Raw genomic sequence first — 72,089 nt, forward strand, 5'->3', positions numbered from 1 at the left:
GAAAGGTGGTACTGAAAGTTTGAATCAGCAAACCGGTCTTTTCAACTATTGTCAAAAAACTCTCTCCCTCTCTTTCTCTTTCTCCTTTTCTCTTTTTCCCCTTTTCTTTCTCACACAATACTTACTCAATAATGTTTCTGTTTTTGTTTCTTATTTCCAGCATCTGCAGCTTTTTGCCATTTGGCCAATTCTGACATACTTAAGTATTTCCCTCTATAGGTGCTATCTGCCTTGCTTTTTCAACATTCTGCTTAACTTCACATTTTCAGCAACTACTGCTTTCTGTATACCAAAGTCGCAGCATTGTTTGTTTCTGTTTATGTCTCTCGTCTCTATCCTCTTTCTATTTCCACCACTCCAGATAGATTAGCTGTCATTTACAAACCTTACCACTCTGATTAGCTGACACTGATCTGTGTCATCCATTTTGCTTTTTTGTCTACTCTATCATAGGCATTCCTTTTCATTTTTCCCAATCCTCCTTCTTTCCTGTAACCTAAAATGTGCCTATTTTCTAGTCTTGTTCCTTCCAAAGATCATTGTCCTGAAAAACATACTCTCTCCACAGATGCTGCCTAAACCGCTGATCATTTGCAGCATTGTCTGGTTTTAATTAGATTTACATCGAACGCATTGGGATTTTCCATTACACCAAGAAGAGTCATGTTCCCTACTAACACTGAAACTTGCACAGATAGCTTATCCATCAACTTTAACTAAGGGCAGGCTATCATCATTTTTCCATTCATATATTTGCTTAGTTCTGCTCAGCATTTGTACCAGACCTGGGAACATGGTTGGTGTTTCAAGCACAAGATAATCATGTAATAACTGAGAGCATGGTTTCAATTTCACATTTGATTAAAATGTGATGGTGTGCAGCTGTGTGTTTTTCAACTAAATTAATAATAGGCATGACAGCATATCAGCACATAGCATTGTATAAATTGTTCAACCTCTAAATAAGGTTTGGAGTGATAAATGTCTTGCCCATACTAAGGTTGCAAATTACTTTGCAGAACATTTTATTGAGATTTCTAAGTAGAAGTAACAACATTTATTGATAAGGATAATGCAGTTAATGTAGTCAACATAGAGTGCAGTGAAGTCCCACATGGAACATTGCTTCAAAACATAGAGTCCCTCGGATCCAAGGCTCATTGGAAAATGTAATCCAAAAGTTGCTTTGTGATAGATACTGAGGGACAAGGGCAATGTAGTATACTTTGGGAAGTGTATTAACAGTAAATGACAAAGACGGAGCATTGGTGTAAAAAGGGACCTCGGGGTGCATGTCTATAACTCGCTGAAAGTAGCTACACAGTGGACAGAGTAGTGAAGAAGACATTTGATATGATTGCCATCATAGGCTGAGGCATTGGGTATAACATGGGACATCATGTTGCAGCCCACAATATTTGTGCCAAACATGATATCAAGACAATTGCTAATCTGCCTGCATGAAATCCATGTCCTTCCATTTCCTACCTATCCATATATTAGACCGCATTTAGATTGTTTGTGTATAATTCTGGTTGCCACACTGCAGAGAGAATGTGGGAGCAATAGACAGAGTATGGAAGAGAATCACCGGGATGTTCCCTGGAATGGAAAGCCATGGTTAACAAGAGAGTTTGGGTAGGCTGGGTTTATTCACAATGGAATTTAGGAGACTGAAGAGTGGCCCAATGGAGGTTAAAACTGATGAGGGGCATAAATAGTATATCTATATGTCATTTTCTTAGGGCAGGGGAGTCTAGAACTAAAGGGCACAGGTTTAAGGTAAGGGGAAAGACGTTTTGTGAGATCGTGGGGTAGGTTTTTCACAGAGGATGGTGGTTATCTGGAACAAACTGCCATAGTAGAGGTCATAGACAGATACAAACACACATTTAACAAACACTTGGACAAGTGTTGAGAAAGTAAAGTGCAGAAGGAAACAAGCCTAAAGCAAGCAAAAGGGTCGGTGTGTATAGACGAGGAAGGCCCATGGTTGTGCTGTATGATTCTATGATTATATAATGGCTGCAAAAAGTTGTGAACACTGCCTTGTTCTGACCTCCCCACCATCAAAGGGATTTACAACAGTCTCCATCTAAAAAGGCAGCCAGCATCATCAGAGACCCACACCACCCCTGCCATTGGGAAGAAGGTACAGGAGCTTGAAACCTGTAATGTCCAAGTTCAGGTAAACTCTCTTCCCTCTGCCTTCAAACTATAAAATATTACAACCTCAAATATGCTTTGAACTACATGGACTATTATTGTTATTATTGCACTATTAGTATTTGTTTTTTATGTGTACATTTGTGTGCGTGTGTGTGTGTATATCTATCTGTATATGCTGTATACAGTATATATATATATCTATATTACTAAAAGTAAGATCTTGACCACTTCCTGTTTTTCTGTTCCATGATTTTTGAAAAAACGCTGCCACTTATGGCTGTGATTTTTGGACATCTTACTCAGAGGCTACGCAGGACAAGAGGATTTTTGCCATCGAGTAAAAATAAAAGAGTTATTAATGTTTAAAAAATGTTGACGTTCTCTCTGCTGCCCCTGCTGGTGGGAGGGGAGAGGGACTATAAAACCCGGGAGTGTTGTGCCTCACGCAGTCGCTGCAAGATGGAGGAAGCAAGAGGATCATGTCTCTCTGAGCTGTGAATAACGCTGAACACATGTCTACTCAACTGTGAGTGCCCTTAATGTGGTTTGAAAATGAAAATGTGGTTGCTTTGAAATGCTGCACTGCAAATGATTGTTGGTGGTGGTAACTGCTTTGAAATGCTGCATTGCAAATGGTTGGTGGTGGTGGTGGTAACTGCTTTGAAATGCTGCACTACAAAAATGGTGGTTGGTGTTGGTGGTGGTAACTGCTTTGAAATGCTGCACTGCAAAAATGGTGGTTGTTGGAAACTTGACAACTTCCTGTTTGCACTGTATATTGATTTTAGATAAAACACTACCACTTATGGCTGTGATATTTGGCCATCTTACTCAGTCCCCTGCTGCTAATCAGGTGCAGAGGATTCTTCCCATCAATGAAACATAAAAGTGTTATTAGTGTATTTAAAATGTTGAGAATCTCTCTCCTCTCAATCACGCCATGAAGGCCACACCCGGTTGGAGGGGGGAGGAAATATAAAGATATGCCATTTATTGTCACTATACATGTACAGTGAAACTGAAAGCTGCTCGTACTCAGTGCATACATACAATTTAGCACAAAAAACAAGAAACAGAAAAAAAAAAACAAAAAACAGAAGGGAGATGGGGGGGGGGGACATATATACATATATCATATATACATATATACAGATGGAAGTCCGTGTTGGGCGGTGTAGTCAGTGCATGTGTGAATTTGAATTTATGGTAGATATAATTCTCGGAAAGCAACTATTCCTGAGTCTGTTTGTCCTGGATTTGATGCACCTATAGCGCCTTCCAGAGGGCAGCAGGTCGAACAGTCCAAACGCAGGATGGGAGCTGTCTTTGATGATCTTCTTTGACCTGCTAAGGCAGCGGGAGGTGTAGATGTCCATCAGGGAGGGGAGAGGGCAGCCAATGATCCTCTGCGCTGTCCTGGTTACCCTCTGAAGCCTCTCCCTGTCCCCTAAAACCCGGAAGTGTGGGTGTGGCTCAGTCTCTGCAAGATGGGGGAGGGAGAAGTCATGACCCTGTCTGAGCTGTGAATCAACTGAACGCACTGAATGTCTGCTGAACTGTGAGTGTTGTGTTTATGTGGTGTTTTGTGTGGTTTTATAGTGGTTTCATGGTGGTTTAACTCTGCTTGAAATGGCATGAAACAGCACTAGCATTTGGTGTTGCATCCTGCTTTGGCATGAAACTGCACTTGAATTTGGTGGCCTTGCACCCTGCTTGGTGGCATGAAACTGCACTTGAATTTGGTGGCCTTGCACCCTGCTTGAAATGGCATGAAAACGCACTTGAATTTGGTGGCCTTGCATCCTGCTTGAAATGGCATAAAACTGCACTTGAATTTGCTGGCATTGCACCTTCCTTGAAGTGGCATGAAACTGCACATGAATTTGATTGCCTTGCACCGTGCTTGAAATGGTAGGAAACTGCATTTGAATTTGGTTTCCTTGCACCCTGCTTGAAATGGAATTTCAAGGAATAGCCGTGAGTCAACTGCTAGCCCACCAGCCGTGAGTGAGCTGCCAGCACATCAGGCTTGAGTAACTGAGCTGCCACCCCAAGAATCCATTTGGCCCACAATGTCCATACTAGCTCTCTGGAAACCAGTCCCTTCAGCCCACAATACCCATACTAGTGCTCCAGAAAGCCCCCCTCCTCCCAAAGGGACAGCACTTTGGGAGGACTAATAAGGATACAACATGAATAATAGGGCCCTAGATATGATTAAGGAATAAAGGGACTTTGATGTACAATGAAAGCTAGGGCCCTCGAAAGTTTTGAGGGACTTTGGTGTACAAAACCAGGGATTCCCAAAGATAACAATGGATAATGGGATATGGAATACCAGCCTACATTGGTCAGGTATTAGAATATAAAAACAGTGGGGTTTTGGCAAAATTCTATGTAACACTGGTGTGGTAATGTATGCAGCTCTGGCCACAACGGTTCAGTTCAGTTCAGTTACAGTAAGTTTACTTTATTGTCACATGTACCGATGTACAATGAATAACTTTTTGTTGTGTGCTAACCAGTCAGCAGAACGACAATACAAGATTACAACCAATCCTTTTACAATGTATAGATACATGATAAGGGAATAACGTTTCGTGCAATACCCTAAAGGAAGCACACAAAAAGGTTTCCAACATAGAGCTATTCATTTACAAATAACTTACAAACACTTACAAACACTTACACATGCCGAGTTCTTTTAGTTGGAGCAGCAAAAGCTTTAGGGGGTTCCCGACAGAGGTCTACAAAATAATGAAAGGCAGAGAAAAGGTAAATGGAAGAAAACCTTACCTTACAACAGAGGTGTCAAAAGTAGAGGATGTAATTGGATGGTAAGGGGTGAAAGGTTTAGGAGGTCTAATAAGGATACAACATGAATCATTGGGCCCTAGGAATAAAGGTGCTTTGATGTACAAGTCTTATGAAAGGTAGAGCCTATGTGTGAGTGATGGAGCCGGGTACATTCACAAAGTATAGATGTCAAGCCGAGCACTTAAATTTCAAAGGCACAGCGGCTAGCAAATGGGTGCCTGATGAAAGGGTTCGTTTTTTTTGGGGGGGAGGGGGTTTAATTTTATTAGAAGTAAGTACAGTAATGTGGCACCGAAGTACAGCAATGTGGCACATGTTACATTTTATGTACAGTTTCGTTTTTTATTGTCTTTTTTTTAATAATAAAAGAGAGAAAGCGAGAATAGATAATAAAAAATAGAAAAACGTGTGATATAGGGTGTGTGAAAAGGAAAAGGGAGGAAAGAGAGAAAGTGAGAAAAAAAAGAGAAAGAAAAAAAGAAAAAAAAAGGAGAGAGAAAGAGGAAGAGTAGAAAGTAGGAGATTATAGGAGATAGGTATTTATATTCTTGACCATCCTTCACCCAGTCCTGAAACAATTGTTTTTTTACGATTTTGTTGCACCATATGCTTCCAAGAAGTCGATAAATGGAGACCAACTCGTTAAGAATTGGTCTGGTTTATCTGTTAGGGGGAATCGCATTTCTTCAAGATGTGCTGTGTCCAACATGTTTAAAATCCACATTTTAAGCATTGGTAAGGGTGTATTTTTCCAAAATTTAAGTATACGTTTTTTTGCCATTATTAACCCATAATTAAAAAAAGAATTTTGAAATGTGTTCAATTTGTTCCCATCTCCCGTTACTCCAAGTATAATCATTTTAGTGTTACGTTCCATTTTTATCTTGAATAATTTTGTAAATATTTCAAAGATATCGCTCCAGAATTTATGAAGTTTTATGCAGGAAACAAAATAGTGTGTTATAGTGGCATTTTGAGGTAAACATTTATCACAAATGGGAGAAGTATTTGGATAACATTTATTCAGTCTAGTTTTTGAATAATATAATCTATGTAAAATTTTTAATTGAATTAAGTTATGTCTTACATTAATCGAACATTTGTGTATATATATTAAATACTTTTCCCATGTTTATTTCGTGATTTTTATCATTAATTCTCATTCCCAATCTTCTCTAAGTTCCTCTGTCGATGGTAGTTCTATATTTAAAATACTATTATATAAATATGATATTAATTTCTGTGTCAGCCTTAATATTCATTGCTTCTTCCAGTGGGTCTAAAATTATAGTTTGATGTCTTTGTATATATTTCTTCATGAAATCGCAGATCTGAAGATATTTAAAATATTGGTTATTTTTCAACTTAAATTTTAATTGTAATTGTTGGAATGATAACAGATTTCCCATTTCATACATATCGCCGATCCTTTTAATTCCCATTCTTTCCCATTGGTTATATGTTTTATCAATAAGAGATGGTTTAAATGAAGGATTATTTACTATTGGCATTAACACAAATGGGTTTCTTAATTTTAAAGTTAATTTTATTTGTTTCCAAATTCTTATTGTATTATGGATAATTGGGTTATTCTTATATATTGTGTTGTTCAGTTTTATCGGGGAGAAGAGCATCGCTCCTATATTACAAGGAGAACAATCCTCTTTCTCCATTCTTATCCATTCTGTCTGTTGGGAAGAACTGTCCAACCAATAAATTATATTCTTAATATGCACTGCCCAATAATAATACAAAAAGTTCGGAAGTGAAAGTCCCCCAGCATCTTTGGGTTTACACATATGTTTTCTTTGAATTCTGTGTGATCTATAGTCCCAAATAAAGTTGGTAATATTAGAGTCTAGTTTTTTGAAAAAAAATGTTGGTATATATAATGGCATAGATTGAAATAGGTATAATATTTGTGGTAAAAAAAAATCATTTTTATAGCGTTTATTCTGCCTATTAATGACAACGGGAGTGTTTTCCAGAATTTAATCAACATGTTCAGTTTATTTAATAATGGCATAAAATTAGCATTAAATAATGTTTTGTATTTTCCAGTAATTTGGATACCCAAATACTTAAATTTTTCTGTTGCAATTTTAAAGCGGAATTTTAATGTGTGTCGATTCTTGAGGTTTTAACGTCATGATTTCACTTTTATTCCAATTTATTCAGTATCCTGATAAATAAACGAATTCCTCTATTAAATTTAATGTTTGGAATGCTCATTTGTGAATTTGTAATATATAGAAGTATATCGTCTGCATATAATGACATTTTATTATTTGAGTCCTTAGTATTATATCCCCAAATATTCGAATGAATTCCTATACTTTCAGCCATGGGCTCTATCATAAGGGCAAATAGCAGGGGTGATAATACACACCCCTGCCTATTGCCCCTCGATAATTGAAATTTTGGAGATAACATATTATTAGTTAATATTCTTGCTGTTGGTTTGTCATATAATAATTTTACCCATACAATAACATTTTCTCCCATATTAAATTTTTGCAGTACTTTGTATAATGCCACTCTACCTAATCAAATGCTATCTCTGCGTCCAGAGAAACAATTGGTATTTCTTCTTCTTCCGTTTTATGTGAGTACATTATATTAAACAGGGGTCTCAAATTATTAAATGATTGGCTTTTAGGTATAAACCCCGTTTGATCTGGATTTATCAATTTACCAATGTATTTACTCAATCTTCTTGCTAAGGTCTATGCTAAAATTTTCTGATCTGTATTTAAAGGTGATATAGCTCTGTATGAGCCCGGTTCTTCTAAATATTTATCTTTTTTTGGTATAAGCGTAATAGTTGATTCAGCTAATGTTTCTGGTAGTTTATTTTCTTTAAAAGCGTGAGTATATAATTTAAGTAAACGTGGAGCCGTTATCTCGTGAAATCTTTTGTAAAATTCATTGCTAAAACCATCTGGTCCAGGCGTCTTACCATTTTTCAATGATTTTATTGTTTCTCCTATTTCTTCAAGTGTAACCTGAGCTCCTAATTCCTCTTGTTCTGAGAGATCAAGTTTTGGAACATTACAGTTATCTAAAAAATATATAATTTTACTATCTTCTATTTTAGTTTTAGATGTATATAGATTTTGATAAAATTGAGCAAATCTTTTATTAATATCCTTAGGTAATGTTAGTAATTCACCTTTCTCTGATTTAATTTCAGTGATAGTATTTTCCTTTTCTTGTTTTTTCAGTTGACAAGCTAAGAGTTTATGTGACTTATCACCAAATTCAAAATGTTCCTGATTTGTAATTTGGAATAATCTTACTACTCTTGCCGATAAAATTTGATTAAGTTTAAATTTCAATAGTATTATCTTATTATGTTTATCTGTAGTTGGATCTTTAGCATTATCTAACTCTAATTGTCTAATTTCCTGTTCTAACATTAGTTGTTCTGTCTTATTCTTTTTATTTTGGAAAATTTGGTATGAGATTATAACTCCTCTGATAAATGCCTTTTAAGTTTCCCATAATAAAGAAGGTGAAATACCTGGCGTCTCATTTGTCTCAAAAACAAATTTTCATTTGTTGTTTTAGATATTTATAACCTTGTGGGTTGTTTAAGATTTGTGCGTTAAACCTCCAGAAAGATTTTTTACCCGGCATTCCCTCAAGTTTTAATAGAAAAGTCAACGGGGAGTGATCAGAAATAATACTATTGTGGTATTTAGGATTGATCGTATATGGAATTAATTTTGTATCCACTAAGAAGTAATCAATTTGTGAATAAGTTTTATGTACCGATGAGTAAAACAAATATTCCCTTCCAGTTGGATTAGCAGTTCTCCATACATCTGTTATATTAGTATTTTTTATATATGTATTTAGAAGTTCACTAGTCTTAGATTTTAAGTTACCCCTCCTTTGTTTTACTGATTTATCTAAATATGGGTCTAAAACGCAATTGAAATCATTACATTTTGGTAATTATACTCTGATATTATATCCAGAAGCTTATTAAAAAATTGGGGGTTATCAAAATTCTGAGCGTAAATATTTATCATAGTCAATGGGATGGAGTAAATTTCTCCCGAAACTATAATGTACCTTCCCTCTTTATCTGATATAGTATTCTTTAATTTAAATGGTATACCTTTTCGAATGATAATAGCCGTACCTCTAGCTTTAGAAGTAAATGAAGAATAATAAGTTTGACCCATCCAATTTGCCTTCAATCTCATCTGTGTTTGTTGTTTCATATGTGTTTCCTGCAAAAAGGTTATGTCCGAATTTAATGATTTTAATTGGGCAAACGTCTTGCCCCTCTTAATTGGTTCATTGGCACCCCTAATATTCCAGCTGCAGACTGTAATTCCTCTGTTCTTTATTTGTCTATCGTCTTGCATTATAATTCAGTTTGGTATTTTTGATTCATATGGTGCAACCAAATACCTCAGAACTCCGAGTGTTGGGTGGTCGTCCCGAACTTTTAGAATTATTTTGCATCTCCTTCCTCTATTATACCTTAAAAAAAAAAAGAAAGCATGTGTTGTGCTATTAATTAAAAAAAAACAAAAAAGAGTTGTGGTGGTGATTTTTAAAAAAAAAGGTAATATTAAGGTATCTAAGAGAAGATACCTTAAACACAAAAAGCCACCTAACGCGGGGAAAATTTGTAGACTTCCGTTGTTGATGTTGTACATTATAATTAGTATAAATGGATAACAGATAGGAACCATGGACATGGTGGTCTGAAGGGCCTGTTTCACTGCTATGATTCTATGAGCATAAATTTCTGCATTAAAAGAATAAAGACCTTAAATTGGATAAGATGCCATTTACAGTATGGAATGGTGCATTTGACTGTGTGATGAAAATAGCATGAAACCATCTCTACTATGTAAGTAAATGCCAGAGATGGAAGATGGTGCCGTATTGCCTGTGTGGAGTTTGCACATTATCCATGTGATTGCATGGTTTATCCTAGTCCTCCAGTTTCTTCCTACATGCCAAGGAGATGCTGGTTCATAGCTGAATTGACTACTGTAAGTTTCATGGCTACTCCATGTCGTAGAGTCATAGAGTCAAAGAGTGATACAGTGTGGAAACAGGCCCTTCGGCCCAACTCGCCCACAACAGCCAACAATGTCCCAGCTCACCTAGTTCTACTTGCCTGTGCTTGATCCATAACCCTCCAAACCTGTCCTATTCATGTACCTGTCCAACTGTAGGTTGCTGCTAAGAAAATCATGGTGAAGGTGTGTGATGGAGATGTGAGAGGAAACATGGAATTAGTGTGGATGGGTGCTTGGTGGTTAGCAAGCTCATGGTGAGCTGAAGGGGTTGTTTCCATACTCTATAATTCAGTTACTTTAACACTACAAAAGTGGGATAAAATAGAACTAGTGTACGGGTGATCATTAGTCTGCATGGATTCAGTGGGCTGAAGGGCCTGTTTCCATGCTGTATGTCTAACCTAAAACTATATTGTTTCACCTCACTAATGCTATAACTTTTCCTCCAAATTTTTCCCCAATTTCACTCATTGTTCTTCCCTCTATTTTCACATTCCCTCCAACCCTCTCATCCTTCCCCCACTGACTCTTGTGTCCTGCTCCATGTCCCATCCTCTCTGTCCTTTTGAATCAACCATTGATTTACATCTTTTCTGTTATCTTTTCCATTATAATTTCACTATGGTAAGCTAGTCAGTACCGGTTCTCATTTGAAACTCTGACAATGTAGACAATGGGAATTTATTCAGCTAATTATGTTCCGATCTACAATTTGCACAGTGCAAAATAGCTATATTTCACAGAGCTGTGGTGTATGTAAAATTACAGAAGTCATGCCCAAAATATTTTGAGTGCACTGTGATTCATCGGGTACTCCACAATGCAAAGACTTTCTCTATGTTCCTAGAATTTTACTAATAAAGCCTTTCTATTTGACTTGGCTGGGAGTATTTATGATTGTCCCACCTTGTGATCAAGTCATTTGTTGAAAAATGTTAAGAGGAAACTTATGTAACTTATTAAAAAGAGGAGGAAACTCGTGGTACCAATTAATCTAAAAGCACTTCTGTAAATATGCTTGATTAACACACTCCTTGGTCACATTGTCCACATGTCATAAATGAATTACAAAAAATAAATTATCTGCACTCCCCAATGTTGATATAGGCTTGGATTATTGTCTCATTAAAATGTCACATTCACATTTGTGCGCTTTGAAAATGAAAACAAGTCATCCTAACATACTACGGCTTAGAAATTAATTTCATTTCTCCTTAATACAAGTAGCAAGCTGGCGCTGGGTAGTTCACCCGTGCTGATTCCAGATGAATAGTTGTTTTTGCCGTTTTCGTGCAAGATCATTTTCACTGGGCAATGCTTCCTAATAAGGAACATAAAATATCTATTGATTATCACTGAAATAAAGACAGCTTCTGTCACTTCGCCATGAAGCTGACACAACAGGACTCCATCCCTTAAAAGGAATCTCTCCACAAAGGCAAACCATTACTGCAAGTGTTCTGGCTTCTGGAATGAGCAACAGGGAGGCAGGAGATGTGAGAGATTATGACCCAGCTTTACAGAACATACGTGGAGATCCAGATGTCTCAAAGCCCCCAACACGATGTAGCTGAAGGAGACGGTGACAAAGCTGTCAGCCAGGGGTGTGATCATGAGAAATGCGGAGGATGCAGAAAGAAAGGAAGAGCCCTATCACTTCAAACTACTTTTCAAGTGTCCTACCTTTAGCTGAAACATAGAAACATAGAAACATAGAAATTAGGTGCAGGAGTAGGCCATTCGGCCCTTCGAGCCTGCACCGCCATTCAATATGATCATGGCTGATCATCCAACTCAGTATCCCGTACCTGCCTTCTCTCCATACCCCCTGATCCCCTTAGCCACAAGGGCCACATCTAACTCCCTCTTAAATATAGCCAATGAAGTGGCCTCAACTACCCTCTGTGGCAGAGAGTTCCAGAGATTCACCACTCTCTGTGTGAAAAAAGTTCTTCTCATCTCGGTTTTAAAGGATTTCCCCCTTATCCTTAAGCTGTGACCCCTTGTCCTGGACTTCCCTAACATCGGGAACAATCTGCCTGCATCTAGCCTGTCCAACCCCTTAAGAATTTTGTAAGTTTCTATAAGATCCCCTCTCAATCTTCTAAATTCTAGAGAGTATAAACCAAGTCTATCCAGTCTTTCTTCATAAGACAGTCCTGACATCCCAGGAATCAGTCTGGTGAACTGTCTCTGCACTCCCTCTATGGCAATAATGTCCTTCCTCAGATTTGGAGACCAAAACTGTACGCAATACTCCAGGTGTGGTCTCACCAAGACCCTGTACAACTGCAGTAGAACCTCTCTGCTCCTATACTCAAATCCTTTTGCAATGAAAGCTAACATACCATTCGCTTTCTTTACTGCCTGCTGCACCTGCATGCCTACCTTCAATGACTGGTGTACCATGACACCCAGGTCTCGCTGCATCTCCCCCTTTCCCAATCGGCCACCATTTAGATAATAGTCTGCTTTCCTGTTTTTTGCCACCAAAAATGGATAACCTCACATTTATCCACATTATACTGCATCTGCCAAACATTTGCCCACTCACCCAGCCTATCCAAGTCACCCTGCAGTCTCCTAGCATCCTCCTCACAGCTAACACTGCCCCCCAGCTTAGTGTCATCCGCAAACTTGGAGATATTGCCTTCAATTCCCTCATCCAGATCATTAATATATATTGTAAATAGCTGGGGTCCCAGTACTGAGCCTTGGGCTACCCCACTAGTCACTGCCTGCCATTGTGAAAAGGACCCGTTTACTCCTACTCTTTGCTTCCTGTTTGCCAGCCAGTTCTCTATCCACATCAATACTGAACCCCCAATGCCTTGTGCTTTAAGTTTGTATACTAATCTCTTATGTGGGACCTTGTCGAAAGCCTTCTGGAAGTCCAGATACACCACATCCACTGGTTCTCCCCTATCCACGCAACTAGTTACATCCTCGAAAAATTCTATAAGATTCGTCAGACATGATTTACCTTTCGTAAATCCATGCTGACTTTGTCCAATGATTTCACCACTTTCCAAATGTGCTGCTATCCCATCTTTAATAACTGACTCTAGCAGTTTCCCCACTACCGATGTTAGACTAACTGGTCTGTAATTCCCCATTTTCTCTCTCCCTCCCTTCTTAAAAAGTGGGGTTACGTTTGCTACCCGCCAATCTTCAGGAACTACTCCAGAATCTAAAGAGTTTTGAAAGATTATTACTAATGCATCCACTATTTCTGGAGCTACTTCCTTAAGTACTCTGGGATGCAGCCTATCTGGCCCTGGGGATTTATCGGCCTTTAATCCATTCAATTTACCCAACACCACTTCCCGGCTAACCTGGATTTCACTCAATTCCTCCAACTCCTTTGACCCGCGGTCCCCTGCTATTTCCGGCAAATTATTTATGTCTTCCTTAGTGAAGACGGAACCAAAGTAGTTATTCAATTGGTCCGCCATATCCTTGTTCCCCATGATCAACTCCCCTGTTTCTGACTGCAAGGGACCTACATTTGTTTTAACTAATCTCTTTCTTTTCACATATCTATAAAAACTTTTGCAGTCAGTTTTTATGTTCCCTGCCAGTTTTCTTTCAAAACAAACAAACTCACCTTCCTAAATGCACATGTGGATGTGTGCACACGAAAAGACAGGTACACAATGATGCCCAAACACTCCCATAGATGAGAGAGAACCATGCCCCATAAGTACCAGCATACAATATATACTCATTCCCTCGGTCAGTCAAGCAAAGGAACAATCCTCCATTAACACTCCTTTGTACAGGGCCTGATAAATTACATCCCAGTGTATCAAAAGACAGAGCCATGGAAATAAGAGACCCTCTGGTTGTCATCTTCCAAAGATCAATTGATTATTGAATGGTTCCAACACATTGAAGGATGGCAAATGTAACCTTAGTACTTAAAAGAAAAGAAGGAGAAGGGAAATGGAGAAGACCAGTTGCTCTAAAATTGGTCTTCTTTCATGTCCATCTTCCATGTTTCAAATGTTGACATTGCTGTCATTGTCCATCCTGAAAAGGATGTAAGCTTCCGGAGACAATCTGTGGAAGCCATCACTTGTTGCAACAGATGACGGTGGTCGCAGAATTAGCTTGGGATATTTCCAGTTTCCAGCCCGCGACGTGGACGCTTCTGCTACGGGGCCTCTAAAATTGGTGGGGGAAATATTGGAGCCAATTGTAAAGAAAGTGATAATTGAACAATCAAGTTCAAGTTCAAGTTCACTTTTATTGTCACATCCACCATTGGTACAGTGAAATTTTAGTTACCATACAGCCATACAAATAAAAATAACACAATACACAATAGAGTTTAACATAAACATTCACCACAGCAGAATCAACGTTTCCCACCGTGATGGAAGGTAATAAAGTTCAGTCATCTTCCTCTTTGTTCACCCATGGCCGGGGCCTAGAACCCTCTGCAGTCGCCGCTACGGACGGCCCAATGCACAGGCCCTCTCGCCGGGATGATTAAGAAAGCATGTCCTAATTCTGATTGCAATAATAAATTTAATGACAATAACTTAATATAATTGTTTATATATTGTTCTTTATAATAGCTTTAATTGTAAACATTGTAAACATTTTTTTCCTCCTATTATAAAAATGCTTGCTAACATTATCTGCAATATGTCTCATTAATATCTTACATTATTAGCCATAGTAACTAGAGGAATCTCTTTAATGTTGCACAAGTTTTGGTAAAATTAATTTACTATTTCCAAGTGTCATTATCCCTGAGAGGATCCAATCGACAATGTTAAGTGGATTTATGAATATAGGTCATCTTTGAATTTGAACATTGTAAGGTCCCTAATGGATAGTTGGTGTACTAAAGTAGAATACTCAGAAATTGTGAGTAAACCCAAATTTTACTTCGGAGTCACGTGAGTGATTCCGTGAAGAACCCAGCTCTACTGCGCATGCGGCATTACGCACAGCTGTGCAGAACGCGGCCAGCGGGAGTCGGGCAGCTCCCGCATCCAAGGACGAGAGGTAAGTACTTACCTTAATCGGGCCTTGTGGTTTTTGCTCCAGGGGGAGCAAAGTAGAGAGGCATGGTGAGCGGCCCCGTTTCGACTCCAGCGTGGAGCCGACAGTGGACGGGGAAAAGGCGCTACCCGGACCGCAAACGCTGCGGACCGCTGCAAGGAGCTGCGCTAATGCCGGTCCGCTGAACAGCTGTTTGGCAACAGCAGCGGACCGGCGGGAAGTTTTAAAAACCCGACCGGCAGCCCTGCAGACTCCTGACAAAGAGAATCGCCGCCCGGGAACCGCCACAATGCCGCCTGGAAAACGGCAGGCAGCCTCTACATACAGGTAAGAGAAAAATCTTCCCAATTCAACAGGTTCTACAGGAGCCAACTTCCTCCAAAACTGGAACAGGTTGGAGACAGCAAAAATAAGTATGTCTGTCTCCCCAAGCCAGAGGAGGTCATGGAGTTCACCTCCAGGAATAAAGGGGCACTGGCTGAATGCCAAGGGAGCTGACTCCTACCCCAGTGCTATTGCACTAGCCATCTCCCTTGTCGAGGGATTGATGCAACAGCGGAGTTTGAGCTATGCCTCCTCCAATTTATAGCACACCCTTTTGCTCCCTCTTTTGAGGCTAGCTAAGGAGGCCAGGGCTGGGCTGGCTTAAACGCTGGGCAGGCGGACGAGAACAGCAGTATGCCAGGGGAGCAGGATCAGGAAGAGCTACTGGGTGTCGTGGGCCACTACATGGCTCGTCCACGCGACCATCTTCCCAACAAAGCCCTGCAGGAGCAGGCCTTTCCAGAGGCAAATCCGCAGGCAGCTGGGTCAGCGGACTCGCAGACAAGCAGCGAATTCTACAGAAGGGTCAAGATGTTACCGCCTTTGCTCGTTTTTTCCACGGATTATACTCTCCCAGGATGAGACTATCCCATTGCACTACCAGGGTGCTGACGCCTAAGATGTTCCCAAATTTGGGATACTCGACTGAACAATGGTGCATATAGACCTGCCCGCAACCCCAAATATATGGGGCTATGCAAACCGCTGCTGCGGGAAGAGAGGCAGCTAAACCTGTGCGCCTCATGAAGGCAGGCCATGGAACGAGCAGGACATCGCATCCAACACCCAGCTGGCAGCACCCCTCGGCATCCACCAGCGATATCAAACAAGGACTGGTGAAAGCCTGGCGACCGCTTCACATTACCCCCAAAGTTCTTTTTAGACGGGGCCCAGAGCGGAGCCGTGGGAAGATGCGCCGCCCCACCGACAGCACCAGTATACCAGCAAACTACGCCTTCATGAAAAAACAACAAACATGGAGGTAGGTAGTCTGGTTCCTCCCAGTTTACACTAAACAAGGGTGTTCTACTAACTGCGGGGGGGGGGGGGGGGGGGGGGGGGGGGCATTTACACTTGTTAATAAAGCATGGGATGCTGTCACAAATAACTAAAATATACTCAACAGTATTAGAGGATAAAAACGAATTCAAATTGGGCATATTACCGCCAGTTCAGCAATGCGCCCAAAGGGCACTTTCTCCCTCTAAGAAAAGAGAAGTGAGAAGGTCAAGCTGAACTAGAAAGGCTCATTACTAAACGGATCATGGGAGTAAACATGAACCATTGGAAACTACAAAAGATGGTGAATGTAGCATCATCATTGATCTAATATCACTAAATAAATCTGTTGAGTATATATACACTTTAAGATGGAGATGGGTTTTTGTCACTGCCAGGCATCTGATCTCCCAAGGATACCTAAGGGGAGCATTGATATGGAAGATGCTAACTATCTTATACCCATACACTAGGATCATTATAGATACCTAAAAATTTTACCTGGATAATGGATATCCCGGTTAGGGCAACCATGGGAGCAAAGAGCAGTCCCTATGGCCTAACTTCTGCCCTAAATCTATTATAAATATCAAACGGCCATGAAAATATTAAGAAAACAAGCATAATCATGGCATATATTGGATGATATCCTCATATTAGGGGAAACAAAGGAATTAGCTGTGGCAGCAGTTCTAGCTACGAAACAGCTCCCTAAGCTCTGAGGTTTATCCCACGCCCAGATAAACCAGTATTGAAGCGTTAACTACCAAGGATTATCTGGGCTTCAATAATAATTCCGTCCATATGACTGTTACTTTGCCTAGGTACTTGGGTCACTATAATCAAATCATGAATGAACCCACTGAAGCTATATCACAACTAAGGTGGTGGGTAGACATCTATTTGGCATAGTTTTCAGCCCTATTATCATCACCAATCCCAATTTGGTTATTAAAAACCGATGCCAATACTTTAGGCTGGGGAGCAACTAAACTCCATATCCAGCACAGGTAACAGATGGACCAATTCACAAACATCGTTACTACACATACCGGGCATCAACTACTTGGGATTGGTGAGCGCCTATTGGGCTAAAAAACATATGCATTTCAAATGCAGCACGTACATATGTGGTTACGGATTGATAATACTATGGTGGTGGCTTATATCAACCATATGGGGAGCATAATAATCATTGTTGTGCATCAAATTGGTCAAACAAATCTGGCAATGGTGTGTCAAAAGACATTTTAACTATCAGCTGCCTATGTCCTAGGAAGCTAGAACACAGTGGGAGACACCAGGTCACGGGGTAAATTTATGATTACATTGAATAGATGTTAAACCCAAAATATCTGCTAAAGGTATTAAGCAGTTTGAAAGCCAGATATCAATTTGGTTGCACAAGAAGGAATCACCAGTAACCTATGTATGTGACTTGGGAACCAGATTAGAGGCAGCAGCGATAGATGCCTACACGCTGGAAGGGGGAATTTCTGCTTTGCCTTCCTCCCTTCTGCCTCATCAGACGGGCACTTCGGAATACAGATGGGATCTGTCTCCGAGATATTGAACGTGCCCGACCGGCCTACACAGCCATGGTTCCCAGTTCATCACGACACGGTGGGCGAGTCACCTATGGATTTCCCTATTGGACCATGGTTGCTGACTCAACCCAGTATCAGGCACAAGCCACCCATGCCAGGGAAACATCAAACTCCTGGGTGCAGGGTTTGAATAGACCTTACCAGGGACTGGGATTATCCAAGGGACCACCATGTCGGCATCCCTGCGAACAGTCACTAAAAGCTAACATGGGTAAAATACTGCCACGACGCAGGGACAACATACCGAATTATTCAACCACTGACGTATTGGAGTTCCTGGAACATCTACACCATGACCAAAAGGTGAGTTACAATGCCGTAAATACAACATGAAGCGCCTTATCTGCTTATCTAAAGCAGCATGACAGCGGAGCATGGGATCCCATCCACTGAAGGTAAACTTATGAAGGGCAACTATAATATAAGCCCCAAACACCCAGGTATATACCCATGTATGGGATATTGGTGTGATATTGACATATCTCAGAGAATGGCACCAGCCAGATCCCTCAGCTTGCTTAATCTATGTTTTAAAAAACGCTCATGCTTATGGCTCTCGTACACGCTCACAGAGTCCGGTCACTCCATAAACTAGACTAGATACATGGTGATTACCCCAGACGCATCACGTTCATATTTAGGTCTGGTAAAATCTAACTCGCAGGTATTTGGGACTAGGCGAGATTATGAGTTCGGCACGAACTAGTAGGGTCGAGATCGCCTGTGTTTTCCGTGCTGTAGTCGTTATATGGCTATATGGACCAGGAACGCCCAATTCACTGGTGGGGTTCCGGGCCTACCCACCAGAGTCCAGGTTGAGTGTGGTGACCCATCTACTACTATATATAGACACAACACACAATCTTAGAGGGAGAGGAAAGCCTATGGGTCAACCACAGTAACCCAAGACGGGGTACGAGCCAAACCACTCCAAGGTGGCTCAAACAGGTACTGAAAGCTGCCGGAATAGATAATAATACATTTAATCCCATTCCACTAGGGCAGCATTGGTATCAGCGGCTGAACGAATGGACATCCCGATTGACCACATTTTCAATACAGCAGGATGGTCAAGGGAACGACGTTCTGAACATTTTTTATTATAAACCGTTGATAAACCTGATTTAATTGCAGGAGAATATTACAAACTGCAATATTAATTTAAGCTCAGAGGAGCTCTTTATGTTGTTATTGTTAACAAATACCTTTCTGTTTCTTTTGAAAGCAGATCCACTGGTTGATTACGATAACACTTCCTCCCTCATAAACTTCGGCAGTGAGTGAAATAAAAACTGTTACACGGTTTGAAATCACAGACCTTTGAAGTCTTCACGGAATCACTCACGTGACTCCGAAGTAAAATAGTAGGATTAAACGAGTACTTACCAGTATGAAGTTTGATCTGTATTTTATGAGGAGTTACGGTGAGGTATTACGTGCCCGCCGCTCCCACCCTCATTATATAGATCAAACTAATAAACTGATGTCTCGTGATCTTTACTATCTTACTTCAAATATTATGTCTATCCTGTGATTTCACACCGCTGCTTCGAAGTATGCCGCATGCGCAGTAGAGCTGGGTTCTTCACTCTGGGCTTTCTCTTGGCAATGTCACCAAGAGCAAGGGGTTAGTTCCAATTTCTTCACTATTTACACTGGGAGCAATCTGAGGGAAGCTGACTGTGAGTGAAAATGTAATAGCTTCAACAGACCATCTTCAGGTTGAAGGCAGTCTGACTGGCCCAAATCACAGGGAAAGCTGCTTGGTTGAATTAGCAGCCCTATAAATCTCCACTGAGATTTAAACACTTACATTTAAAAAAGTTGCACGGAAAAGAACAGAATAGACTGTGAGATTCTGGTTATCCATGACCCTTTTCTTGACAAACACAGTTTCACCTATTTGAAGTCAAGCCAATCCATTCAGTCTTCTGAGCCGTGACTAACAAAATAACACTGGATTGTCCCTGGAATCATTAAACTTCAAATAGTAAGCCAATCATATAGCTCAATCTTTAAACCTATGCTTGCTCCAATTTATAAATATTTATAACAGTGTATTAGATGTCTTAGATTCTTTATTTATTCAGTGCTTTAAGCCTTTCCATTTCAATTTTCTGCAAATATGTATTCAGCTTAGCCTCAGTAATTAACACATTTCTATTGAGAATCTGCTCTATAGGTTAAATTCTATACAAGGAGAAAGTATCTTTTTACACTCGACTGTCAAATGAGGATTGTCAATTTTGCATTCACTCACTTAATCTGAGTGGCAACAATCCAAATTAAACAGAATGGTCACTTCCACATTATCCAAGCATTACAATGGTTTAAGATCTTTCAATTCTGCTTTCAAACTCTTCAATTGTATTTCCCCCAATGAAGCAGAATTGAATTATGTGAACCACTCTTTCATAGTTTTACTAAGCTAGAATGTTCAGTGTTCTCTCAAAATAACTGATGTTCTTTTGAAGGTACTGAGCCTGAGACTCAATGCAGTAACCAGATGTGGCTGTACAAATGGCCCATATTAGGTTAACAAAAATTGCCTTAGCGCATGGTTAAGTCCAGGCATTATGCACTGTAATACATTGTTAGCTGTATGACAAAATACTCTTATCAAGTGGTCAGTAATCACTCTGAAATCTACTTCATTTTTTCTTCCCCTGCAAAAGGACATCCAATTATCGTGCACGCACATTTCATTTTGCTTGTTTCATTTTTCATACTGTTCACTTATGCACATTAAAATATATCCATCATGTACTGTTCTAAAATCCTTTGAATTATATCAATCTCTACTTTGCTTGTCACAAAGCAACTTCACTTGATGTCAAGAACTTCTATAAATATACTTTTATGAATAGTGTAATCAGTCCAGTTGCAAAGCAAAACTTTGGGAAATTCCATCAGGTCTTTTCCATATAAAATCCATTCCATTTACCATTACACTTCATTTCTATTACTTTGCCAATTTTCAGCAAGCTAACTTATCTTTCTCATATCGGACAATGATTGATGGTAATCTTTTACCCTCCCATCTCAGATTCTGAATTTTGCAGTGACACAAAGAGTGAAACTACCAACATTTGCTGTTGTTACGGCATAAATTAGATTGTAATTTCCAATGCCTGCACATTGGAATGTAGGAAAATGCTGCCCTGTCAGTTTGTTTTTCCATAATCTATATGAACTGAGGACTCAGCAGCAAACTTGGCATTAAGACACATGGCAAGCACAAATCCATTTCTACTTGATACCCTTTAGGAAGCTGTTGAAGCTTTGAGCTAGTCCATTCAAGAGTAAGTAAATTTCAAACAATGTGCTGCCCAAATAACTTTCAAACAATCTGACAGGAAATATCTTACTTGCTGGCAACAAAGGTTTTATTCACTTCAAGATATCTTTGGGGACTTTTTAAAAAACATGTTTTTAACTTTTATTTTTCTCCCTCCATCCCATTTTTCTTTCCCTCTGCTTTGATTTCTGTTCATGATTTTATATTAAATTATTTATTCCAACTTGTATTTTTGTACTTCTCCTACCTTGATACGGATTTTTCGGTGAGATTGTTTGATTAAATAACCTATGACCATAATCTACGACCTATCGCACTGAAGACACCCAGATGCTAAGTTTGACGTATAACTATAGCAAAGGTTTCTGAAAAGCTGGTGGACAACAGCAAAATGTAATGAATAGCAAATGATCATTTATTCACAATGTGAATAAGCAGTCTGAGAAATATCACCGATTATGCTTATTTTTTATAAATCACAAATACAAACTATTCTACAATGGCAAATATTTCTTGTTGAAAACCTACTCAACACAATATAGCTGAACTCTCACCGGTGCAATTCATCTTAGTAGAACGGACATTTTGCTGTTTTGTCGTGAATATACAGTATTAATTTCTGCCTTACAGATAGAAATTGGAGCATTAATGTGCAACATGACAGTTTACAAACCATCAGTAAAAACCTGTAACAAACCCCTGCCAGAGTAGAATAGAATTAGGGGTCTCTAAAACGAAATCAATGTGTAACTATCTGCATCTGTCTGCTTGATGTTTCTGATCTACACATTCCCCATATCATTTTTTGCAGCCTTATCCTGGGTACAATTATGCAGGCACCTCTTCAAAATCTTGCGAAGTTTATCTTCATAATGTGATTCCTAATGGTTAGATTAATAGTTTGTTAATTCTTCAGACATTTTCTCTTTCTGTCCTTATTTGTTCCTTTTTTTTCCATGTAATAACACACTTTCAGAATGTGTAGTGAATAAGGAACTGCCTCATTTTTTCTTTGACCATAAAGGAATTTCTGAGCTGCAGGATTAGATGTGGTAATGTTACAAAACCGATCTCCTCATAACCAACTGAAGCTCATGTTATGTAAGACTTATTAAAATTTAACATTGAGTTCTGCAGTATTTAAGTTGTTATATTCCTTAAGTTGTTATTGCTGCTGTCATAGTCAAAAGTTTATTGCCTGCAAGACATGCTGCCAATGTTTAGACACCCTCCTGAGAGAGCAAGGTCAAAGAATGAAACCTAAATCGTTCAGGGTTCATTTAAAAACTGCTAATTTCTACTTTATTTTTAGTTTTCAAGCCAAGATTTAATCTCGGATTTCCAAACTTTACAAATGTTTCCGAATTTTTGTGTTGATGACCTTTGAAGTTTACAATATTGTCGTGGTTTCCTTCTCTCATTTCGCCTCTTGTTTGCTTCTTGGAAGTTTAAAAAATTTGGATACACTCATATAGGTACTGGAGTTTTCAAATAAAAAGTTATTCCTAACATAGCCGATGGTTTGGGGACAGATCTACAACAGATCTACAAAATCTCAGTCACGGGAAAAATACCAAAGCCCATCTCATCATGATAACCATTTGTGGAAAAATAAAAATTCATGTTTGATCTCACAGTATTCATCACAGGAAATAGACTAATGACTGACGTCTATTACAAACCCACTGACTCCCACAACTTTCTCGACAACATTTCTTCCCAACCTGCTTCCCGCAAACACTATTCCCTACTCCCAATTCCTCCATCTATGCCGCATCTGCGCCAAAGATGAGGTGTTCCATACTAGGAAATCCGGGATGTCCTCATTCTTTAGGGAACGGGTGTTCCCCTCTCCCATCAGAGATGAGGCCCTCACTCGTGTCTCTTCCATACCCCGCAGCTCTGCATTTGTTCCCCTTCCCCCTAGTCGCAACAGAGACAGCCCCCCTAGTCCTTACCTTCCACCCCATCAGTCATCGCATACAACATATAATCCTCCAAATTTTACACCACTTCCAACGGGATCCCACCATTAGCCACATTTTTCCATCTCCACCCCTTTCCACCTTCCGCAGAGACCATTCCCTCTGCAACTCCCTGATTAATTCATCCCTTCCAACCCAAACCACCCCCTCCCCAGGTACCTTCCCCTGCAACCACAGAAGATGCAACATCTGTTGCAATTCTTTCTCCCTCAACTCTGTCCAGGCACCCCGACCGTCCTTTCAGGTTAGGCAGAGGTTCACTTGCACCTCCTCTAACCTCGTCTATTGTATCCATTGTTCAAAATGTGGACTCTTTTACATCAGCGAGACCAAACGCAGACTGAGCAATCATTTCATGGAACACCTTCGCTCAACCTGCCTGAACCTACCTGATCTCCCAGTTGCTGGATACTTTAATTCTTCTTCCCATTCCTACACAGACATTTTTGGCCTAGAATATTGATTCCTCTCACTTCAGGTAGCTCCGGAATTTCCTCTCGCTCTATTCCTTGCACTAGCTTCTCATTTTTCACCCTACAAACAGCTAACAATTACTCTCTGGCATCTCCCATTAGCCACTGTGTGAATCCCTCATCTGTACTCCACCATTAATCCATCCCATTGAACTCTTAACCAACATTCCATGAGGACCTTGTCAATTGGTCCATTTAAAAATAAACTTGGAAGTAACATTTCAAAATTCAAAATTTAGTTAAACGAGTGTTCCAGGCACTGTTTGCTTTATCGCTCGCTACACTTTTGCATATCTTTCATTCATTGTTCCTTATCTCTCCACATCACAGTCTATATCTCTCGTTTCCCTTATCCCTAACCAGTTTGAAGAAGGGTCTCGACCCGAAACATCACCCTTTCCTTCTCTCCAGGAATATGGACCCAGCGCAGGCAAGTGGGACTAGTGTAGCTTGGACATTGTTGGCTGGTTTGGGTGAGTTGGGCTGAAGGGCCTGTTTCCACACTGCATCACTCTATGACTAAATTTTCTTGTTACATTTTGGTTGGCAAACAATTAAAAGTAGGGTGGTTTTAAAATAAGGAGTTAATTCATTATGGATATTCGTTGTTTTCACAATATGCTATATACTTCACATAACATGAGGCTATTACTGGGGTACGGTAAAGTGGCAAAGCAAACAAACTGCTGGAGGAACTCAGCGGGTCATTTTGGGCTGGGACCCAACTTGAAACTGTGTCCATTCATTTATCTCCACAGATGCTGCCTAACCTGTGGAATTCCTCCAGCAGAATGCTTTTTTTTAATCATGATTTCGGCTTCTCCAGTCTCTTGTGTCTACAGCAAAGTGACTCCTGCTTACTCTGACATTCCTCTGTCTAGCCTTCATCGAAATACTTCCTGACACCAATAAAGTTAGTTGGGCTGGGTATTCTTGGGTTTCCAGCCTCCTGGAGAGCCCTCTATAGGAACAAACTGGAAAGACAGTATCTGCTTCAATTTATGATTTTTTAACCTTTCCTCAAATAAAGTAGCACACCTCCCAGATGTGCGAGCTTTTGCTTAATTCAGTTTATCGTGGTTGAACTGTTAAAGGCTCTGTCCCATAAATGATCACATGCCGTCAGGATAGTTCTCACTGTCCCAGGAAACAGATATCTCAACCAATAAATCCAAAACTGACTTTGTTTGTTTTTTAAATCTGATTAAGATTTGTAAATCTTCCTGCATGAAAACTGTGTTGCACTTATGTCACATCACTAACTATAGTTCAAACTTGTTTCACAATAATTTGCATTCGTTTCTACATAAATATTTTTGCATCCTCTTGCTGATAAAAGGTTTTTGTCAAAATTAAAAATAAGGATGAGCGTTATCGAGTCCTCTCACTCATGCTTGGCAGCTTAGTTGACGTTGATTAATTGTACTGAAGGGCTTGTTTCTGTGCTTTATAACTCTGTGATTCTATGCTCCTACCAAGGCTTTTGCAGGAACTTTAACCATCCCACAACTTTCAACTCCACGTCCCAAGTCTGTTGAGGACTCGTGACGTTTTCACCTCTGGGAGTTGTTCAAATAAACATTTTTTTACCATATATCTGCGGTGCAACTACTTTCCCTTTCAGTTTTGTTTATTAGATTTCCCAACATCAATATGTTCACACTCTTTTTGACTTTTCATATCTTGTTCCTTCTTAACAAGTAGATTGTAGTTCCACAAGCTCTTGCTGCTTTAGCAATGTCTTTACTTTATACACTTAACACTAATGTGACGGAAATGGGACTAGAGACGGAAATTAGCTACTGATTGGCTACAATCTCGCATATTTTACATGCAAATGTTAATTAATATCCACTGTCCCTATAAACAAAACATATATTAATTTATTTATAATGTGCATAAAATAAGTGCTTCAAAATGAAAGGAAAGAGCTGGAATTGCCATAGGACCAAAGAAAGACACAGCTGAAGGAATAGATTTGTCAAGAATGATTTGCCAATCTAGATTGTTGATTTGAACATAAAACATAAAAAATAATGAGTGCAAAACTAACCGTTCAGTTTAAACTAACATTTAAGCAGAGTCAATGCCACAGATCAACTGACTTGATGATCAATTCTATTTGATATGAGTTGGCCCCTGATTGGTGCCGTGTTGTCCTGGCTTTAACACAAAACACTCAGTGATTATGTCCTGTAAAAATATGCAGTGACCCATATGGAAGTAAACACAGCTGAAATGCAGCTTGCTTACAGTGTTGATGTGGTCCATGTGACTGACTTGGCAGAAGACAATTTCAACATACAGTTCAATAGTCAAATTTCACGGCGTGGGAAATTTCTCCACAACACTGAGCAGGTAAAATGAAATGTCATTAAACAAATAACTATTATGGATGCTATTTAGGAATTCAATTTGGTTGACTCTAGATTTTACTTCCTAATGGTACTATAGTTCATTTACAACTTCAATATGTTGCTTAATTGAATAGTCATTCCCATTACTTTAAACTTGCATTATTTGCTGAGTAATGATTTAGAAAATTCCATTATAATATTATAAATTGTATTTTTTTCTGATACATATGTAAGTGACAAAGGTTTTATGGCTTATATAGCACTGAAGCAGAGAGGGCCGCATGAAACTTAATAATATATCCTCAGTGCAATTTGATTTTCCATTTCATTCTGTTTTGAAAAATCACATATCAAAAGTTATTTTCAAAAACACGTCATTTAAGAGAATGAATGTGTTCAAGCAGCCGGAGAAGGAAAGGGTTGTATAATAAGGTGAGAAAATAGATAGAATTATAATTGCACATATGAAGGTCACTCAGCCAACATTTCCATGCGCATTTATTGTAGACTAATCTGGTCAGTCGCACTTTTCACCTCTTTCAGCATAACCCTGAAAACTATTTTCCTTGACATGCCGAGTCAGCTCCCTGTTTATGGACCTAAATGAGCCCATCACCTTGAATGACAGTGAGTTCCAATCATATCCACTGTCTGTATAGTTAGCAAAAAGCAAAAAGCTGGAGGAACTCAATGGGTCAGGAAACATCTGTGACACACAATCTACAGTCGACACTTCGGATCTCGACTAGAAACACCCTCTGTTCATTTCCCACCACAGATACTGCCTAACACACTGAGTACCTGCAGCACTTTGTTTTTTGTTCAAGATTCCAGCATCTGCAGTCTCTCGTGTCTCTGTACAACCAGTTTGCATCCCCCCATCCCCATATTTTTTTTACCATCAAATCGGAGTCCACTGATCCTTGAACCAACTGCTTCTCCCATTGCATTTTGATGTTAAACTAAGGCAGGGCTTACACACTAAATAGTAGGGCCCTGGAGAATTTTGTAGAACAGAGAGATACAGGGATATTATATATATATATACCATGCAGCGCATCCTATTGAGATGTGTTACAGCTTGATTTGACAACAGCTCTTGCCCAGAGTAGATGAATTGAGGACCAGGGGACATAGGTTTAAGGTGAAGGGGAAAATATTTAACAGGAATCTGAGGGGTAACCTTTTCACGCAAAGGGTGGTGGGTGTATGGAACAAGCTGCCAGAGGAGGTAGTTGAGGCAGGGACTATCCCTATATTTAAGAAACAGTTAGATATGTACATGGATAGGATAGGTTTGGAGGAATATGGACCAAACATGTGCAGGTGGAACTAGAGTGGCAGGGACATGTTAGCCGATGTGGGCAAGTTGGACCGAAGGGCTTGTTTCCACACTGTATCACTCTATGACTCTATGACTCTTACTCTGTACAAAATCAGAAGAAATTGCAGAAAGTCGTGGATGTAGCCCAGTCCATCACCAGCTCCCCTCCCTCTCGCTTCTCCCCCCCCCCCCCCCCCCCCCCCCCCACCCCCATCCCAACCACCCTCAACCACATCAACTATTCATACTGCCTCAGGAAATGAGTCAACATAATCAAGAACCATTTGCACCCCTGCCATTTCCCCTTCTTCCCTTTTCCATCAGGCAAAAGATTCAAAAGCTTGAAAGCACGTACCACCAGATTCAGGAACAGCTTCTTTCCCGCAATTATCAGATGACTGAGAAATCTTACATGCTTTCATTGAGCTCCTTGAAAGCATGTGGATCAGTGTTTTCACCAGCGGTGAATAAGGAAAGGTATCTGGCCTCATTTACTTGCACAGAGCAGGAATTGGAGGGTTGGAAATCTGGGCCTTCAGTTCTGGTTTCTGAAATCTGTTTGTGCAGATTGCAGAGAAATGCTGGCAGTGAAAGCAGTCTGTCAGAAGCATTACACCATTCATTAAGGGAGAAGATTAATTTCCCAAAGCATTGTTGTTATCTTTAATGCAGCACAGTGGTAATCTGTTTACTCCCACACTGGCAGATCCCTGAGGCCTCCTGCTGTCATCGTCTTGAGGTGTGTTCTGGAAATGCATCCATTAAATTCCCTGGCACCACTATCAATCCAAACTAAAAGCTAAGTTATTTATGATGGAATATTGAGACTGTTTAAGAAGGAGTGGTTTATGACTTTGAAGCATTTGAGCACATGATGAAAGACTTCTCATATTATATTGAATGCATATACAGGTACTATGCAGTTCTTTCCAAGTTATGCCATACTTATTGAAATCAGCAGCCTTGTTATACTGAATCCTTACTGTTTCCTATAAGCATTAATAATTTAGATATGAATATAATGGGTGATCTTGGTAAGTTTGAAGATGACTTCAAGATTGGTGGTGTTGATAGTGAGGAGGATGATATTGAGCAGTTGGTAAAATGAATTGTTTAATCTTATTAGGCATTTTGGTGGGATTAATAAGCGTAAGACACGCGCTTGATTGAGTATTGAGAAACTAAGGAATCTAGTTGTACAAGTTCAAGGATTCTTGAAAGTGGCAGGACAAGTAGTTGGTGGAGACTAAGGCAAACAGGATACTTCCATTTATTAGCCTGGATATAGAATATATGACTAGGCAAGTTGTGGTACAGCTTTATAAACCATTGCCGAAGCCATATCTGGAATATTGTATACAGTTTTAGCCGAGACATCATTGCTCTGGAGAGGGTGCAGGGGTAATTCACGGGGATGTGTATATGAGTTCTGAGGGGAGGCTGCACAGGATGGAGTTTTTTCCTTGAAGTAGAGGTGTCTGAGGGGGGATCCCAATGGAGGTATACAAATTATGAAGGTCATAGATAATAGGAAACATTTACCCATAACAGTTATCTACTATTTGAGGATGCAGTTTAGGATGAGGAGTGAAAGCCTTAGAACGAATTTGAAGAAGAACCTTTCACCCAGAAAATGGTTGGAATGTGGGATGCATAGTTTGAATGAATAGAGGAGGCAGATACTCTTACAACATTTAAGTAACATCCAGATGAACACCAAAGCATCTTGTGGTTTGCATGGGCATGATGGGCAGAAGGACATTTCTATGCTGTATGATCCAAGAGTTAATGACATATTCCACTATAGCATAGTGAAAGTAATTCAATTATATTACGTTTTCTATATCTTGTAAATTGCATTGGGATAAAAAATCAATCATTGAAATGCAGTCACACAGTTTACTACTGACTTTGAATCCACATGCCTGCGCTTGTTGCAACCCAGATTCCAACTATCTTCTGAGTGAAAGGAGCTTCCTCAAATCCCCTCTATATCTTTTACAACTCTTCTTAAACTGTGTCTTCAAATTTTAGATACCCTGGTTATGGACATTAGGTGCAGAAGTAGGCTTTTCGGCCCTTTGAGCCAGCACCGCCATTCAATGTGATCATGGCTGATCATCCACAATCAGTACCCCGTTCCTGCCTTCTCCCCATATCCCCTGACTCCACTATCTTTCAGAGCCCTATCTAGCTCTCTCTAGAAAGCATCCAGAGAACCTGAGGCAGAGAATTCCACAGACTCACCACTCTCTGTGAGAAAAAGTGTTTCCTCGTCTCTGTTCTAAATGGCTTACTCCTATTCTTAAACTGTGGCTCCTGGTTCTGGACTCCCCCAACATCGGGAACATGTTTCCTGCCTCTAGCGTGTCCAAGTCCTTAACAATCTTACATGTTTCAATGATATCCCTCTCATCCTTCTAAACTCCAGAATGTGCAAGCCCAGCTGCTCCATTCTCTCAGCATATTACAGTCCCGTCATCCCGGGAATTAACCTTGTAAACCTACGCTGCATTCCCTCAATAGCAAGAATGTCCTTCCTCAATTTAGGGGACCAAAACTGCACACAATACTCCAGGTGTGGTCTCACTAGGGCTCTGTACAACTGCAGAAGGACCTTTTTGCTCCTATATTCCATTCCTCTTGTTATAAAGGCCAAAAGAACTGTGGCATTCCGTGCCTCAGAGACTGGTGGTGGAAGTAGATATGATTGAGATATTTAAGAGGGTTTTAGATAGCCATGTGGGTACACAGGGAATTAACATCTGCAGGCAGAAGGAAATAGTTGAATTTAGCAATATGTTTGACGTTGACATTGTGGTTGGAACGGTCTGTTCTCTCATGTACTGTCCTATGTTCTATCGTTTATGTATATTGATTGCACATGGTATCTTCTCCTACATGATATACTGGTTGCATGTGGTACATTCAGTGCATATGATCATTTGATTGCACATGATGTATTAATTACAAATGGTGTATTGATTGTACATGATTTTGTCATTGCACATGGGGCATTGATTGCACACAGTTCATTAAGTGCACACAGGATATTGACTGCACACAGTTTACTAATTGCACATGGTACAACGATTACACATGGTATATTGTGGAAACCAGCTCATTTTGAATGTATTGTTCTTACAAATTCCAAAGAATAAATACAAACTGAACTTGTTGAATTGTTTTTGTGAAACTCTGCTTACTGAATACCACTTGCTTTTGACAGTTCTTTTCCTATTCACTCTGCAGATTTGGGAATTAACAAAAGTACCAGAACAATTGAGTCATACCGAAATCAGCAATAAGTGAAAGCTCCTACTTATGAAAACAAATTATCCTTATTTCTGCAGGATGATTCTGTGTTCTCTTCCATATTCCTGTATTCCTTTCTGACTCCTCGCACAATTTTACTTTCTTCAAGGAGTGAGAAGATGAGATGGGTGAGCGCAGAAAATGGATCGAGCAAAATTCCAATGGTGCTTTAAAATTCTTCATCAGGTTATGGACTTTGATTATGAGCAGCAAATGTCCTTCAAGTTAAGTGACAATTCAGAAAGCATTTAAGAGTCAACCATGTTCTAATAATCTGCAATTTTATTCGGCACCAGATGAAGATGGCAGTTGTGATTCCTTCAAAAACATTAGTGCGCTAAATGGATTTTTATAGCTATCCGGAAACTTCATATCAAACATAAACAATTTTTTTTTTAAAACATCGGTTTATTTAATTAATTGAACTTAATTATGCCCGCTGCTATGATGGGGGAATTTGAAGTTCCAGTAATGGATCTTTAGTTCAGGTCTCTGGATTACCAATCCAATAATTTAACCATGATGCAACCAGAAGGGGTTCCAGATGGATAGTTGACAATATATCAGGATAGGTATACTGAACATGCATAGGATAAATATGCCAAAGCAGTTCATTAACTACTGATGAGAATTGCAGCCACGACAGTGTTGTTGATGCAGGCTAAATTCTGATTCCTCCCAATCCCTCATTATAATATACGTACTGCAAAGGACCTTTCCTCTCAATAGCAAAATATTCTCAAAGTTTAAGAGGCATTGTTGTTTGCTTTATCACTTTCTCACAGCAACTGCCACAGTACTCCGTGAATGTACATACCAAAGCTAATACAAATAACCACATGATTCTTTGCAATATCATGCCACATGGAGCTGAGATTTCTCCCTCAATGGGAGAATAATATTTATTTGCAATGAGCAACAAATTTACATGTTCAAATTAGTATTCAACAACACACTCTGTTTATTTTTTATATTTTGCACTTAGCTGCCCACTCATAAAATCAAAGGATAAGGGGGTTTAAAAGAATGTGCAGGATTATGTTTCTGAGCAGCATGTCATTAATTTCGAAGAACTGGCATTTTCATATGTTTAACTAAAGTAACAGCGTCTCTCCCTGTCAACTGAAGCAATGCTCTATTTTCAGAAAAGAATGCAGAATTTCTGAGAATGTGGTTATGTTAGCAGGTCATTAATTTTAGGGAAAGCCAAACATCTCCATCATTTTGTCTCATGGAGTTATTCCATTGCCTAATTAATGAATATCTGGGACAAAGATATTCAATTTTATATCTGCTTTCCAGCTCAAATATATCATTCAGATTGGTAGAAGCAATTAATTTCAATAACATATACTGATGCAAGATACAATGTAAGACGAAGGGCACAGTACATTTGTCATGGGATCCTATCAATTGATGGAACTGTTGAGATTGCAAATAGTATTATCCTCAATATGCAAAATATTAATGAATGTGAAAGCTAGTTTGACTCGTGCAAATTCAATTGTGACTGCCAATTATTCTGTACAGCGCCATAACTCCAGTTTATCAAGATTAACAAGTCTCCACTGCATCACGCAAGAGTGTACTAAATCATGTTAACCCAATAGCTTTTAATCGTGTCATTATTGTGTTAAAACTACCAGAAATATAAAAGCTTCAAACATTCATAAATAATCATTATTGTTGCCATATTGTTTTGAGTTGAAACTCCGTGCGAGTAGCAACTACTAACAAAGCAATTATTAAACGTTCACAGATTGCTGTTGAATACTCAGTTGTGTATGGAAATTCATTGACCATTGTTTCCAAACTACGATCATAAAATTGTTTTTATTGTCATATATGAATTAGCCTCATGTGAGGCTTTCCCAAAAAAAATATTTTCTCACAGTTCATAATTTAAAAACTTTTAATTTAACTTCCACAAATGTTTGGTTTACTTTACAGGAATGACTGTGTGCTATTAATCATAATTTATGTCCGAGATGTGCACTGTTGCCAGACAGTTTATTGATACTCATCCCAGACAAGATGGCTCCCACTGAACAAACATTGTTATGGTGTTCTTGTGGTTTCAGATAAATGGATTATTTGAGACAACGCTGGTTTACAAAGCTGAAATAAGAATTTTTTAACAATTGCTTCAGTGTCATCATAAATTGATACAGGTATTTATGTGTCTTGGCTCAATGAACTCTCATCTGAGCAATTCATGTTTAGCTCAATCCTCTTTTACCATAAGGATGTTCTCCATTGTACTTGTGGCAGATATGTACATAGTTACATTGAATTGTACCATGAGGTTAAACATTAAAATCAGACAACAAGTGTCAGGTAAAATTAAACTTTAAAAATCTCAATTGATCCAATTTTAGGTTTAATGTGGACCGAGCTGGTAACAAATAGTCACTTTTTCGGGTTCCAGATGTGTTATTCATTTTAAATATTATAATCTGACTGATAATCCTAATTATTTTTTTTGCATATTTGTACTGGTAAATTTCCAAAGCCTCACAGCTCTTGGCAGCTAAAGGACATAGAAACATAGACATAGAACATAGGTGCAGGAGTAGGCCATTTGGCCTTTCGAGCCTGCATCGCCATTCAATATGATCATGGCTGATCATCCAACTCAGTATCCCGTACCTGTCTTCTCTCCATACCCCCTGATCCCCTTTAGCCACAAGGGCCACATCTAACTCCCTCTTAAATATAGCCAATGAACTGGCCTCAACTACCTTCTGTGGCAGAGAGTTCCAGAGATTCATCACTCTCTGTGTGAAAAATGTTTTTCTCATCTCGGTCCTAAAGGATTTCCCCTCTATCCTTAAGCTGTGACCTCTTGTCCTGGACTTCCCCAAAATCGGGAACAATCGACAGCAATGAAAGTTTGGGAATACTGTAAGTGCCAACACTGCAACTATGGTGCTTATTTTGTGGGCTGCAACTTAGAAAACCCTGTGCAAGTATTCTGCAACAGAATTACACAATTTATAAATATTTCTGTATGATCAATAGTAGATTAAGATAAAATCAATCCAATTCTGACCCAGAAGAAGAGGTGAATGTAATTCAAAATTTGTATTATTACAGTATATGGGGAACATAATCTATTTTATCTATTTCTAATAAATACCCTGGTTATTTTTTTTACTAGAACACTGTAAGAGCTCAAGATAGACACAAAAACCTGGATTATCTCAGCGGGTCAGACAGCATCTCTGGAGAAAAGAAATAGGTGACGTTTCAGTTCCTTCCTTCACATTTTGTCAGCCTCACTGCAACAGTTCCTTTACATACTGTATCAGCTCCGTTCAGTTTACTTTCATCTCTGCCAGAATGATTAATCCTATTTTTCTTTCCACAGATACTACTGACCTGCTGATTATTTCCAACATGGAGACATAAGAGACTGCAGATTCTGGAGTCTTAAGCAATAAACAAAGTGCTGAAGGAACTCAGCAAGTCAGGCATCATCTGTGAAATGATCAGATGACCTTTCAGGTCAGGACTCTACTTCAGACTGATGAATTATTTCTAACACTTTGTTATGATTTACGGGATCCATAGTACTTTTTATGTCAATACTATTTCATTATTTTGCTTGATTTATTATATACCTATGTGTATAGAATGAACAAAACTAATGAAGCAAAAAAAAACCCTTCAGAAACACAGAAGGTATTGAGACAGGCAAAAGATTTCTCAGATTTTTAAATAAGATTTGCAGCACTGGAATGGGAAGAACGTGCTAACCAATGACTTGGATGATTAACTGGCAGAATGGCTGTACTTACTTTGTTCATGTTGTAAATTAAATTAATTTAAATTAACAATGGTGAATAGAAGTCAAAACACCAGTTACTTCTATGGAAAACTTGGCATTTAATTAGAACTATATTTTGAAAAATATGCATATAATCTACCAGTTCGTGGAGGAATACAGTTGGGTTAATTGATTGCAGCCAATTGCTATTTTAACTAAATTATTAAAATATATAGCAGACCGATTAAATCAGATCTAAAGCCATTTTATGTTCAAATGCTGATATTGTGATCCCTTCAGACCATATTTGTGATCTAGCCTGGTTATTTTCTCAATCTTCACATTTAATGCTAGTCTAATTCTGTTTGGCCTGTTGGATTTCTTCATCTTGGCTCCAGTAAACCCTTATCAATTAATATAATTTGCTAACTGAACAAAAACAAGCATATAAATAGATGCATTGAAACTTGAGCTCCCTGTCTTTCAGGACAATATTTTAAAATAATTCTGAAAATTAGGCAGAAATGTTAAAAAATAATATACTATAGTTCTGTTTAGGACTTGCAAGGCTCTCAATGGAAGCTCTATACAGAACTTACAGCTCCAGCATTTAACAATGCTGAAAAGAGAGTCAGCACTGCCTGTAGTACCATTATACCATCCAGGCTTATCATCAAACTCGCAATGACGGTGTCAGCACTCATCTCTGCAACTGGATCCTCGACTTACTGACCAACAGTACCCAATCAATGAGGATATGGCACAAATCATCCTCCGCGATAATCCTCAACACTGGTGCTCCGCAAGGATACTACGTGCCCGGAGTAATTATTCAGGGTAGGCAGTCAGTCGGCTTTTAAAAATCTTTTTAAAATGCGCATATGCGCAGATTATTCTCCTCTCCGGTAGGCAATCAGTCGACTTTTATAAAGTAATTTGTCTTCAAAAACCTTATCCCTTAATAAAGTATTTAAAGACACATACTGTATTTTCCAGGCAATGAAGACACTATTTTCACCCCAAAATAAGGCACGAAAATTTACCTGTGTCTTGGAGGCAGAAGGTTAGGTTGTTAGCCAAGAAAGATAAACTTAGCTATCCCTCAGTACAGCAAAATCAAGAACAATGTTGCAAAACTGAGGGATAGCCAAGTGTATCCCTTGTTGCTGGCAGCTGATGGGAAACGGCTGTAAAGTGGGAAGTGGCTGTAAAAGGACAGCACCGCTAGGGTTGTGGGGGGGTGTTCCTTTCACCGCATGCGGTGAGTCTGGCCTGGGTCAGCACAGGCAGGAGCGTTGAGAAGGAGGGGGTTGAGGATCATGCCAGCTGCCGTGGTGCTCCAGGTGCGGATCCACCGCATTGTGGCTGGGGAGGGAAGCATCTGTAGGAAGCGCTTTCTGCCGGCCAGCCCGCCAGCCATCCGTGGTGTCCTTTGGCATAGGCGCAACCAGTGAAGGTGGTGGTTGGCAGGTAGCTACTGGACGGAAGGCTGGCTGCTCCGTCCCGGGCTCTCTCTCTCTCTCTACTAGTCCCAGGGCAGGCGACCTAGGAACTGCAGCCATTCGCAGGGCATGCAACCGACCTGAGTGTCACAGCCAGACCTGGGGCAAGCGAGCTAACCTGGGCGCTACAGCCAGTCCCGTGGCACAGCAGCTAGTCCAGGGGCACGCAGGCGACCTGGGCGCAACAGCCAGACCTGGGGCAAGCGAACCAACCTGCAGTTCACTTACCGCCACAACAGATCAACGGTGGATGCGATCTCGCTGGCCCTCCACTCCGCACTGGACCACTTGGATAACAAAAACTCATATGTCAGGCTGTTATTCATCAATTACAGCTCGGCATTCAACACAATCATCCCCTCCAAACTGGTTACCAAACTCGCAGAACTGGGTCTCTGCGCATCCCTCTGCAACTGGATCCTCGATTTCCTCATCCACAGACCACAGTCTGTTCGTATTGGTGGAAATGTGTCAGCCTCGATAACAATCAGCACGGGAGCACCTCAAGGCTGCGTGCTCAGCCCCCTGCTGTACTCACTCTATACCCATGACTGCGTAGCGAACCACAGTGCGAACTCCATCATCAAGTTCGCTGACGACACCACTGTTGTGGGACATATCACTGATGGGGATGAGTCCGAATATAGAAGGGAGATCGAGCAACTGTCCATATGGTGCCAGCGCAATAACCTGGCCCTCAACACCAGCAAAACCAGGGAACTGATTGTGGACTTTGGAAGGAGTAGGAGGGGGACCCACAGCCCCATTTATATCAACGGGTCGATGGTTGAAAGGGTCAAGAACTTCAAATTCCTGGGCGTGCACATCTCTGAAGATCTTTCCTGGTCTGAGAACACTAACGCAATTATCAAAAAGCTCATCAGCGCCTCTACTTCCTGAGAAGATTACGGAGAGTCGGTTTGTCAAGGAAGACTCTCTAACTTCTGGTGCACAGTAGAGAGCATGCTGACCGATTGCATCGTGGCTTGGTTCGGCAATTTGAGCGCCCTGGAGAGGAAAAGACTACAAAAAGTAGTAAACACTGCCCAGTCCATCATCGGCTCTGACCTTCCTTCCATCGAGGGGATTTATCGCAGTCGCTGCCTCAAAAAGGCTGGCAGTATCATCAAAGACCCACACCATCCTGGCCACACACTCAGCTCCCTGCTACCCTCAGGTAGAAGGTACAGGAGCCTGAAGACTGCAACAACCAGGTTCAGGAATAGCTACTTCCCCACAGCCATCAGGCTATTAAACCTGGCTCAGACAAAACTCTGATTATTAATAACCACTTTCTGCTATTTGCACTTTATCAGTTTATTTATTCATGTGTGTATATATTTATATCATGGTATATGGACACATTTATCTGTTTTGTAGTAAATGCCTACTATTTTCTGTGTGCTTAAGCAAAGCAAGAATTTCATTGTCCTATACAGGGACACATGACAATAAACTCACTTGAACTTGAACTTGAACTGCAGCCATTCGCGGGTCATGCAGCCAACATGGGAGTCACAGCCAGACCTGGGGCAAGTGAGCTGACCTGGGCGCTACAGCCAGACCTGGGGCAAGTAGCTGACCTGGGTGTCACAGCCAGACCTGGGGCAAGCGACCTGCGAACTGCAGCTAGTCCTGGGGACGCAAGGGATCTGTGAAATGAAGCCAGTCCCGGGATGTGAGGGATCTGGGAACTGCAGCCCAATCCCGGGGCACGCAGGCGATGTTGCAGACCCCTGGACTAAACCAAACCCTTGACCCTGTCCCGCCATCCTTTTTTCAAAATTTAGCAACTTAAATTGGGTGTGCGTCTTCATTGCCGGGAAATACGGCAGTCCACGGTGCCAAGGCAGAATTCCAGCTGCCTCGATAGACCACTGTCATTGAAGACTTGAAACAGCATCAACGCCATGTGAGTTGCACATACTTTCCGCGTGTTACATGTACTGCGGATGAAAGGCACGAGAGAATTATGCCTGCCTAAGAGATCGATTTCTTAGGTAGGCATAATTCTCCCGTGCCTTTACTATTTATATTTAATTATTACCATTTTATAATTTTAGTCACGGTAGGCACTGCCTACATTGCCTACCCTTATGGCATGTGCCTGGTTCTCAACCCTCTTCTTTACTTCTGGTCCACCCATGACTGCGCAGCCATGTACAAATCTAATTCAATTTTGAAATTTGCAGACACACCACCATTGTGAGCCGGATATCAAATAATGATGAGACGGAGTACAGGAGTACACATACCCCAGTTGGCATTAATGGTGCCGAATTAGTGATGGTCATAAAAACTTCAAATTCCTCAGAGTCAATCTCACCAACAACTTCTCCTGGACCACCCATATTGATGTAGCGACCAAGAAGGCACACCAGCGCCTCTACTTCCTTAGAAGACTTAGGAAGTTTTTCCATATCCCCTACAACTCTCACCAACTTCCACAGATGTTACCATAGAAAGCATTTTATCAGGATGCATTACAGCTTGGTTTGGAAACAGCTTCATCCAGGATCAGTCTTCTTTACCACTCTATCTACAGGTTACCACTTTCTCGGAGGTATGAACTTAGATCTCAAGATCCCTCTGAGGACATCTAAGGGTCTTTTGGCCATTTCCCGCCCACTAATCATATTGCCAAAGTCCAAGAAATTGCGGCAAATTGTGGATGCAGCTCAGGCCATCACACAAACCAACCTCCCTTCTATTGATTCCATTTATACCTCACACTGCCTCGGCGGTGATGTGTTCCTGGAAATCCCTAGGCCAATTTATTCGTTAATAAATCTGGAAGTAAGTATCGACTTAAGTGGCTTTAGGTATGTATGATTTGCGTGTAAAAATGTGGACAATTGAATCCAATTTCTCAGTGAGTTTCAGCCAGAATGTATGCAAACTGTTGAATATTGGCTGCAGCAAGGTTCATTCCACGCTCCTTGTTGCTGTTACTTCCCCATACCCTTTCGTGTGTGTTTCTCTGAAGTAGAACCAGATGAACTGTGCTTTTAAAGTGCTGCTGCAAACCAGCTGCCCTTTGATTCAAGATTTATGGTGTTGCTTGCAGAAAAGACAGATAAATTGGGCTTAGAACTTGTTTGTAAAACTCCTAAAAAGGAGCTGAAGATCAGATTAACGCAAAGTTCCCAAACAATGGGCTTTTACTAATACCAGTTCCCCTATTCCCATGCACTTTAAGGAATCAGAACTCACTTTGCATCCCTTGAACCCTCTGTGGTATCTGACAGTTCACAATCTCACACATAGCAACAATTTACTAATCTCAGGACCATTCCAGCTCTGCCATATCTTCAACTATTCTGGCCGTCAAAGAGTCATCTAAACTTAAACATTGGTGATTCTATCTACTATATACAACAGCAGGTAAAAGCACTCATTGACTGCTCTTCTGCATTATTATTCACTTCAGGGTTGACCCTACAGTAGCAGCCTCCAACTATGAGCACTTGTTGATGGCCCTGTAGTGACTCCATTCTTCACCATTCTATCCATATCTTTCTAACTTCAGACCCACCCTCTCATTCCCAAGGCACTTCCCCACCCTTCTTCCATCATTGCTTCATCTATTCATTCATTGCCAACATCCCTAGAGTGGTGGAAAATTTTGCTTAAATAGTGAATGCGTTGGGAAATGTAAATAAAATTTGCAGCAAAGAGCAAATACATAGTGAGTAAAAATTCCACAAAATAATCAAAGTTTTATTTGATGCCATGTAGCATTTGCATTAAGATAGATGAGTTTATTTTTTTGTTTTTTTTCATTGATTTTTTTAATTTTTTAAAAAAAATTATAAGTACAGTAAATTACAGTAATACACATCACATATATCTTATTACATTTTGTTGTACCACTTCATTTTTCGAGCTTTAAAAAAGGTAGAAATAAAAGAAGTAAGGAAAGTGAGCAAGAATCGTGAAGGTGCAGGAAAGTGCTGGGAAAAGAAAGCCCCTTAGGGAAGTAGTTAGAGAAGGAAGAAAAGAAAGGAAATAAGACCCTAGAAAGAAAAGAAAAAAAAAGGAAAAACAATCGCTCTATTGTAACACAAAACTCCGCAAAAAAGGATATACCAACCGTGTTTTTTTTTTAATTTATTTTATACCCCCCGTTACCAGATCCTGGTACCATTTATATTTTATATTACTATTGCACCTTATGCTTGTAATAGTTCCATAAATGCAGACCATGTCTTTTGGAAGTGGTCTGCTTTGCCTGCTAGGAGGAGTCTCATCTCTTCCAAGTGTAGTGTTTCGAACATGTTTTTATTGTTGGTATTGGAGCATTTTTCCAAAATTTGAGTATATGCTTTTTTCCCATTAAGTAAGTTCTTTTGAAACACGTTTAATTCGGGGTTACCTCCCGATATTCCAAAAATGATCCAATCTGCTTTTGGTACAAGTTTTATTTTAAATAATTTTGTGAAGATTTCAAATATTTAGTTCCAGAATATTTGGATTTGTATATAAAAAACAAAAGAGTGCGCTGTGGTAGCTTCTTGTGACTGACATTTATCACAAATGGGTAAGACATTGGGGAAAAGTTTATTTATTTTAGTTTTTGAATAATATAGTCTATGTAATGTTTTATATTGAATTAGAGTATGTCGTACGTTGATCGAGCATTTATGCACATATAGTAAGTGTTTATCCCAGCTCTCTTTTGAAATTTTTATAGCTAGTTCTTGTTCCCAGTCTCTTCTAATACCATCGGTTGTAGGTATTTCTATATTTAAAATAATGTTGTATAAGTATGATATTAGATTTGCTGATTCAGCCTTTGTCTTCATGGCTTCATCCAGTAAGTCTGGGGGCATGTTATGATAGTCTTTTGTGTATTTTTTCAGATAGTCACGGATTTGAAGATATTTAAAATATTGATTATTTTTCAAATTATATTTCAGTTGTAATTGTTGAAATGATAATAATTTTCCTAATTCATACAAGTCTCCGAGCATTTTGATTCCCATTCTTTCCCATTGTGTAAATGATTTATCTATAATTGAAGGTTTAAACGACGGGTTATTGACTATTGGCATTAAAAGAGATAGATTTCTTAATTTTAGATTCTGTTTTATTTGTTTCCAAGTTCTAATTGTGCTATGTATCATTGGATTTTTATTATAATTTTTGTTATTCAGATTCATTGGTGAGAGGAGAGTCGTTCCTGTATTACACGGAGAGCAGTCCTCTCTCTCCATTACAATCTAGTCCACCTGCTGGGCAGAGTTGTCCAGCAGGTGAATCATATTTTTACTATTTACTGCCCAATTATAGTACATAAAGTTAAGGAGCGCTAGACCACCCATCTCTTTTTGTTTACTAAGGTGTGCTCTTTGTATTCTGTGGGATTTATAATCCCATATAAAATTTGTAATGTTTGAGTCTACTTTTTTGAAAAACTTTTTTGGAAGATATATTGGAATTGATTGAAATAAATATAGGATTTGTGGGAAAAAGATCATTTTTATAGCATTTATTCGACCTATTAAACACATCAGGAGCGTTTTCCAGAATTTGATTAGATTATTTAGTTTCTTAAGGGGCTATAATTGGCATTAAACATAGCGTGATAGTTTCTAGTGATTTCAATTCCTAAATATTTAAATTTTTCTGTGGCTATTTTAAAGGGGAATTTCAAGAGATGTGTTAAGTTAGATGAGTTGATGGCACAGACATCAACATACAGTATGAGTGCAATCTACTAGCGGTAATGGAAGTGTGGTTGTTGGGTGACCAGGACTGCTCAATATTCCAGGTTACATGTAGTTCCAAAAGAATCAGCCAAAGAGAACAGGAGGTGGGGTAGGATTATTAATCAAATAAGGAATGTGGGCAGTGACGAGTCATGATGTAAGGGCAATGGATAGCAAAGTGGAATCAGTTTGGGTTGAGATCAAGAATAATAGGAGAGAGAAGACATGGGTGGGAGGAGTCTACAGGCTGCCAAAATGTGACCTCTAGATGGGGCAGAGCAAAACTGGGGTAATATTTCAGGTATGTTTGAAAAGAACTGTAATCGTCATGGAAGTTTTTAATCTATATATTAATGGAGCAAACCAAACTGGCAAAGATATCATGGACGAAGAATGTGTGATGTATGTCAAGGATTATTTCTTAAAACAGTCAGTTTCAGAACTTACCCAGTAACAAGCTATTCTAGGGCAACACAGTGGCGTAGTGGTAGAGAGTCAATTCTGACTACGGGTGCCGTCTGTACAGAGTTTGTATGTTCTTCCTGTGATCGTCTGGGTTTTCTCTGGGTGCTCTGGTTTCCTCCCACATTCCAAAGACATGCAGGTTTGTGGGTTTACAAAGAGTTGGAGAAACTTAGTGGGTGAGGCAGCATCTATGAAGCGAAGGAATGGGTGACATTTTGGGTCGAGACCCTTCCTCAGACTGATGTGGGGGGGGTGGGGGTGGTGGGGGTGGGAAGAAGAAAGGAAGAGGCAGAGACAGTAGGTTGTGGGAGAACAGGGAAGGGGAGGGGAAGGAGAGATAAAGCAAGGACTGCCTGAAATTGGAGAAGTCAATGTTCATACTGCTGGGGTGTAAACTACCCAAGCAAAATATGAGGTGCTGCTCCTCCAATATGCGGTGGGACGTGGGTTAATTGGTTTCTCTAAATTGTCCCTGGTGTGTAGTTTCGAATTTGTGCACGGGTGATCGCTAGTCCACGCGGACTCGGTGGGCTGAAAGACATGTTTCCATGCTGTAGCTCTAAACTAAACAAATAATGAGTTATGAGGAAGGAAGAATCTGAAATCTTGTGGTAGTGACCACGGTATGCTAGAATTCCAGAAGCAACTTACAGGTGAACAATACGGGATGAAATCCATTGTCTTCCGTTTAAATAAGGACAATTATTATGAAATGGAGGATGGAGCTATCCGAGGTAAATTAGTATAATAAGCTAGGAGACAGGTTAATAGATGAGCAGTGGCAGATATTCAAAGAGCTGGTCCATAACACTCACTAAGAATTTATCCAAATTACGTGAGATTCAATTAAGAAAGACACATTCTCTGGTTAATATATGTCATCAATAATGTGAAACTTGAAAAGTAGGACATTCAACATGGCAAGGGTAAGTGGTAGGGCAGAGATTTGGGAAGTTTTTAGGATCCATCAGTGAAAGATTACAAAGCTCATATGAAGAGAGAAAATTCTGTAGGAAAATTTGTGTCTGATATCAAAACAAATAGTACGAGTTTCTTTAGCTGTGCAAATGGAAAAAAAGGTTGTTAATGCAGATGTGGAACCTTAAGACAGTGAGGCTGGTTAACAGGAAATAAATAAATTGTAGATATGTTAAATCATATTTTTGCATTAGTTCCAACATGGAAGATAATGTATATATCGCTGAGACAACAGCTGGGACAATTTCAAATAGGAGGGAGGAGCTTTTTAACAATCCCAATCTCAAGGAATAAAGTAGAAAACATGGTTGTTGGAGGAATTCAGCAGGTCAGTCAGCATCATCGGAGGGAAATGGACAGACATTGTTTTATGTTGGGACTTTTCTTCAGACTGATTGAGTAGGTGGAAGAAAGCTGGCAAAAAGAGGTCGTGGTGGAGCAAAGCCCAGCAAGTGAAGGTCAGGAGGGCTGATTGTCAGATAGGTTGAATTGTGACAAAGGCTAGAGATGAAATGGAGCAAAAGGAATTCACTCAAGGAAAGAAGAAGAGGAGTGAAATGTAAAGTTGGGTGAATGAAAAGAGGCAGATGAAATGGAAATGTGATCTCGGAGTAGGGATGAATGAGAGATAAGTTGACAACATAGATTTTACTGGGCTTTATTCGCAATTCTCCACAATTTCTTGCAATCTTAGGCAGAACAGTTGGCAATAATGGTATGTAAAAAGAACCAAAGGTTCCCCAAATGGGCCTATTAATCAATAACTATTTTTCAGAGACCCCATCACTGTAAGATTTTATTGCACACAAGGTCCTGGGGATCATACATAACATAAATCTGTGGACTGAAATACCCTTCCTCTGAACATTAGAATACAAGAAGTAGGAGATGAAGTTGGTCACACAACTTCTTATGTCTGCACTGCCATTCAGTGAGTCGTGGTTAATATGATTTTTATCTCAGTTTCACTTTTCTGAATGTCCCCTTAATCTTGAACACCCTCCAGACCAAACACCTGAGTGTCCCATCCTTTCTGAATGCAGAATGCATTGCATAGTTTGCTGAGTTGAGAATAGTTGGAATGTGAAATCATCATTGAATATCCCTGTTACTGACCTTGTAAGGGAAGGAAGGCCATTGATAGTGAAAGATGGCCCAGCCTAAAACATGACTCTAAGGAACTCCTGGAACAAAGTTCTGAGTCTGGGATGCTTTATCTCCAACAACCACAACCATTGTCATTTCGTGCGAGATCTCATTCCAGTCTTTAGAATATTTTCTCTTTTAATAGCCATTAACCAGTTTTTTTATGGACTCACAATGCCACATTGGTCAAATGCTGCCTTGTTATAATAGGTATTTGCTATTCCTCATCTCTTTGGTTTACACTTGCAAAAAAGCTCTGAAGAAGCATAAGGCTATGTGGATCTGGTATGTGGTGAGCATGTGGTGAGCACTCTTGACATCAACTTTCTTCACTCTGAATTTTATTTATAATAATAGATTGATTGGGCAGCAATTAAGAGGATTAGGTTTGTGTCATTTTATGTGGATCGGATATATCTGAGCATTCCACATTGTCAGTATCTCCAGTTCCACAGTATTGCAACTGTATTGGAACCGCTTGGCCAGATATACAGCTAGTTCTGGATTGCAACATTAGAACATTGAATTAAATTTGGCCATAAAGCTCCACGGTATGTACAGTATGTGTTGCCAAAAGGGATGGAGATTGGACGCACTTGATTTAAACTATATACTTGTATGGAATAAGTGTCAAAGACTATTGGAATCTGCCATCAATGTAAGGTAGACACACTGCAGCATATGTTGTAAAGATTGTACAATCAATCATCTTTGTGATAACTACTTCCAGCTATAAATTTTCACGTCTGCAAAAATACTTATCGAAAATAAAGACTTTAAGAGGTATAAAAACATTTCACGGTGTTTTTTCCTGTATCCCAATCAAAATTCATTTCAGTTTTAAATTTGCACACTAATCTGTCCTTTAAGATAGATGAACCATGTATACAGATACGTGTCATATGCTTGGCTTGTTGAGTAATTCTTCAAATGCCACAGATCATTTCAATGCCCCTGATTTATGTGGATTTCTTAGTTGAAATTTGCACAACCTATCTTGGTTCATTTGTTTGGTGCGAAAATGACAGAAATATTATTCATAAGCAATCAAAGACTGACATCTTCAGACATATTATACTATTTCTTGAACATAGTTGATAACCAAAAAAAAGGTATGGCGCCTGAGAGTGGCTTATCTTATAACAGTTAAAACAGACTCTTACGATTGCCCCTCCTCACTATCCATCCGTTCCAGCTCTGAGAAAGGCATTAGTTCCAATACTGGAAGTCTTCTGTCAATCATCACTATTTCAAAGAAACTCTTGGAACTCCCAATCTTTACTGCACCCGATGCTCCCAGCACAGCTGTGAGTACAAACAACAAGTGGAAGAGTGGCTTTCAGTGGGGGGGGGGGGAAGACACATGTAGCTGGAACAACAAGGATCCCTCTCCCTAATCTGCAGCATTCTTCTAGCTGACGTACTGTAGAATCACCCGAGAGCAAACCAGAAGAAAACAGAGCTGCTGTTTCAAAGGGAGGTCATGTTGCTGTGTTATTTGTTACACTAAAGCATTGCTCGCTTCTGATTGACCTGATCCTCCCGTACAACCTGAGCATTTCTTCATTTATCCATTGATCCATTTATCATATGGATCATATGGTGTCCTCAGGCAAGGAGAAAAATGGCAGGTTCGGCCTTTTGGCAACGCTTTGTGGTGCATTGATGTACAAGATACAACAAGATACAAGATACATTTATTTGTCACATGTGCCAGATGGCACAGTGAAATGAGATTACCATACAGCCATACAATACATTTAAAGAACATAATACACAATAGAATTCAACATAAAAACATCCCCACACAGAATTAAATTTTCCCACTGTGAGAGAAGGCACCAAAGTCAGTCTCTTCCTCTAATGTTCCCCAATGTTCATCCGTGGTCAGGGCCTCCCCGAGCCCTCCGCAGTCGCCGCTACGGGCAGCCCGATGTTCAGGCCCGCACGCCGGGGTGATGTAAGTCCGCCGTCAGGGTTGGGGGACGTCCTCAGTGGCCTGGACAACAGAGTCGGCCCCCTCCTACCGGGGTCCATGGCTCCCAATGTCCGCAGGCCGTGCCGGGCGGAGATTGATGCTGGCGGCCCTCTGCAAGGAGCCCCAGAGCTCCACGATGTTGGAGCAACGGCCCAACGCTACGCTCTGGAGCTCCAAACGGCGATCCAGGTTGGTATCGTCCGCGGTGAATTCAGCGCTGCGCCGCCGCTATTGTCGCTCTGGTCCGGTTCCCATTCCCCGGCAGGAAAGGCCGCTCCAATCCAGGTGGTAGGCCGCGAGGTGGGGGGCGGGGACACGACTCGGAGAAATAGTCGCGTCCCCGCCAGGAAGCGACTGGGAAACAGTTTCCCCCTTACCCTGCCCCCCTCCCCCACATAGAAAAGTTAAGGTTTCCCCCAATAACAGACTTTAAACTAACTAAAAATAAAAAAAGATTTAAAGGACAAACAGGCTGTAGGCAGAGGCTGCCGTCAGTGCAGCGCCCCTAGTGGATATGTGACAGTCTTAGGTCAATTCTGCCCTAACATCGAATACCTGTACCTAAAATATCATTATTTTTAATCGACCGTACCAAGTCGTTGTCAAAGTAGCATTGGATGAATTATATTTCATCAATAACTAACTTGAATCAGAAACCTGGTGTCCTGTTCATCATCACCAGTGACTTCAATCAACCAAAAGTCAGGCACATATTCCCCAAATCCAATAAGCGTGTCTCCTGCCCCACATGGGGTGTTAACATTTTTAATCACCACTACACCACCATCAAATATACTTATCGCTTCATCCCAACATTTCAGTCAATGTAATCATGGAACATACAACATAGTACAGCACAGCATCAGGCCCTTTGGAACATAATGTCTGTGCCAAACATGATGCCAAGACCAAATTGTCTCTGCCTGCGCATAGTCCATATCTCTCCATTCCCTGCAGTCAGAACCTGTTCCCAGGGTGGAATAAATCAAATAGTAGAGGTAATATCTGATAGGGCAGGGCAGAGGAGGGGCAGCAGAAGAGAAAGAAAGTTTTGGTGCTGTAATTGTTATATGGTTATATGGTTATATGGAGAGGGTGTACAATTGTCATTGGTAATGCAGAAAACTATTTTATTTGTGATTCATAGTTAGAAATTAAAAGTACTGGAGAATGACGTGCACTTCATAGATTCCAAAAAGACCGTCATAGAAAGACTATGCTAAAAGCTTATGCACTGAAGTTGTTTCTGATATGAAATGTGCATTTAGATGCCTCTTTCAAGTATTTTGTTGTATAAATGTGGTGTTTCATATGGGCCATGTGGAGGCAGTTCTTCAGAATGAATGTGAGGTCTTCAGCATTACCTAAAGTGAATATATCCGACCAGATACAAGGCTGTGGATTGTAGCACTAGATATCCCCTATGGTTTGCTTTACTTTCTGAACTTATTGCTTGCTCCATGTCTCTTTCAGAGCCTCTCCAACCTTTAGGTGAGTCTAAAACCTGCATCGCCCTGCAAATGATTTTACTTTCCCTCCGCCCTCCCTCCCTAATTATCAAATCCCCAACCATGAAATTCCAATTCCACACTCCCAACTGATTTTTCCTCCTTCCCCATCCTCTCCTGCTCCTGAATTTATTGTGATACCCATCCAGCCCCACCAGATTCAGGATTCTCGTCCATCTTAGTTTCCCAATGATGGAGCAAGCTGAGAAGAAGTCTATGCGTTCACAAGATGCTCAAGGCATGTTTTAAGGCAAATAATCACATGTTTCATGAACAATAGAACCGAGTATTGATTAGAGTATTGCTTATCATCAGTTATGAGCACATTTTGGCACCACGTCATTTCTAGTCCACTAATTAAAATCATATTTTCTATATTTATCATATTAATATCACTATCAACTACAATAGGAAGAGCTCAAGGTTGATACCATTCCAATTAGGGACAGCAATAGCTCACATTTATTTGCAGCCTTGCAATATTACAGACGTCGTGTAAATGAAGTTGATATTTGGCTCATCTCTGTTTTATACAACAACAAGATTGCAACCAGCTGGATTGATAGCCAGTGGAATGAATTTGTACAGTTTCACATATAAACTGTAACATCTTTTTGAATGATGCACACTTTAAGATCATTGCCATCAGCTGTGTATGTGCTCAGTTCTCTTTGTAGCTCTGGACGATTTATTTTGAAAAGCAATATCATGCTCTACTTAACAAATGATTAAGCTAGTCAGTTTCATCATTCTTGGCAGCCCAATAGTCATGATGTTTAATTGATGAAATTCTGATTGAAGATTTCAGCATGACAGAATCCAAGGCTGAAACAAACCTTGGGTCCCTTAAGTTATCAATATTCACAACTGAGTCTTTCTTTTGAAAGGGAGAAAAAAAAGATGAAATGAAAAGAAGAAATGCTGAAACACACTTGCTATTTGGACAATTTACTGGAAACGGAATAATAAAATTCTTGAAAGAGTGGAGATGCCACGGATTTAACCCAGGGCCTCATACCTGCAAAGCATGTGTCTACCGCTGAGCTACACCCCCACTCAAAGGCCTTCAATCCAACTTGTCCACGCGAACTAAGATGCCTCATCTAAGCTAGTCTCACTTGCCTGTGTTTTGCTCGTATCCTTCTAAAACCTTCCTATTCATGGGTCCTATCCATGGTACTTGGGTTGAATCCAAGCATCCATAGAATGTAGTGTAAGCTCTTGTCAGAAAGGATGAATTAAGGAATAAGAAATTTTTGTAAGGTTAAAACATGTATGATTTTTCAAAACTAATTCACGATAATTAATGACGGTGAGGCATCATTTAAATTATGGCTGCTTTTTAATGGTACCACATTTCTTTACAAAAATATTACAACCGAATTCATATTATTTTGCATCTTTATAATCTCCTTTAAATGCACAGATGTGAGGATATACATGCAACTTGAATAACCCAGTAGATGAGAGGAGTAAAAAAGGTTGTGAGAGGCATAGGGACTTTTGTAAAGAGTGAGTTAGATAAAGTGGAGGAGTTGGTGTTTGACCAATAATAAAAATCATATTGAGCACAGCAGAAAATCAAGGCTGGGTTTAAAAATAAGAAACGTTACATTGAATTATTGAGGTTATTTTGCCAACAGATCTTGGTAACAAGAAGCTGACAATTATTTTTGAAAAGGTCTGAGCATACGATTCTGAATCAACTCAAGATTTATATGCAGATCATTAGAGATATCAATTTTGTGGATATTCACTTGGAAGTCATGCAGCCAATGAATGGTTCAGAGGTATGGAAATCATGTTCAGTTAAAAGGAAAATAATTGAGCTGTAGCTATTACTGTGGAGCATGCGAGTACACTTTTATTTCAACAAGAATTCAAATATAATTTGGACACACAAATGACTGCTGAAACTGGAATCTTGGGTAAAGATTGGTGGCAATAGGCCTCCACTGCCAGAATGAGGTCACACGCAGCCTGGGAGAACAGCATTCCATATTCCGCTTAGGTAGACCACAACCGAGCAGTATGAAAAACTGTAGACACAAAACGCTGGAATATCTCATTGGGACAGGCAGGATCTCTGGAGAGAAGTAATGGGTGACATTTCGGGTCGAAACCCTTCTTCAGACTGGGTCTCGAACCGAAACGTCACCTATTCCTTCTCTCCAGAGATGCTGCCTGCCCGCTGAGTTACTCCAACTTTTTGTGTCTATCTTTGGTTTAAACCAGCATCTGCAGTTCCTTCATGCAGAATGAAAAAATGCATTCTTCAATTTCAGGTAATAACCCTCCGACCCCACTTTTTCTTCCTTGCCTACTCCTTCCCACATCTCTGCATCTGTCTTCCATTCTCATGTTTTATTTTTCATAACAATGCACAGAACAAATGATATGGACTTTAATCCTATTCTTGTTTTGGAGATGATCCTTCCATGATCGTTTGTGCCTTGATTGTCTTTTCAAATGGGACCTATGACTGCTGCTGTGCCAATATTTCCCCAAACCAGATTATCTTCTAAAATCGACCTTGCAGTCACTTAAAGTCCAAGTTGAAATATTCAGTAAAACGTATCAATGACTCCATCTAAAATTGGAATATTGGAAATAGTCAGAATCCTTTTAGTCATGTCATCTTGAGCCACTCAGATTTTAACAATTGATATCCCATAAACCAATTAATTTGAAATTAAATTTCATCTCAATGGCTCCATCTAAAATAGCATTTAGAAGACATTTATTCTGGTGGATTCAAGTTGCCTATACTTTAAAAAAAAAATAGGATTGAAGAAATCATTTTCATTCTACAGGTTCTAGATTCCACTCAAGGGTAACAATATTTTATCTGTGATGTAGCACTCACCTACGACTATTGTTGCAACATGTTCTGATATAAATAAATCAGGACGATGTTTCAATTGAAAAAGATCAAATGGACTAAGAAAATATAAACAATGAAATAGTTTATCACCAATGGCAGCAAAGCAGCTAAGTGCTGCCTCAGTGTTGCAGTGACCAAGGCTCTGGTACTATTTGTGTACAGTTTACAAGTTCTCTCTGTGACGGCATGAGTTTCCTTTAGGTGATTTGTTTTCCTCCCACATCACAAAGATGAGCAAGTTGGTAGGTATATTGGCGACAGTAAATGACTCCAACTATGAAATGAGTGATAGTAGTTATAGAACCTAAAGTGGAGAGTAAATGGATGGTTGACACAGATTCTGGCCTGAAGGATCTGCTGCTGAACTGTATGATTCTATGTTTTTCAGTTCAATGCTAGAGACCTTTTGGTTTATTATATACTGTAGTGTTATACAGTCTATGAATATGTCTTTATTGAAGCTTACATCAGCTTTCTGTGCTTTCTGTGCTGTGTGCTGTGTGCTGTGTGCTGTGTGCTGTGTGCGTGCGTGTGTGTGTGTGTGTGTGTGTGTGTGTGTGTGTGTGCGCGCGCGCGTGTGTGTGTGCGTGTGTGCGTGTGTGCGTGTGTGTGTGTGTGTGCGGTTTACAACCTCTAACCGCATGAAACCATATCTTCCACACAGTTCTGGTGATCTGATTGTGACTTCAGCATTTAACTGTGCTTCTCCTCTGAATAATAAAATGTGACACATAAATTTTAAAAGGGATCACAGCCTGTTTTTCCATCCACTCATTGTTATTGGGAATAAATTTGAATACCATTTGGCAACGCCACTGCATTTGTACTTTGATATACTCTCAAAACATATTCTTTATAAAAAGTGTTTGTTACTGCAGAGGGCCCTGAGCAGTTTTCATACAATGGTGTCATATAAAAAGGGAGATCTATAAACAATAAAACTTTGACATTTGTAAGCCACATATATTTTGTGTTTTTCTTTCAAATGCCTTGAACTGGTTTATAATTCTGCAAATTAAATCCAAATGTTTTAAAAGATTTACATGGGACTGTTTATTTAGATTTAGCACCTATTTTATGCATGAAAAAAACGGATTTCATTTTTAACTGCATATAATGAAATGTTCATTGAAAAATCATTATCCTAGAACCTTAACTCAATTTTAGTTGCTCACCTGTCTGATTTTGTTTAAGATTAGAATCCCATTGACGATACAGACAAATACATTATTGCAACCAGCTTATTTCATATGTTTGTTTTCTAGAACAAATCTTAAAAATGTTCTCAGTTGTGTACAACAAATCAAAAACAAATGTATTTTTAATTTAAAATATTTTGTACAAAATTGATTGCAACAATCTGTGAAGCGCGGCACAGTTGTATTTTATTTCTCCGGTGAAAATATACTTTCTGCTATATTCTTTTATCCCCTAACCTTTTTCAAAAAAACGACCTAGATTTGAAGAGTGAAATTAGGGATTTGGTTAGACAAATGATTTTAGTTCACAGATTTGGAGCACAAATCAAAGCACAGCTCTAGCTTGCAGCAAGCTTTGTTTAGAGGAAAGCATGATGAACACTTGTAATAAACGATGCACAAATCGCATTAGAAATTTGAAATCCTCGGTAGCCATCTTTTAAAAATAGAAAATAACAAAGATTTTAATTATATCATGGGTCTTAATTGCATTTTTGGTGACATTCGGCTTTCATATAATTTCATAGGATACATCCAGATATCTCTAAATTTTATTAAAATAAACTATTCTGGCTCAGGCTTGTCACTGCTAAAAAAATGTGTTTTTCTCTCTAAAGGACTGAATGTGATCAGAGACTCTGTTCAAAGCTTAAAAAAGCAGTAAAAATTAGTTCACTCAAACAAAATTGTTATCGATCTTTATTACTAAAAGTCTCATCTTGACCACTTTCTGTTCTGTATATTAATTTTAGAAAAAACGCTGCCACTTACGGCTGTGATTTTTGGCCATCTTACTCAGAGTCCCCCTCCGCTATGCAAAAAAAGAGGACTTTTCCCATCGATGAAAAATAAAAGAGTTATTTGTATTTAAAATATGTTGCGATTCTCTCTCCTGAAGGCCACGCTCCTTCCGGAGGAACTATAAAACCCGGAAGGGTTGAGTGCCTCAGTCAGTCTCTGCAAGATGGGAGAAGCGAGAGGGTCAAGTCTCTCAGTCTGAGCTGTGAATAACACTAAACACATGTCTACTAAACTGTAAATGGTTTTACTGACCTGTCAGTGCCCTTAATGTGGTTTGAAAATATAGTTTGGAAATGCGAAAGCTGTGTTGTCTTTGGTTTGGAAATGCTAAAGCTGTGTTGCCTTTGGTTTGGAAATGCTAAAGCTGTGTTGCCTTTGGTTTGGAAAAGCTGTGTTGCCTTTGGTTTGGAAATGATGAAGCTGTGTTGCCTTTGGTTTGGAAATGCTAAAGCTGTGTTGCCTAATTAAAGTTGCCTTGCCTAATTAAAGTTGCCTTGCCTTCTATATAATTAAAAGTCTAATCTTGACCACTTCCTGTTTGCGCTTTATGTTGATTTTAGTAAAAAAACGCTACCACGTACGGCTGTGATTTTTGGCCATCTTACTCAGACTCCCCCGTCAGGTGCTTCAGGTGCCAAGGATTTTTCCCATCGATGAAAAATAAGAGTTATTAGTGTTTAAAAAATGTTGAGATTCTCTCTCCTGTCAATCACGCCATGAAGGCCACACCCCTTCTGGTGGGAGGGGGAGGGACTATAAAACCCAGAAGTGTAGGTGTGGCTCAGTCTCTGTAAGATGGAGGAGGGAGAGGTCACGACTCACTGTCTTTAGTGGTCTTGCACCCTACTTGAAGTGGTAAGAAACTGCACTTGAATTTGGTGGCCTTGCACCCTGCTTGAAATGGAATTTCAAGGAATAGCCGTGAGTCAACTGCCAGCCCACCAGCCGTGAATGAGTGGGCTGCCAGCAAAATAGGCTTGAGTGACTGAGCCGCCAACCCAAGAATCCATTCGGCACACAATGTCCATAATAGCCCTCTGGAAACCAGTCCCTTCAGCCCACAACACCCATACTAGTGCTCCAGAAAGCCCCCCCCCCTCCCCCCACTGGCTACCAATATTGGAATTGGTGTCGAGGGGGTCCAGCCCTCCCGTGTGATGCTGGGACCCAACGGGTCACACTCAGTCTAGTTAATTAATATTTCTTTCTTGCTTCTACATATAACCGTGACAAAAATTAAAGTTCTAAGCTATTGGGAAAAAAATAATAGTTTACAAATCTGTAATGCATTTTGTGACCTCTGGATACCCCAATCAAATTTATCATTCTTATAGTGTAGTCACCATTATCATGACAAGACACTCTACTTTCAATTTGCACAGAATCCTAGATTCTGGGAGACCACGTTGCTCTTTTTCAAATACAACCATGAAATTATTTATGTCCAACTGAAACATAATCGTGGGGTGCCACCTCTGAGCTTGCAACACTCTCACAGTACTGCTTGATGGTCCGACAAGTTTACATCCCAAGCAATGTTGAATGTTGAGTATGCACTGGATGAACTACACACCACTACTAATAGTCTTGAAACAAAGTGCCCCCCAGGTCTTGTGCATACGTGCTATGGATTTCAACAGGGCCAACCTTAAGAGTGATACCAAAATTCTATCAGGAAAAGAGGCACACAAAGAACTGCAGTTGCTGAAATCTTGCAATGAACACAAAGTGTTGGTGCAACTCAGTGGGTCAGGTAGCATGTCCGGAGGATATGGATAGCCACCTTCAACTTCATCATTTCCACCAAACTCATCTCCATTCTCCTGGACCTGGGAGTCAGTACTCCACTGTAGTGGACCAAAGCTAAAACAATGACGAGGTGGAGTAAAGAAAGTAGATAGAGTGTTTCATAATATGGTGTGAAGGCAACACCTCTCCCTCAATGTCAGCAAAACAAAGCAACGTGGTAATCAACTTCAGGAAGCAGGATGGAATATATACTCCTGTCTGCGTCAGTAGTGCTGAATTGGAGACGATCAAGAGCTTCAAGTCCTGGTTGTAAATATCACCAACAATTTGTTCTAATGCAACCACATTGATGCTACGGCTAAGAAGGCACACAAATGTCTCTCTTTCCTCAGAAGGCTATGAACTTCAATGATTTTTGAAATCTCGAATGATTTTTACTAATTTCTTTCTTTTTCTTTTAAAATCTTTCCAAAAAAAAAAAAGAAACCATAAAAAACAAAAATAAAACATAAAAAACAGAGCAAAAAAAATAATGATAAACATAACAATGGTATTGATACATAGGGGTCAGGATTACAATAACAGGTATAACCTAATATGAGACCAGTGTCAAAATACACAATGAATATAGACCTCCCGATCTCTGTGTACATATAGTTAAATCTTTAAAAGGAAACTTATAAATGTAAAAAAACCCGCAAAGATAAAAGGACAAAAAGAAAAAGAAAAAAGGAAAAGACAAAACCCCCTAAACTAAAGGAAGGAAAAAAAAATTAATAATAATAAAATAAGAATACAAATTAATTAAATAAAAAAACAAAGCAAAGCAAAACAGAATCTGAACTGAGAATTTCTACATGTGTACCATAGAAAGCATCCTATTCAGATACATTGCAGCTTGGAATGGCAACTGCTTTGCCCAAAGACCATAAGAAATTGCAGTTGTGAACGCAGCCCACTACATCACCCAAAAAGTTCCCCCCACATTGTCTGTCCACATTGCAAGCTACCTTATGAAAACAGCCAAAATAATTAAGAAACACTCATTCTCTCTTCCTCCCTCTCCTGTCGGGCAGCAGGGGAAAAAACCTCGAAAGCACATTTCACCAGATTCAAGAGTAGCTTCTGCCCTGCTCTTATCAGACTGTCGAACTGATCTGTCATATGTTAGGCATGAACTCTTGATCTCCCATCTATCTTATTGCGGATCTTGCACCTTTTCATGAGCACTTTCTCCGCAGCCATAACATTATATTCTGTACTTATGCATGGTATGATTTGTCTGGAGAGCAAGCAAACAGGCTTTTCACTGTGACTCAACACACATGGCAATAATCAACCAAACCAAATGTACCTTGGTATGTATCTTGTATGGTAGCCTCCATATTTGTATCCAATGCTGGGTTTTGCCTTCTGGTCATTTGTAGCACATGTGGAAAGCATAAAGATAAAAATAGTCCATATGGTTGTTGGCGAAATTTATATTTAGATGAAGATTTTCAGCTGCATTGTTTATTGGATTCATCAACATGCCTAACAAATATTGTGAAACTATCTCTCTTGCTATGTGTAATGATCTAAAAGAAGCAACAATTAGGAATTTAGGAACAAGATTAGGCAATTTAATCTCTCAAACCTGTAATACTAGCCTGAGACCTGTGACTTTAATGCACATTTCCAGCATTTCCCCCCACACTTTAGAACATTCACTTCACAAAAATGTGTACATTATAGATATTAAATCAAAACTTAACTGAATATCAATTGCTTTTGAAGAAGAGAATTCATGTTACTACCATCCTCTGCATGTAGAACTGTTTATAGTAAGGCCTGATACTGATTTTTAAAATTTCTCTGCAATGGATAAGATTATAGATGTAGAAGGCTTGATTAGTAAGTTTGCAAATGATACTAAAGTAAGTGGTATCATAGATAGTAAAAATGATTATCAAAAATTACAACAGGTTCAAAGGTTTCAAAGGTTTCAAAGCTCTGTTATTGTCACGTACCCATTAAGGTACAGTGATATGAGAATTACCATACAGCCGTACGAAAAAAAAAGGAACAAGACATACAACTACATAAAAATTAACATAAACATCCACCACAGCGGATTCCCCACATTCCTCACTGTGATAGAAGGCCAAATAGTCCCATCTTCTTCCTCTTTATTCTCCCGCGGTCGGGGCAGTTGAACCATCCGTCGGGGCAATTGACGCTCCCGCAGTCGGCTGTCGAAGCCCCCACATTGGGGCGATCGAAACTCCCGTGTCAGGAAGTTCGAAACACCCGCGTCAGAGCAGTCGCAACTCCCGTGGCTTGGAGTTCCAGAGATCGGACTCTGACCAGAGACTGCGGGCTCCATGATGTTAAGTCTGCAAGCACCCACGGTTGGAGCTCCGAGGTTGACACCTGGCAAAGGAACCGCAAGCTCCGTGATGGTAACTCTGCAAGCGACCGCGATGGAGCTCTCAAAATCGATTTACAGCAAAGTCTGCCATCTCCTCGATACGATACGGGAAAAAGTTGCACCTCTGTCAAGGTAAGAGATTAGAAAAGGTTTCCCTCAACCCTCCTCTTAACCCCCCAACCACCCCCCACTTAAAACAAGCTAAGTAACACTAAAAACATGCATTTAACACATACAATTAAAATACAAAGAAGGAAAGGGCACACAGACTGTTGGCAAGGCACCCAGTGGTAAATGGGCTGAAGAATGGCTAATGGAGTTTAATGCAGATAAGTGTGAGGTATTGAATTTTGAGAATTCAAACCATGACAGGATCTACGTAGTGAATGGCAGGGCCCTGGGGAGTGTTTTTTCAAGGACGCTTTGACCATATCCTTGAATCTTTGCTTCGTCACTTCCTTTAACAAAAATTGGAATGGAATATTTCAGCACGTGGCCATTAACCCATCAAAAACTTGGGCCTCTGCAGATCTGTGGTGTATGATGTATACAGGGCCATTCCAGTTCTCTGTCTTTGTCTGATTCTTCTCTAGTTTAGTTTTGTATAGTTTATTATTGTTACACATACTGACGTACAGTGAAAGCTACATAAAGATACATAATTACAATCAAACCGTTCACTGTGCACTGTTAAAGGAAAATGGGTACAACATTTATTGTAAGATAAACTCCAATTAAATATAGTTCTAAGTTCTCCAATGAAGTAGATGTGAGGTCTGGACCTTATGAGAGGACTGTTCAATTGCCTGATAACCTTTAAGAGCCTGTCCCACTTAGGCAACTGGGATGCAGGCAAAAGCCTCCACGTGGCGCATCCCAGGCAATGCTGACGACAGGAACTGTACCACAGTGACTGACTAAAGTAGCCAATTCTGCAACCACCGACCGTCAACCGTCAATGACCGACCGGAAAGACGTGATATAGAAGATGGCCGGACACGAGGAAGAAGACTTGGGCAACTTTTTAGGCGAGTGCAGGAGACTGCACTCGTCACATGATCGCCACATGGTCGCCACATGTTCACCGGTGGTCTCTGGTGAGTCTCCTTCATGGTCGTGAGGAATTCCCGCATTCTGGGAACTAGTTGCAGCAGTCTCTGTAGTCGATAATCCTGTAGTCGTAGGTGCAGTTGTAGTGAGGTCACCATGTAGTTATGGTAGTTGTAGGTAGTTTTAGTTAATCGCCTTTGCTGACCGGTCATTTTCAACATAAGCACAAGTTTTCAGAACCAAGGATAACCGACCAGTAATGTTAAATACCTGCCAAACCCCACAGCTGTGTATCTCTGGCTTATTAAAAGTTGTCTGGCTTCTTAAAAGTGTCTCCACTCCTTCTCCCCCCTTTAAACCCCCCCCCCCTTCTCCTACCCTTCTCTCCCTCCCCATCTTTGAAAGGACTTACCGTACACTGTGCTAACCGTCTTAACCTTCCTGTTCATCGCGCTGTGTGTCCGTATCACCTTGGCTTTGCACCATGTGAATTTCAGACAACGCTCTCCACTTTCTGTGTGTGTGTGTGTGTGTGTGTGTGTGTGTGTGTGTGTGTGTGTGTGTGTGTGTGTGTGTGTGTGTGTGTGTGTGTGTGTGTGTGTGTGCGCGTGCGTGTGGGGTGCGTGTGTGTGCGCGTGTGTGTGTGCACGCGTGTGTGTGTGCGTGTGCGCGCGTGTGTGTGTGTGTGTGGGGGGGTGGGTGTGTGTGTGGGTGTTTTCCACTCTGACAGTCGCCGTTCCAGTTCCCGGTTTTTCAGGCAACTGCTGGGAACTCGACAGTCGCAGGCAGTCCACTGAAAAATCGCCTAAGTGGAACATGCCCTATATTATGCTCTACCTCCTGAGAAGATTCAGCATGCTGCTGAATACTCTATTGAATTCGATGGCTGAACAGTAGAGAGCATACTGGCTGGCTGCATCACGTCCAATTCGGTAACTTGAACATTAAGTAATGAAGGAGGCTGCAGAAAATGTTGGATATTGCCCAGTCCATCATAGGTATTGACCTCCCCCCCCCCCCTCCCCCCCCACCATGACTTCAAGATTCAAGAACAGCTACTTCCCAACAATCACAGTATTGATTTTGTTTTGGTTGCACCACAAACTTCCGTTTGCAATATTTTGGTCTTGTTAATATTATTGATAATTTGTGATATTAATTGATACTTATTATTTATTGTATATTTATTTATTGCGTCAATGGGCCTGTAAAGCTGCAGCAGGTAAGAATTTCATTATTCATTTCCCAGTGCATACGACAATTAAGCATTCTTAACTCTTCAACCTCTGTGTACTATTCTCTCGCAATGTGGCAAGTTACAGATTTGTTTGCGATAGGAGATATTCATGTGATGAATGGGAGTGAGGATTTTGTTGGGATAAATTGGCAAAAGCAGGGCGAGGCGATGGGGTGAAAGCAAAATGTTGGTGAATTTCTGAAGGTTGAATTCCTTTCAACATACAAGTCAGAAGAGCATTCTGCAGTGTGGAGGCACACAGCAGCAGAGATATTTGCTTCTGCTGTAGGCTTTGGCAGCCCTTTACTGGAGAAGTAAACCTTTCCCTAGCTGATCATATCCATCTGCAATGCACCTAGTGTAACTTCAGTGTAACACTTCCAGTTGACTTTTTAGTTTCTCAGCATTCAAAAAATATTCATCCTTTCAATTTTTTTGCCCCCAGAGTGGGTGATCTCACATTTTTCCACATTCCATCTGCCACATTCTCACCTAACCTATATATTCACTGGAAATCTCTGCATCCTCGTTATAACTCTTGCTGCCATCTAGTTTTGAGACATCAGAAAGCCTGGATATATTACATGTAGTTCCCTCATCCACTTGGACCCAGTTGATCCACTGCACTCCACTGCTAATCGCTGCAGCAAAATACCATTTATACTCTCCCAAATGGGGCCATTTATTCCCAGTCAGTTATCAGGCAGTTAAGCAATCCTCAATTCATGCTAATAAATTGCTGTCAAACAAGGTACCCTAATTTTATTTAAATCATCACCTGTATGACAATTTTTCAAAGGCCTGCCAGTTATGTCAAACTTTATTTCCCTTTCATTAATCCATGTTGATTCTGCCAAATTCCATTCATTATTTTCAATATGCTGTTATCACTTCCTCAATATTAGATCCCAGCATTTTCTCTACTACTAACAACAAGCTAATTGTTATGCTGTTCCCTGTTTTCTCACTCTATCTTTTTTTTTTTAATGGCAAAATTATATTTGCTACTTTCAAATCTGTGTTTACCTTTCTAGAATCCATGGATTTTTCAAAAACGATAACTGGCACATCCACTATCTCAAAACCCTGGATAGAGATAATCACATCTGGGAAATGTTGGCTTCAATTTAGTTACAATTGATTTATCGTGAAGGTATTTTGCTAATCCAATCAAGTCAGTTGTAAAATTGACCTATAAACGTATGTCATTTAATCCATCATTTCGAAGCTTAGAAATAAAACATTACAATCTTGAAAACACATGGAAGTATCTGGTGAGATACCCGAGGCACAACTTCTGAAAATGTACCTGTTTTGTTCGTTTTAGATGGACCCACTAAATGTTTTATATCAAGTCTGCGCAATATTTTGTTTTTGTTTAGTAGATTAGTTCAGTAGATTTAATCTAAAATACATTGATTGAATTGATGGATTGATTGATTGAAAGAAAAAAAGAAAGATGCGGCATAGAAAAGGGCCCTTTGGCCCATAGAGTCCACAGCAACTGTTCACGCTATTTCGATGTTATCCCACTTTAACATCCACTCCCTGCACACTAGGGGAAATTTACAGAGGTCAATTAACCTACAAACCTGCGCCTCTTTACAGTGTGGGTGGAAAACGGGAGACCCAGGAGAGATCCAGCTGGCCACAGGTTGAACAAGCAAATTCTACACAGATGGCAGCCGAGGTCAGGTTTGAACCCAGGTCTCTGTCCCTTTGAGGCAGCAGCCATATAGCAACTGCATCATTGTTCTGCTAATTGATATACCAAATATACCCAGACCATGCTCAATAATCCTACATTTTTTAATAACCTTTGGATACAGTCTGGCAATAGCCCCTCAGCATAAGACTATCCAGTAAGTTTAATCTCTTGTCATATTGTGTATTTGCTTTTTCTGCAAATCACGATATATAGCCCCTCTTCACATTTCAGGTAATGTCACGCAGCCAGCAGTTCATATTGGAAATTTACCGTGCACACATTGAAAATGTTACCGCACTTTCTGGTTCAGAATAGTAATTAAGATTCTCATTTGATTTACAGTGCCAGTTGCTGCAGACTTTGGTTCTTTTATGTTTCACAGATAATGTATCCAATGAAAAGGACTGCATTGACAGACCAACAACACAGAAACATAGAACAATTCATTTATGCCACTCCAGCTGTTTTGATGCACCAGTTCTTCAGATGCAGATATTATGGGAAACATTTAAAGACAATAATTGTATCCGTTTCTCAAGTAACAGGATTATGGAATGATTCTGAAATAGAATCAGGTGAAGCCATCTCTTATGAAGAGAGAATTGTCAGATATAAATGGATCGCCCCAGGATTATGTACATTATATCCAAAGCATTATTATATGTGGACATTTTCATTATACCAATATGGACAACTTGAGAACATGGATTGTGTTTCAGTGGGAAAGAAAAATGTGGGTACATCTACACTGGTGAATAAAAACAGTGTCAGGTTTTACATTTAATCTTGTTGGCTGTCTTTCTACTGGTTGAAAAAAGAGTCAAACGCCCAGTTATTTGCCGGAGGAGAAGTATGACATCAGAAATCAGCTGGTAACATCATTCTCCTTGAATACACCCCCCCGCCCCCCCCCCCCCCCCCCCCATGAGAATTGACAACATGACCATATTCCATTGTCATGAGCTCACAGAGAGAACGGATCAGTGGGGCTTCTGCTTTTCCGTACAAAGCGGATGGTGCTGGATGCACAGGTACAATGAATACCAGAAATATTGTTCTGGGTCAGAGGCAGTGAACAGGTGTCTGGTGTGCATTGCAAGATGACCAGAGCTGTCTGTCAACCATCTATGGGATGGTTTTGCATCTTCTTATGCCCAAGAAATTAGCAATGAATGATGTTTAGTAAGTTTGCAGATAACACTAAAATGGATAGTTTCATAGACAGTGAAGATAGTAATCACGAATTACAGTAGTACCTTAATTAGCTGGATAAGAGGACCAAGGAATGACAAATGGAGTTTATCAGGGAACTGAGTTTAGAAGTTGGGATGTTATATTACAGTTGCGCAAGACATCGATGAGGCCATAATTGGAGTATTGTGTTCCGTTTTGTCATCCAGCTATAGGAAAGATATCATTATGCAGGAAATAGTGTAAAGAAGCTTGACAAGATGTTGCTAGGACTCAAGGCCTGAGCTAAAGGGACAGATTAGGCAGACCAGGACTTTATTCATTGGAGCATAGGAGACTGAGGCGTGATCTTACGGAAGTGTATAAAATCACAATAGGGGAATACACAGAGTCTATTGCCCAAGGAATCAAGAAATGGAGGGCATAGATTTAAGGTGAGAGGCAATAGTCTTAATAGGAACTTGAGCGGCAACATTTTCACACAGAAGGGTGTGGACATAAGGGAGTAGTTATGGCAGGTACAATAACAACATTTAAATGTCATTTGGACAGGTATGTGGACAGGAAATGTTTAGTGGGAACTGGGGAAATGTGACTAGCTTAGATGGGCACCTCAGTCAGCATGGACGGGTGGGGCTGAAGGGTTCCATGTTGTATGACTGTAACTCTATGACTCTGGGAAGAAACCATCAATTGAGATGTTTTCTGTGATGTTGAAAAAAAAGTCCACCTGCTCATTATTCGGTTAGTAAGTTGGGGGAGTAAGCCATGAGAAATGAATCAATTGCTCCCACTAAGATGTTGCATTATATCTTTTCCTTATACATGTATTTAATTCAATTTAAAACCTGCGACCACCCCTTTCATTCCATTCCTTTGTTGAAGCGGAAGACCTCGTGCAAATCTGCTTTGCTTCTGGACTTAATTCGCTATTTTTAGGAATTCATTTAAGCAATTTGGTTTAGTTCACTATCCCCCAACAGGAATATAAAAGTAGACATGTCTACCCCCCATTCATTTATTATATTTGATCTGTACATTCACCATTTACACATCATTTTTCAAGATCCTTCAGAAACCTTCCATTTCTCAAATCTATTCATCCTCAAACTGAGATTTAAAATTCATCTGCTATTCACAGCTTTTTGGAGGTCAAATCTTTGAATAAAAATCCTTTTCTTGTATTGCCCCTCTAGCTAGATGCTCTAATTTTATGTCTTGCATCACACATTTAGCACTCCTACAACCATGGTCTGCAGTGTTGGTTTCTTTACACTGAAGATTAACAAATAGAAATGTAATGTTATGAATTAAGAGTCTTGGTATTATTTCTGAAACATTTTATATTCATTGAGCCAATCCGTTAAATTATATATTTTCCGTACAGTATATATATTTTCTGAATGCACTGTAAATGACTTGGAACTAAACATAGATTGGTTGGTTAGTAAATTTGCAGATGATACCAAGATTACTGGGATTGCGGACAGTGAGGAAGGCTGTCACAATTGGGATATAGATCAGCGCCAGAGATGGGCAGAGAAATGGCAGATGGAGTTTAATCCGAGTGTGAGGTGTTATACTTTGGGAGGTCAAACATAAAGAGAAAATATACAATTAATACTATGATCAATAAGAGCATTGATGTACAGAGGAATCTTGGGGTCCAAGTCCATAAGTCTGAAAGTGGCAACACAAGTAGATAGATTAGTAAAGAAGGCATACGGCACAAGTGAATATTCATTGTTATTAGTGAATATGATCATGAAAAAAGTTTGGAAAATTGAGAACATCCAAAGGTGGAAATGAAAAGACATGTTTCTGAAATTTAGGAAGTTAAAAACATTTGAATAACTTAGATAAAGAAATTAAATTTGCACCAATATGCATTACTTCACCACAAATGCAAAGATCATGCCCTAGAAGTAATTCTGTGCATTGATAAAAACAGTGTAACCGCAGCTTGTCTGAAAGAATAAAATAAGTGATTGAGCCCTCAAGCCTCCTGTCCCAGCTCCATCAGTTACCTCCACCGTTAATTCAATCATCAAAGCTGCCATTCTGTGAAATATCTCCTCTAGTTCATCCATTAGCAATCCATTCAGTTGAATCTTAATTTCCGCTCAACTTTATAAAGTGTTTCTATCTGTTAATCTACCTTTATTGACCAGCTTGGCCATTGTTTTGCACAAATGAGATTTACAAATTGAACCACAAGCGCACAGTTACATGTTGAACACCGATTTTCTGGCACCCTCGATTCCAGAACCTTTCAGGATTATCTGTTTTACCGGTCCAACAGAGGACACAACTCCCTCTGCTGTAGTCTGCTTACTGCAAACCATTGTTATGACGGACCATAGCGGAAGGAGTGGTGTCTGTTATTGCAGATGATGGTTAATAGACAAAAGGACACAAAGTGCTGGAGTAATTCAGCGGGTCAGGGTCATTGGAGAACAGGACCCTTCCTCAGATTAAAGAAGTTCCTCCTCACCTCCTTTCTAAAAGAGTGCCCTATAATTCAAAGGCTATGACCTCTGGTCCTAGACTCTCCCACCAGTGGAAACATCCACTCTATTTATGCCTTTCATTATTTTGTATATTCTATTTCAACTGAGCTCTTGTAATTCTGTACAGATTATAGACGTGGGCGGACCATCAGTTGCCGGAAAATCAGTGTTCAACCTGTATATTCTTTGAATTGTTCAGTTTGCATTATCTTTTGATATTTACCCAATCTTCAGCCCTGTTTTGAATATATACCCTGATCTTTAGGAAGAAATGAATGAAACAGAATAGTAAGATTAAACGAGAACTTACCAGTTTGAAGTTTGATCTTTATTTTATGAGGAGGAACGTTGAGGGAATACGTGAAGAACCCCGCTTACGACGCATGCGTGTCATCCTTCAAAGCAGCGGTGTGAGGTCACAGATACACTATAATGACCTAAAATAGTAAGATTATTAAAGAGATACCAGTTTAAGATATGACCATTCGAGGGTGGGAGCGGAGGGCACGTATTCCCTCAACGTTCCTCCTCATAAAATAAAGATCAAACTGGTAAGTTCTCGTTTAATCTTACTATTTTACTTCGGAGTCACGTGAGTGACTACGTGAAGATTTCAAAGCTCTGTGACCTCATGCCGTGGAACGAGTCCATGCTTCACAACTGCCTTGGTAGTTTGGAAGAAATTGGTAATGATATTCAAAACATTCATACCAATTATTTAACGTAAATGATAAATAATATCTTATTAATTCAAATCATAACCCTTGTATTCTTCAGGGATAAATTATCATACAGAACTTAAAATTTTCCCGAAAACGTTCCCATACTGCTAATTGGTTTGTTATAAAATTTCTGAAACGTTTTCTCCGACGACCATCCTGCAATCCTGAGGATTTGGTCCATGGATACCTCAAGGCGTTTTGCTGCGGATGTAGCTGCAGCCCTGGTGGAGTGAGATGTAAATATGTTAGTGTCCACTCCCGCCTTTCTTAACCCATATTTCAGCCACCGCGAAATGGTCTGAGTTGACACTCTACGGTACGGTTTCTTATGGCTGATTAAAAAGCCATTTCCTTGCCTCTGATAGCCTTTGTCCTTTCAATGTATAACAAAACGTGCTTCACTATACAGAGGCGTTCGTCCTCCAGGTAGGCCATAAATTCTATGACCTGCCCCGCTGATCCTGGTCTATTTTGTTTAATAAGGTCCTGGATCACAAAAAAAACAACTTCCTGCTGCCATAGTCAAGCCATTCAGTCTTAATATTTGGAATAACTGGACCCTATGCGCTGTGACTAGCGCCATCAGCATTACCATTTCCTAGTTAGTTTGTCCAGAGTTAATGGTGTAGCCGGCGACCAATTCCTTAGCATGGTCAGGACCACACTTACATCCCAGATTTGGTTGTATCTAGTTTTGGGTGGCTTGGTGTTAAAAATGCCTCTTAAAAGTTAAACTACCAGAGGATGTGATCCCACAGACTGTCTTGCCACAAATAACTTGACAATGTACTTCTGGCACGATTCACAGTGCTGTAACTAAGTCCTTCATAGTGCAGGCTGGTGAGAAAAACTCTAGCACTGCCGGAACATCCTTATTTCTGTGGTCCAGATGGTTATTATGGCAGTAATTAGTCCATTTTCTAATATGACCTAAATACTGTTTTTGAGTAGACCTTCTTTGTGCTGCTGTGATCAAGTCCACAGTTCTTTTTGATAGCCCCATGTCCCGTAGCGGGTCTTTTAGAGTCTATAACCCAATAAATCAATATTTTCTATGGCATGGGTGGCTATCCTGAGTTACTGGATGCACCAGCAACTTAGGACTATGTCTTAAAGTTATACATGGTTCCAGCACCATGTCCTGTATCACGGAGAACCATGGTTGGGTAAGCCAATCAGGTACTATGAGAATCCCAGATGCCGCATCCTGTTGAATTTACCTTAGTACCCGATTGATTAGGCAGAAAAGGAGGAAATGCACAAATGACCCATTTCCCCCAGTGCAGTGAGAATGCATCTGTAGCTTCTGCCCCAGGATCTGGTTCCCATGATACATACCTCGGTAACTGGTGATTTTACCTGGATGCAAAGATCAATATCCGGCCTTCCATACTTTATTGTGATTACAGCAAATACCGTTCTATCCAACATCCATTCAGTGCTTTCAATAATTTTTTTTTTACCTGGTGTATGCCACTGAATTAGTATCCCTGGTAGATACGTAGCCGATAACCAAATATTTCTTTGGACACACCATTGCCAAATTGAGTTTGCCAATTCATCACAAGATGTTGATATATTTCCACCCATATGATTTATATATGCCACCACCGAGGTATTATCTATCTGCAATCTAACATGCTGCGTTTCATTCCTGAGCAATAAGATTTTAGCCCATAAAACGCACTTAACATTTCTAAGTAATTTATACCCTTAGTGTTAAGTAGGTTAGCTTCTTGTATATTCCATCTCCCCCACAGCTCGAGATGGTATCAGTTGCACCCCAACCGATTGCACTGGCATCTGTTTGTAATACCACAGATGGGTTGTCAATAACTATTGGGTTGGAGCAATACTTAACATTGTGTTCCCACCATTGTAATTCTATTATGGCTTCAATTGTTAGCTCCATTGGCCATCAAAAATGGCCTCTATTAATTTTGAGTGCTCTAATCCTTTTCCTATTAGTAAAGTCATTAACATATTAAATGTGTTAATGGTGTCAATTTTGACTTAATTGGATGGATAATGAATCCCAGCTCTTCAAACAATTGTTTTGTGGCAACCACTGCCTGACATGCCAATTCATAAATTATTCCCACAATAAGTATTCATCCAACTCTGCCATTACTCTATGATTTTGTTGTTGCGGCAATGCCAAAGCTGGTTTAAGAATTTTACCTCTGATGGGTATTGTATAGTAAGCATCTTTAAGATCAATACTTGCCAAAAAGTAGCCTGCTGAAACTAACTCTTTAGCAGTGCTAAAAGTATCCATTTTAAAATGAACATATTGCACAACATTGTGAAGCGTTGATAAATCAATAATAATACGGCAACCCCCATCTTTCTTATTTCTAATAAATATGTTTGAGACAAATTCCTGTTGTTCAGGTTTGGTTTGTTCAATTACCCCTTTAGTGAATAATATTTGTAGTTCTATGTGGGCTTTAGCTTGTTCCCATTTAGTAAGCATGTATATTCTGTCCGGTGTATATTGTACTGGAGGGTTTTGTTTGTGTAGAAACTCTATCAGATATCCCTTAATACTGCTAAGAATATATCTGTCCATAGTTATATTACACCATGCTTCCAAATGAAGTTGCAATGTCCCTCCAACTTCCGTGCTCCCTATTAATTCTGGAGCCCCAGATTCACCTACCTCCATGGTTATCGGTGGTAACTGAGTTATTTTCTTGGTTTCATTCGTGGTTGTGGAGGGCCTTGAGGTTGAGGTTGGGGTAGATGCTGAAGTAGAGGCTTTCGCATCTTCCACAGTGGTCGTCCCGGCCAAACCCTCACCATGTCACTGACGGCCGAACCTGCTGCAGCCACTCGTACCGGTTTCCCAGCTCCACAAAAGTGGCCGCTGCTGGCTGCGCTATATCTTGCAGCTGCTCATCCTCACTCCGGTATCGGTAAGTATTATCCGGAGGCTGTTTCTCCACATCACTTTCGCAGTGATGTCTTTATTAACACTGGCAGCCATCCTGGCCTCGAGATCATTCTCAGTGTGTTCCTGCTGGAAGTACTGGCCCATCATGTCCAGCAGGTTGTTTTTTCTCCCCTTCAATAGGGGAAGGTGGCTCCATCACCTGCTCAGATTCTGACCCAGTCAGACCTTCAATACCCTCCTCAGAGGCGTCTGATATTTCATGCAGCCCTTATGGGAAAACTGCTGTGGGACTTATATTTTTTGCCCACTGTGGCTATCCTCCAATCCCGGAGCCTGCCACTTTGGAGAATTTCCTCCAGCAACCGCTCCAGCCGACTTACATGCTCTCGGGCACTAGTCGATCGCGGGTGCTTTAATATATCGGACCGCTCCTGCCGACCTTGGTGCTCTCGGGCACTAGTCGCACGCGGTATTTCCCGCAGCCGGTCCCCATGCCTACGGGCACTGGTTGCTCCCGGCCGCCCAATATAACTATGCGGCTCCTTGCGGTCCCAGTACTCACGGGCACCTGCTGGCGACTGATCATCCTGCAGCCACTCGTACCGGCTTTCCAGCTCCATGCTCCGGTACTGGTAGGTTTTATCCAGTGACTGCTCCAAATCCACATTACTTTCACAGTAATGTAGTTTTCTCTTTGCCTTCCCGCCCGGCCGAGAAGTTGATTTTGCCGATGCAGGAATAAGTCAGGCACAGCTCTCCATCCGAGACTCCTGTGCCTCCTGACTTACTTGCTGCACCTTCTCCGCAGCCTTCTTTCGCGTTACTCTGTCCATTCCTAGAAATTCAGAATGCAGTGCAACAAACCTGTTAATTCCAACCACTGGAACTGCCCCCGGTGCTCACGCACTGGTCCCTCGTGGTTGTTCTGCAGCCGGTCAAACCGGCACCAATGCCCTCAGCACACTGGCCGCTCCTGGCTGCTCGCTCTCGCCGCTGGGACCGACACTGGTGCTTACAGCACTGGTCCCTCGCGGTCTTCTGCAGCCGTTAAACCCAGGTGTTGCTGGCTGCCCGCTGTCTCCGCGGTTCTCCCCTCCAGCTTTCCCGCAGCTTCTTCATCCTGCAGTTTCCTACCTGCAAGGTAAGTAAAAAAAAAAATTTGCAGTCTCTTACCTGCTTCTTTCCATTTACCTCTAGGGAGACGTCCTCTCCCATGTCTGACTCGTGCAATGCATGTATGCGATATGACACGCATGCGTCGTAAGTGGGGTTCTTCACGTAGTCACTCACATGACTCCGAAGTAAAATCAGGTGCTTTCCTGCGTCCTCATCTCCAATGTGGAAATTTCAGTACAGCACAGATTCCGAGAATTAAATATGAGTGAAAGAGAAATGGCATAGTCCTCCCAATTTGCCAACAGGACAAACATCATTTTACTGATCAGTTGTGTCCATTTATGTCATTTTTATGAATGCTGTTTTGTGGTAATGGGGACGGAGCAGCAGAATCCACTATTCCCTGCCTGACACCTGGCAGCTGAATGAAGTTCCAGGTAACCATATAAACTTACCCTAACAAAATAACGCAATCTGGTCCACAGTCCATGCAGAATAAAACAACACCACCTGTCCACTACCCTCCCCCTCCCGCTCCCTCCCTAATATATCCTTTGGGGTTTTTTTACCACTAACTGTGACTCTTTGTAATTGGCTAGAATGATTATTGACATGAGCAGATATAAACAGTATGTGCAGTGGGCCAATCCCTGCCTTAATGTCAGTCCATAATTTGACAAGAATTTGCTGTTGTAATGGAAAGATAAAATAGCATCTCCAGTGGGAGGTTGGAGATAGAAATTGCGGCTCTATATCTGTGGCTGGCACACCTCCATATTTGTTTCTTTACAAAAATCTGTTAAAATGATTGGGCATGCAACTTTAAAAAGATTGCAGAGAATGTACCAACAATACATATAATTACTGCCATATTGCAAGCGACTCATTTTTGAGAAGCCAATCTGCCAGATGTATTTTTTTCTATAAATTGGATGTATTTTGAGGCAAGTTAATAGTTTCCTTGTAGCTGTTTGACATACAAGAGTTATTGTTATTTCACAAGCTTTGAACACCAATATGAGCAATCTATAGAATATTTGAAGGTGATTAATCCAACATATCAAAAAAAGTTATGGCAATTATGCAGGACTAATTCAGATTTGGTCCATAAAATATCGTTACTGTTGTGCAGTTCCTTTCTTTATAACTATTATGGAAATAAATTATCTTTTAGAATGTTACATATTTTTCAAAATCCTTCAAAAATATAAATTAATTATTTTGTACACTGTTTATTTTGTGACTCTCTACAGTTCTATCATTAATCCAGTATAGCTTGAAACCTGGTTCTTCAGCATAGAAGGCAGTATATAATTAGAAATCTCAATGAATGATGCCCTAAGTGATGTAAATTAATTTCTGAAAATTCCTAAGGTTGTTAAGGTTGATTAGATGCATTCACATGGAACTATTTTGTTGCTTTTGGATATTTGTTAACCCATGCAAAGAGAAACTTCCAACAAAGTACAACAAAGTCTTAAGGTAATTTGTTGGAAAGTTATCAACAAAAATGACGCTGAACTACTTGAGGAATGGAATTGTGCTGGGCCTGGCTGATGAGAAATATTGGCAATTGTGGGTACACTGACAGGCTCAGAATCTAAATCTGTCCGTTTCCTCTACAGCTGGATGCAATGTGGTCTTCCACATAGAAACATAGAAACATAGAAAATAGGTGCAGGAGTAGGCCATTCGGCCGTTCGAGCCTGCACAGCTATTCAATATGATCATGGCTGATCATCCAACTAACTCAGTATCCTGTACCTGCCTTCTCTCCATACCCCCTGATCCCTTTAGCCACAAGGGCCACATCTAACTCCCTCTTAAATATAGCCAATGAACTGGCCTCAACTACCTTCTGTGGCAGAGAATTCCAGAGATTCACCACTCTCTGTGTGAAAAATGTTTTCCTCATCTCAGTCCTAAAAGATTTCCCCCTTATCCTTAAACTGTGACCCCTTGATCAGGACTTCACCAACATCGGGAACAATCTTCCTGCATCTAGCCTGTCCAACCCGTTAAGACAGGGCCTCCACAATAGAATCGTACAACATAATGATGAGGAAATTTTATCTGACATGTTCCACCAGGTCCACCCTGTTACAGGGTGTGAAGGGGAATCAATTGAAAACCAAGTAATTCCTTTTAAAGTTCTTTTGCTTCACATAAATGTCTTTTCATTATTTTGAAAAAAGCTTTTAGTTTACTTTATTTTGTTCTCTGTTGGTAAATGGATCCTATATCACAGCGTTGAGTCTAATGGATTAAGATGGTTGAAAAGTAACAAGAAGAACAATGTTTGAAAAGAGCCTTGCTTGCTTTTGAATATAATTGTTAAAGGACTTTGAAGACCTGAGCATACTACCTGGTTAGATATTTTTATCTTATTGTTTTGGACACTCATATTTAGTCAAAAGTTAATGCCTTCGATAAAGGATGCACAGTCGACAGCTCTACTTCTATTTATGCATCCAAATCTGGGAAGAGGAGCAAATACCAAGGTACCAGGCTGCGACCTCACCATCTTCCATGTAGGCCGGTGTGGGCAAGTTGGGCTGAAGGGCCTGTTTCCACACTGTATCACTCTTTGACTCTCTATGACTCTATGACCAATCAAAGCGGAAAAAGAAAATGTGGAATAATATTGAGAATCTTGGATCCATGCATTGTATGTGCATAGAGGTCCTGTCCCTGTCCAAGTACCATTTTATGCTCCATGTTCTATTGTTAGGTTTATGATTTACAAGAGTTCTTATTTATTCTCATTATAACCAGCTGAAACAATGCTTTAAATTGAGTGTTGTATTGTTGTTTCCTGTAATGTAAA

At 40.1% G+C, this 72,089-nt stretch overlaps 1 long non-coding RNA gene across 1 annotated transcript; it reads left to right on the top strand.

The window, feature by feature from the left end:
- The first annotated feature begins 29,330 nt into the window (after window positions 1-29,330).
- LOC129701622 (uncharacterized) lies at window positions 29,331-35,304 on the top strand. Its single transcript, XR_008724223.1, has 4 exons — window positions 29,331-30,860; window positions 32,814-32,903; window positions 33,893-33,973; window positions 34,103-35,304. It is a non-coding gene; the product is annotated as an uncharacterized LOC129701622 (long non-coding RNA).
- Window positions 35,305-72,089: the final 36,785 nt, after the last annotated feature.

The sequence above is a fragment of the Leucoraja erinacea genome, chromosome 11 (genome assembly GCF_028641065.1).
Source record: "Leucoraja erinacea ecotype New England chromosome 11, Leri_hhj_1, whole genome shotgun sequence".
Taxonomy (NCBI): Eukaryota; Metazoa; Chordata; class Chondrichthyes; order Rajiformes; family Rajidae; genus Leucoraja; species Leucoraja erinaceus.